Below are 72,089 nucleotides of genomic sequence, written 5' to 3'. Positions count from 1 at the left end.
ATTATGATAATTATTGCATGCTAGAATTTTCTTGACATGAGACTTTTGTCACTTTTAACATAAAATCAGCTGAATATTTTGGATGCCCAATAAAACAGAAAGAACGTTTTCAAGGAAGCAAACTCTTACCCTCACTTAGACAAACTTGTCAAAGGTGCTTTCCAGGCCTTTAGACCCAGTGTCTGTGAATCCAAATCTTGGGCTCTTTTTGCGTAGGAGCGCATTGAATTGAGTGTCGGAAAAAAAGAGAGGAGTTTGATTTTCTGCACTTGCTGACAGAGGAGTCCCTCTGATACTCAAATCCCCTCACTTCACTGTTCTACTCCGAAACCCCTCATGGCCCCATCTTGCAGGATATCTTGCAGGATAAGTTACAAACTCCTTAGCATGGCGCAAGTCCCCTTCACTCCTGGCCTTTCCTGGAGCCCCCACTTTGTTTCCCAGAATTTCTGAGTTGCTTTGAGTCCTGTTTTATCACACTTGCCTCTCTGTCCACACTGCTTCCTTTGCCCTCCGCAAGCTGTACACCAGTCTACTACTCTTTCCTTCAAGTTCGAGTTCAAGTGTTCTCTCCTCCGGGGCCCCCAACTCTCACAAGCAAACTCGGGGTTTCAGAGAGCCACTGACGCAGTGATAAGAGTGGTCATAACTCCTTCAACTTCAATAATTATCTGTTCGGGGCGCTTGGGTGGCTCAGTCATTTAAGTGACTGCCTTCAGCTCAGGTCATGATCTCAGGGTCCTGGGATCGAACCCCACATTGGGCTCTCCACTCAGCAGGGAGTCTGCTTCTCCCTCTCTGGAGATCTGTGATCTCTCTCACTTTCACTCTCTCTCAAATAAATAAAATCTTTAAAAAATAATTATCTGTTAAATATCAGCTGTATTCTGATACACCACTGTCAAGTGGAATTGTCCATCTGAACGTCTGTCTTCCTATAAGGACAGGGGCCGTATCTTTTCTTCATCATAACTCCAGCTGTCTGAGAGGTCTTCCCATAGTACTCCATCCAAAATAGCCTGTCCCATTCCTGATAAGGGATACTATCAGATCTTAGCATCCTGCATGGTTTTTTTCAGAGTACTTATTACTATTTTAAAGTATTTTATTGACTCATCTGTTTCTTTTAATGTGTTACATTCTAGCTTGCTTATTTTCTATCTTTTTCATAGGAGCTAATTCCCTCCACAAGAGCAGGGCTGTCTTGCCCACCTCTGTGTCATTAGTGTCCAGAATAGCAGCTGATTCAGAGTTAGTATATTTGTTGATTGACTAAATGAGGCAGTTTCCCCACCCCCCCCCATGTTGTTGCTATGCCATTTTATGGACAGTGCTTTAACCTAGAGTTATTTGTTAAAGTTTGAAATTCATCCGAAAACTAAAACACATTGTGTGTGTGCGTGTGTATGTGTATATGTGTGTGTGTGTATTATATGTTACTTTCAGGTTTATATGAGGTTGTGTGTGTCTTTTTTTTAAATCATCTTTGAATTGTATCTACAACATGAAATGTTAGAACTGTGGTCCGATTAAAACAGTCTTCGTGGAAGAATCTTATCAAACTCATTAATAGTGGTAGTGAGGATAAAGATGACCATAATAACAATAATGATTAGGTGCTATTTACTGAGCACTTAACTAAGTGTAGGGGTTGGGCTGAATTCTTTGTATGTCTTGTTTAATCCTCAGCACATCTCTGTGAGGTCGGCACTATTATTATTATTATTTTTACTATTTTAGTACAATAGAAATTAATTTCTCTGAAGTAAAATAAGTCTGGAAAGAGCTGGTTTAGGGCTATCAAGTGAGGCACAGTGTCAAGGAGCCAGGGTCATTGCCACTGCTTTTCTTTCTTTCTTTCTTTCTTTTTTTTAATTATTAGGTTAGTCACCATATAATACATCATTAGTTTTGGATGTAGTGATCCATGATTCATTGTTTGCGTATAACACCCAGTGCTCCATGCAGAACGTGCCCTCCTTAATACCCATCACCAGGCTAACCCATCCCCCACCCCCTCCTCTCTAGAACCCTCAGTTTGTTTCTCAGTGTCCATAGTCTCTCATGGTTCGTCTCTCCCTCTGATCTCCCCCCTTCACTTTCCCCTTCCTTCTCCTAATGTGCTCCATGATATTCCTTATGTTCCACAAATAAGTGAAACCATATGATAATTGACTTTCTCTGCTTGGGACTTATTTTACTTAGTGTAATCTCCTCCATTCCCATCCCTGTTGATGTAAAAGTTGGGTATTCATCCTTCCTGATGGCTGAGTAATATTCCATTGTATATATGGACCACATCTTCTTTATCCATTCATCTGTTGAAGGGCATCTAGGCTCTTTCCACAGTTTGGCTATTGCGGACATTGCTGCTATGAACATTGGGGTGCATATGGCCCTTCTTTTCACTACATCTGTGTCTTTGGGGTAAATACCCAGGAGTGCAATTGCTGGGTCATAGGGTAGCTCTATTTTTAATTTTTTGAGGCACCTCCACACTGTTTTCCAAAGTGGCTGTACCAACTTGCATTCCCACCAACCGTGTAAGAGGGTTCCCCTTTCTCCACAACCTCTCCAACATTTGTTGTTTCTTGCCTTGTCAATTTTTGTCATTCTAACTGGTGGAAGGTGGTATCTCAATGTGGTTTTGATTTGAACTTGCCTGATGGCTAATGATGATGAACATTTTTCCATGTGTCTATTAGCCATTTGTAGGTCTTCTTTGGAGAAGTGTCTGTTCATGTCTTCTGGCCATTTTTTGACTTGGTTATTTGTTTTTTGGGTGTTGAGTTTGAGAAGTTCTTTATAGATCTTAGATACCAGCCCTTTGTCTGTAGTGTCATTTGCAAATATCTTCTCCCATTCTGTGGGTTGCCTCTTTGTTTTGTTGACTGTTTCCTTTGCTGTGCAGAAGCTTTTTATCTTGATTAAGTCAGAAAAGTTCATTTTCACTTTCGTTTCCCTTTCCTTTGGAGGTCGGCACTATTATTATTTGGCAGGAAGAGAAACAGGTTCAGAGAGGACTCTGTGCTCAGGTGTAGTGCATTTTAGCTTTTATCCCCCAGTACCAGCATGACTTTTCAGCATCCCCAAAAAATGATAAAAAAAAATTTTTAGAGGACTACTTTAATAAAATTTCAGCATAAAGGAAGTTACAGTTAATAGGCTTCAGATACTGTATAAGTATTCTTTAAGAGACAAGCATTAGTTATAATGTTCTTAACCTTAAATAAAATATCAGCTGAAGTTAGGAGAATTAATGCCAAAAAGCTGTTGACAGTAGAAGCACATTCGATTTGATATTAACTCTTGTCCAATTTTTAAATGACCCATACAGTATGAACATATAAAACTCTCCAGAGCTGTGCTCTTAACACTTAGCATGAAAGGATTACAAAAACCCCCTCCTTATTTGACAGGCAGATCCCTACGTGATCTGACCCTACCTGCCTACACAGCTTTGTCTCCCAAATTGCAAGTCCCCCAGCCCTCCTGAACATGTTTTGTTCCCACAATACTGAAAGCTTTGGGTCTCATTAACACACTGCACGATTCTGAGCATCCTCACTGTGAGTTACTCTCCATGCTGCAGCCAGTTATACTTTTAAAACATACAGCAGATCACCTTGCTTCCATGCAAGAAACCCTTCAATGGTAGTACCTGCTCTGCTTAGAATAAACTCCAGTTCCCGCCCCTGGCCCAGGGTGCCAGCGCCACCTCCCCCTCCACCCCGCCCCCTTTCCCACACACTCCACCCCAGCGGCCCTGCTTCATTTCTACCCAGGATCACTACACTTCACCTGGAACACCCTTTTTCCTTTAGATCTTGACTAAATAGTTCTTTCAACTGACTTTGCCCCTTTTTGTTTTATTTCTGTATATACCTTCCCCCAGGCTAACATAGAGCTTTGGTTTAAAAGCCTCTTTCAGCAAATGAGACAAATAGTATGTGACTACTGTTGTTAAGAATACATTACCGCGGGGCGCCTGGGTGGCTCAGTCGTTTCCGGCTCAGGTCTTGATCCCGGGGTCCTGGGATCGAGCCCCGCATCGGGCTCCCTGCTCAGTGGGAAGCCTGCTTCTCCCTCTCCCACTCCCCCTGCTTGTGTTCCCTCTCTCGCTGTGTCTCTCTCTCTCTCTCTCTGTCAAATAAACAAATAAAATCTTAAAAAAAAAAAAGAATACATTATCGCCAATTCTATTTAATTGTGGCTCCCCCAAAAACCTTGAAACAAGATTTGTCAGGAATAAATAGTAATTTTTCTAGTTGAGAATGGATTTTCTATAACTCCCTAAATGACAGTTTTTAGCATGACATTTATGGCCTTGCTCTCCTTTGTTGTGTATTAACATTTCATTTGTCATCTATTAATGTTTCTGAATTCATTGGTACCTAATACGATTCCTGCTTTGAAATTATAAGCCTCGGTTTGTTTTTTGCACAGTGCACCGATGGAAGATTTAAGTCCAAGTTCTGGACACAACACCAGCTTCTCTGTGAGTGGACATTGTCACGTTGCTGCTTTACTGAGAGAGTCTTCTCAAAGCACATCTGTCAGGGAAACTGTAAGAAAACTGGCATCTAATTTAAGGTAAAGGTATTTGCTAACATATTTCCATGCGTTTTGTTGAACATTCTAAGCAGTGACGACTGCTGGTCTTTTTTCTCCTCCCCCCGCCCCATGGAGAGGTAAAGTTATCAAGAAGAGTCAATAGAATGACTTTATGACTTGTCTCCTAACTATATGGCTACAGATATACCACAGGTTAAATGTCTTTTGAAATAGAACTACAGGCACTAACTGCCTATCCGCAGGTGGCCTGTCACGTGGTCTGGCAGTATGGGGGAATGTTAGTTCTCTCCTGGATGTTATGAAGAATTCTAACTGAATTTCTTCCTCCCTCCCTCCATTCCTTCCTCTTTTGTTTTTTATTTCTTTGATTTTTGCCTGGTGAGGACCCTCATGACATTTGTAATGGCCTTCTGAAAAGTCTCCTTTTGGATACTTTAGATACTAAAGTAGCTTTAGATACTAAACTTACCAAGGGAAATTGAGTTTTACTTTCTGGCTCCGTGTAGGAGGTTAACATTTGTGGGCAGGGTAAATGAGGGATTTAGATGTTTGGATCTCAGTTCTCAAAGGATGCAGACAGAGATGGAATAAAGTCCAGGAATCAGAATTTTTCCAACTAGGGACCAATGATAGGAAGCCAAAGAAGTTAGTATACACAAGAGTGCTCTAAAATAGGTAACAGAGGGAAAGGGAGGAAGAGCACCACAGAATTAGTGGAGCCAGTTGGTTTGGTTAGGGTTCATAGCCTGTGAGTGTCCTGTGTTGTAAAGTAAGAGGCTTTTGGCCAAGGAGAACACACCACATGCCCTAGCTAGAATCGTATTTTCCATGTGGACTGTGACTTTGACTTTCTCATCAGTGAGCGACTGCAAAAACTTCCTGAAGTAGAGAGTTGGCAAAGAATGGAATTAGAGAGTTGGCAAAGAGAAAAGTAACTACAACTTCTACTCAGGCCCAGGCTTTGGTCTTGGGTGTGAAAGGAGACTGCAAACCACTATAGGACTTGAACTCAATTCTGCAGTTGTCCTGGACTTTATGGAAATTTCTGCGGCAACATCCAGGGCTGTGGGGCTCTGCATACATGGACATGAAGGTCCCACCTGTCCCTTAAAAACACACTCCCAGCATCTGTCCTGCTCTAGGAGAAAGAAGGAGGCACTCTTGTTTATGCATAGGTGGATCTGCTTGGACTTTGCCTCAGGGCACATCTTCACTAATGATACTAGGGATCCAGAGACAAGTTGTTGACCAAGAAATGAAGCTGGAGTGCTACATTTCTTAACATTTAAGTTTTGATCACTAAATCTGCCCTGGTACCTGAGTTGGCAAGCCTCCACTAGCCTGGGGATGGGATGGAAGCAGGTCAGACCTCAGTGTTGTACAGATGTTATGAAGTTGAAAAAGGCCACTAATCCAGTGATCTGGATGGATATTCAGTCTCATACTGACATGGTCTATGGTATAGTCCCTCAAGAATGGGATTCTCCAGCCAGTTCTGTCAGCATTTGTCCAGAAGTAATACGTAAGCTCCTCAGTTTTAAAGTAGGGTAGCCATAGATTTGAATCCTGGTTTTTTCCTTACTGGTTCCAAGATTCAAGCATGTCAGTTGAGCACTAACACCGGGTGGTATGCAATAAATTATATACAGGAATGTGCCCACATGTCCAATGACTGGGATATTGCTTCTTGATAATAATAGCTATCATTTTGGAGCTGTTATTATATTTTAGGCTCACCCAAGTATCATGTATATCTTAGCTCCTAACTCCCACAGACTTACGAGGTTGATATTATTCTTTTTTTTTAAATGGATGAAGAAACTGAAGCTTAGAGAAACTAATACACCCAAAGTCACAATTACACAGCTACTAGGACAGGGCTGGGTTTAAGCCGAGGCTCCCTGATTTGTTGTCTCGTGCTCTGAACCACTGTATACACACACAGACACAGGTGCATATATGTACAGAAACGTATATATGTATGTGTATATATATATGTGTGTGTTTGTATACATGTATACATTTTATCACACACACACACACACACACACACACACACACACACCCTTCGCTGTTCTCCACACTGAGATCTGGAGAGCCTTGTCTGGTGGTGTTGCAGCAGAGTTTGGGTGCGCCACTGTGTATCATCATTTTCCTAATTTTTTCCTTGGCTCATCTTTGTTCTTGCATTTAAGCGTATCATTACTATTAATTTTAATGTTACATGCGATCAAAAAGGGGATAATGTGATTGAGTGTACTAAGACATTAAAGTACATTCACTTCTATAATTAGGCATCACTAGAAAATTAAAATTTCCCGGAAACCATCTCCCTAATGAACGTGTAGAATTTTTGGTGCTTGAAATCATCACGCTATTATCAACTGAACACTCTGAAAGCCAAATGTATTAATAAATCAGCTCTTTTTGGTACTGGCTTGCATTTTTTTGTGGTGATTGTTTTACAAAAATATTAAGTGGAAAAAGAATTGTACAGAACACAAAGTTTAACTGGAACACAATGAGCTCCTCATTTATCAATCTTCTCTTTCACCTTTAGCAGCATGTAGTATGTTTTCTCACATTTCACTGATGAAACAGATTTCTTATCTTCTTTGTTATTCTTACCCCCTGTGCTGCGCTATTCTGTATCTGGTCCACGTGTTATTCCTTGTGTAACTAGACTTCACATGTCTCAGGGCATGAGGATTGTGGCTGATTGTGATTGTGTAGAACGTGGAGGGTTGCATGTGCTTTACACTGACCATCCCTCAAGAGATTTGCCTGGCTTGTCACATGATAAAGAGAGTCGATAGAGCCCTTTCCCTCCACATGGTTCACTCTGGACATGACCTCAGCCTTATCCCTTTCCACACTGCCAAAGTAGAGTCTGGCCACTTCTGTTTATGTCATGTTAATGGAATAAATTAATAAAAATAGTAGTTTTCATTGTTCATTTTCGTTACCTGATTATGCTCAGTTTAGTGTTTCCTGACTTATGTTACTTTTTGTTTTATGTGTATTAGTTTATTTAATCCCCAAATATAGTAACATCTTTGAAAACAGATTGGATTTTCCACACCGTGTCTAGCGTATATTAGTAGGTATTCAAAGAATACCTTTTTTTTTTTTTTTAGTAGCCTCCATGCCCAGTATGGAGCCCAGTGCAGGGCTAGAACTCATGACCCTAAGATCAAGACCTGAACTGAGATCAGGAGTCGGATTCTTAACTGACTGAGCCATCCAAGGGCCCCTCAAAGAATACTTTTCATAAAGTTGAGAGGGATTAATGTAAAATGCAGTGAGTAGTATTGCTGGATGTTAAAATATTTTCGGATTATGGGGTATGACTGAGTTGTGTTAAGTCAGAGGTAGATGAGCTAAACTCAGATCCAGACTGTTAAATTGTATTAGATGGTCCTAAAATTAGAGTAGTATTAAATCTCAAGTCACTCTCAATGGTAATGACAATAATAATATGTATTTATTATGCACTTCCTGTGTGCCAGGCACTGTCTTAAGGGCTTTGCATATGTTAACTCACTTAAACCTTTCAACAACCCGATAATTAGATTTTTATTATCCGCATTTTACGGATGAGAAAATTGAGGTTGGTAGAGGTTGAGTAATCTGCCCAGCATTACATAACTCGGGTGGTAGAGCTGGAATTTCAATCCTGACGGTCTCCTAGTCCTTGCTTTGAACTGCTAACCCTCCGATGCCTTGTTTCAGTTCATTGTTGTGTGTGTAGACTTGATAATGAGGCAGACTTCATTTATTTCAACTCCGTAAAAGCCCAAACATGCTTTGTGTTAGCTTAAATTTTAAAAGTATCAAAAATAAGTTTTAAAAAGGAAGTCCCTTGTTACAGGTGGCTGCCAGTTATCGAAGCAAGAAAAAAACCCACAAGAGTAAATACACGAGCAGTTGGGGGTCTGTCAAAAAACGTGATCTGACTCCAGGTTTTACGAAATGAAGCTATGCCATTTCTGTTCATCGTCATCTTTCTCTTTTTTACTGGGTTGGAGAAGAGAGTTTCAAGCTACCTCAAGTAAGAGGCTTGCTCTTTTTCTTAGCCAAGACCAGGCTTGTGAACTTGGTTACTTTTTAAAAAGAGCAGCTGGATGACCAGGTACTTCGGTGTTTTCCTGCTCATGTCTAGAGGGAATGGAGCTGTATTAATGCAAGTGGGAGATTTTTCTTAATAAAAAGCTACTCTGTTGGGAAGGGAGTGGGACTGGAGAGTGAAAAGGAAATGACCCTCAGCCGCAGTGCTTCCAAGCTTGGCCATCACGGATAGAAACAGCGCTGACTCAGGGTTGTAGCTCACCTGGTTGAACTCTTTAAAAAACTTCCAGTTTGGACTTGCAGATCTGGGGATGGATTTTATAGGAATTCAGCTGAGATGGGCATCCTAGCCGAGGACCTCCTATAATCCTGGATGCTAGTAACAGCTCTGGAAGACCTTTAGGCTATTTCTTTCTTAAAGTCTTGAGAAGAGAGACAGAGGAACAAAGACATGTTCCTGATTTTATTATCAAGTCTGAGAGCAGAGCTGTGAGTAGATGCTCCAAGGGAAGAAGGGCTGTTCCTGTGAGACAAGAGTCCTGTTGAGAAGGTGGCATGTGATTCACGAATCCCCCATGTGCACGGTATCCATCTGACTCAGTGGCTACCAGTGAATAGACACCACTTTATTCCTGCAGTTTGGTGCTGAACGCCTCCTGGCACACTCCTGGCAGCACGTTCCCTGGATTAGAGGATCACTACGTCCTAAGGGAAACCTGAAGTTTGTGAGCGGAGGGAGGTTTGATACACCCTCAGGAACAAAAGAAGATACCAGCAAGGGATGCCAGTGAAGAAAGGGACTCAAGACAATACATGAAGGAATTTTCTAAGAGTTCTTAACTACATTCAGACCCTGCTTCTGCCATTTTTGGTGTCTTAGAGTTTCCTAACAGCATCTAAAGGTTTTTCTGAATTAATCTTTCAGGAAAAGGAAGGTCCGTGTGTTTGTGCTTGGAGACCGCAGGAGCTGTATAATTTGTCCTCTGTCTTGTCGGTCTTATGGGACAGAATCCCCGAGGGAAAAGCTAATTAGCAGCAGCTCTGGGGAAGAGAGAGTCAAAGGCAGAAAGCAGAGACCCTGGGGGAGAGAGACAAAGGAGAGTACACCCGCTAGGGCCTGTTGCGGGGGGTGGGGGAGAGGTCCTTAACCATCAGGAAACCAGAGAGTCTCAAAGTAAGAACAACTCCTCAACCAAAGAGTTTCCATAAAGATGACATGAAGTTACATATATCAAGCATAGAGTAGCACTTAGTACACTTCCAGCACTTTATAAAGAGTGGTTGAATGTGACCAGGGGGCTCACTATTGCCAGAAAATACTTGTCCCCAGCATGTAGTGCAGTGGCCGGGAATGCATGCTTCCTGCGCCCCGCCCTCCCGCCCCACAGCTGGCTAACTCCTCCTCCTCCTCTGGGGCTCCCCATCATGCGGAGGGCCCCTCCTCTCCTTGCCCATAGCGCTGCATTCCCATTCTCATCCCAGCATTTATCACACTGTCCTAGAAAAGCTTACTTCCCTGCCTGCATTCCCATGAGGCTGAATTCCATGAAATAAGAACATGTGGGTTCCTAGCATGGGGGCAGATGCCAGGCTCTGGCGGGGGCCACCGGGTAAAAGCTATGTGGTGGTGGGGTTCAGGGAATATCTGGGGGACTATTGGGCTTGAGCGTATTGAGAAAATACAACATGGCAGAAGCTGTAAAAACTTTTATATAAAGTTGTGTTTTATTTTAAAATGGTATCTAGCTTTAGAAATATTAGTATGTTTGTGTGAGAAATTATTTAGACAATAGATGATGTGTGGTGTAAATTCTGATGCAGAGATTGCCAAGGTTGAGAATAATTCAGAACTAATCCAGAACTTTTTTCTCCCCTAGCCTGCCCCTTCACCCTCTCTCAGTCCCAGCCCAGTGCTACCACCACCTAAAATTTGCTTCTCTGGAAGCACCTCCTCAGAAGATGGCTGATACGCTCTAAATCTAAACCCCAAAGCATTTATACCCACCATGACAAGGACTGTTGCTCAGGAGAGGCTCGAACCATGTGTTGGGGGAAGGGAGGCTGGAGTTAGAGAGAGAAGGGGCTGGTTTGTGTAAAAGACCTCTCCCCCCTTCTGCCTCACCAAACCAGCCCTAGCGGTGACCACAGGTCACCATTCCTCGGGACTCCACTTGCAGCTCTGTTCTCCATCCCATCTGATTTCTGCTCATCTCAAATGCCCAGAACTCACTCACCTTCTTACTAACCGGGCAAATAATTCTGAGGAGTGTGAATGTGTGTGTTATATTTGACGTTGTGTAGTGCTGAGGATTTTTAATGTTTGAATTGAATTTCCTTGAAACTATAAATGAATATTAAAACATAATATTCTTAAAAAACTCGGAATATAAATTATGTAAGAAACAGCTATTTTATCTTTTGTGTGCCATATTATTTTACAGTTGAAAAGTTTTGTAAATCCCTTGGATGATATACATGAGGTTCTTAGAACCCTTCAACACAAAAACACTCTATGCACTTTTAAGATAGAGTAACTATAAATTTCTAGATTTCATATTCTCCCAGGAATGAGATATGTATCATCTGGGTGACTAATCCCAGAAAACTGTCACCCTACAAGGGCGGGGCGCTCCTGCCTCTTGGCAAGATGAAGCACCTGTCAGAACGATGGCCAGTCACTGTTTGGAAAGAACAGGGTCCATGTATGATTTCTAAGCGTAGCCGCAGAGCCCCAGATGAAAGGAATTATTCTGGAGAATTGAATTCTTTGGCTTTCTTGGGGGGGGAAGTCAGGAGACAATGTCTTTCCTTCAGAAATTTTGCAATGCTGGGTTTTCTGCAAGGAGAACACTCAAGCAGGTGCAGGGCTTTCCTGGGCTGCTTGATTATGGTTGGGCATTGTGAGCCCGTGCCTGCTTTCTGCCTGCCCGCCTGCTTCCTTCCTTCCTCTCGCTCACTCTTATTTCTTTTCTTTTTTCTCTTCTCTTCTCTTTTTTCTTTTCCTTTCCTTTCTTTCTTTTTCTTTCTCTTTCTCTCTCTCTTTCTCTTTCTTTCTCCCTTCCTTTCCCTTCCTTTCTTTCTACTTTTGTTCTTCCTCTTTCTTCCTTTCTTTTTTAAATAAACTTTTAATTTTAAGATAAGTATCGGTTCACAAGAAGTTGTAAGAAATAATACAGAGAGATGCCCTGTACCCTTTACCTACTTTTACCCGGCGGTAACGCTATCACAGGATGTTGGCGTGGACACAGTCAAGATACAGAACAGTCGCCTCACCCCGAGGATTCCTCCTGTTGCCTCTTTATAGCCACGCCCACGTCCCGTTCCCCAGTCTGTGCTTCTTGGGGAAGACTTTGATGACAGGGGTAAAAACAGTTTGGTGGGCGTGAATGTTCATCTTTGCCAAGACGTTTAACCCGCAGCAGTTCTGACAGGTGAGTGCTCGTCCTTGCTCCCTGTATATCACCATCTCCGCTCTGCTCATATTCCTAGGGAGATTCTTCGGTACTTTTTCCCTAAATATCAGCTACCGTCAGAATTTGGCTACACATCTGTGGAGGAACTTGCAGCAAGTTTTGAGGTAAGCCAGCTTTATTGGAACTTTGAGGGAGTGACAGAATAGCCTGACCTTAATCTTCACTGAAGGTACATTGTAAAGTGTTACCGGGAGGAGGACCTAGAATGGTTTAAGTGAATGAAGATGGGGATCTTTATACCACATGGGTGACTCAGAATGAAAACTGCATTTAAAACCAGTGTGGCCAAGGTTCAGATAAACTTTGGGAAGATCTTACAGACCGAGAACAGAAAGTTGCAGAGATGAAAAGAAACAGGACATGGTCCCTGACTTCCCTCCATGACACCAAAAATAAGAGTTTCTGTTGCTTGGATACATGTTCCTCAACCACCCGTTATGGTGGGCTGAGGTGAGGACTGGGTGGGTCAGCCGTGTCAGGTGCCCAGAGCACTAGTCTTACTAAAATCACTAACACATCACAGGGAATGATGAAGAAAATTCTATTTACCAAACCTCCTTTCAGGGACAGTGCCATATGGGATTAGAAAGAAAACTCTGTTCAGCTACCTGGGCTCATACGGGCTGTCTGCAGGCCTCTAAGTCACTGCAGGCTGTGGTGAGGCTGAGTGAACTGTGCAGGCCTGGGGCTGCCAGAAGGTGCTCCCTGGAGCCCAGAAGAACCTTGGGGTACAGGAGGGTGGGAGGATGCTTTCTCCGCCTTCATGCTCAGCATTGCTTGTGGCGAGTATGGATATACCTGGAAAGGCTGTTAGTGAAAAGAACACCAAATAATTTATTTGGCAGAGGTGACTTATGCTTTAGTCTGATCCTGGGGAGAAACCCTTAATTTTCTAATGGATAATTATTGTTTCTGCTCCCTCGCCTTCTACCCTCACCTCCTCCTCCTCCCCCTCCCCACCCCCCTGCCAGGGTTCCAACTCTGTTACTTCCCTAGGACTGTGTTGTGAGGCCATCAGTGACCTGTAGGCTAACAGGTGCAGTGGTCGCTCTTATCTTACCTGACCTCTGAGAGCCCAACCCACTTGACCAATTTTTTCTTCTTGAACCGCTTTCTTTGTGTCGCCTCCGTGACAACACACTTCCCATTTTCTTGCTTTCCTTCCTCCCGTCTTTTCTGCTGGCAACTCAGTTCCTCCTCTGTCTGGTTTCTAAATGTTGGCACGTCTGAGGGCCCATTGCTGGGCCATTTTCTTCTCTTTGTTCAGGGCTGTTTCCAGGTGACCTAGACAAGTCTGTGACTTTAAATACTATCCCATATGCCTGGAGCTCCCCAGTCTATTTCTGTGGTGTTCCCATTCCAGAGACCCAGACTCCAGCTACCTTCTTGACATTCTCTTGAATAATCTTTGTCATTTACTTTTCCTTCACTTTTTTTTTTTCTTCTGCAATTGTTTAACCATGTTGTTTATTAATTATGTAAACTGCCTTAATCTTTTTTTGGAATAAGGTGAGGTATACTTTAATTAATTTAATTGGACCCAGGCTTAAAAGGCCCCCAGTACCAATGTTGGCCAGTTCTAGGCTTTGATTGGTTTTTTATACTAGATACTTGCACGTTCCAGCTCCACTGTGGACAGCTCATTCTCTAAAAGCTAATATCCTGTCCTGTTACTATTTACAAAAACAGCTGGAGCAATGCCCGGAGCAGACAAACAAAAAGCTGAGAATGTGCTTCAACCAGGTAAGCTTTTTAATGTTTTTTATAAATGTGGTCCTTTATATTCTAAATGATCCCATATTCCAAAGGAGAAATAATACCCATTTCCAAAAGTTAGGTTGGGAAGGAAATCAAATTTGCATTCTCTTATCAAGACTAAGATTAATGGGTAGCATATCAGATGTCACAAAACAACATCTTTTTGAATTTTAAAATGCAAATGTTTCCACAGCAAAAAGCTTATGAGACACTGGAAGTAGACTATATTTGAACAGAATACATGATGCTCGGTGTTTTTAAGAAATAGGTTAAGTCCTTGAGACACTGGACTAAACCAGAAATCGTTTGCAGATTAGAGTTTTTAATTATTTTGGACAGTTTGATATCTCAGGGGGGTTTTGTTTGTTTGTTTGTTTGTTTGTTGTTTTTTAGTATCCTGTCAACAGTTTTTTAAGTTTATGACTTTTCCACTATAAAAGTAGCTATAAAAGCAATACTACTAAAAGTACTTATGCTTACAGCCATCTTCTGGAAAACTAAAAATAACATGCAAACCTATAAAGACTAGGAGGTGCGTGGTGACCCCTGGAATCATGGGAAGCAGAAACAGAAGGAAGGGCACCGCCTCATCTCTTTTGTAGGGAATGGAATAGATTTGGATATTCTTGTTTCATAAGTGGAATAGAACTACGAAGTAAGTTCCCAAAGATATATAACCAGACAAACTTGAGATGAAAATTAGAACCTAAACCAGACTCCTTCTTAGAAAGGCTGCATCACAAAGTATTTGAAGTGTAGGATGTGCCTAAATTTCACAGCCTTGTCGTTATGTTTGCCTCTGATGATTCTGAATGAGTGCCTACTGGACTGTGATAAACAGATGGAAATGAAGGTTTCCCATCACTGTTCAACTGAAGAGCGAGTTTATTTCCTGAATAATGTCCATTGAAAAGGAGTCACTGAACATTTTCAGCCTGAAGACATGCTTGTCCACATTTCCTAACTAGATTACAAGACAGAGTTTTCATTCAATATATTTTTGATCCTATTTCTAGCACTATCTTATTTTCATCCATGAATGTAAAGCAGGGATTGATCAAGGGCCAGTAGAGGTAGACACTAAACTAAACTTTTATATAAGCCAATACCTCATTAACCCTCAAAACACTGGGAGGTAGATGCCACTATCTTTTGTTAGTAATGAGGAACGAGAGAGTCAGCAAGGTAATAGTCCAGTGTTGAGATGCAAGTAAGTAACAGCTTCAGGATTGTAACCCAGACGTGTCCAACTCCATGCTCGTTCTCTGCATCACTGTCTTCCATCTTCCTCTTACCCAGACTGTCCTCCTTCATCCTGTGACAGGGTCTGCCTGTGTAACTTACCATATGTATACCACAGCTTCTCAGCCTTTTGGGTAAAAGAATTATTGTTTACTTACTAGAGACCTTGACGTGGCATGATGAGATGCATATGGGGGGCTGCTGACAGTGGAATGGGGGGGTGCATGGTGGGCAGGTTGTTTAGTGTCCCCACCAGGAATTGTCCCAACTGGAAGTCTGTGGCAGCCAGTTCCAAGAATTACTAGTCAGGCTCCTGGATCTTCCCATAGATCTTCATTTACTGGTTAGGGATCTCTGACTTAAATACTTAACACCATGAAACTTAGAAATTTGTGAGGAATTAGGTTGTCACGCACCTTAGTTTATCCAGGCTTATGTGTGTCTTTCACGTCTGTTCCTAAGTGATATTTTTCTGGTATCTGTATGATCAGTAACGGAGCCAGGTTGTGGCTGGGTTTGGAGACCAGACTGAATAAGGGAAATATTTACGCAAGGTGAACCGTGTTAGCAGAAATGATGAGTAGAATCCTCTTAATGTTTAGGGCAAGTGGGATTCAAAGAATCAAAGCCAGATAAACCGTCAGGAGACCATGACTTCCTGTTGAAACAGAGATGTTGTTGCAAGCAAAATACAGAATCATTGTGAACATGACTTCCCCAACATGAAATTGTTTGGTCATGAGGACTTTATTATTGATTGGTAATTTTAAGTGGATGGTTATAAAAACTATTAAAATCATTTTTTTTTGAAATCCGTGTAGAGGACAGATCTATGCAACTTGATTGAAGCTGCGTACTTTTAATAAAGACAGCTGCATCAAAGCACAGGAGGATCCTTGATAAGTCACAGATGTCTTTGGTCACCTTGCCCTGGTTTCCATAACTACTATTAATAGTAGATGATTTGTGACCACATAGGTGGTCCCATACGACTTTGCCTAAACCACCGTCTTTTATTCTTTCCTCTCACAAACCATCTGCCCCATCCGAAATGGAATTGTTCCAGTCTACCAGACTGGCCGACCTCTGAGCCTTTCCCCATGCTGTCCCCCAGAGCACTCTTGTCTACTCTCCCAGTCTGCAGTTGGGCTCTTGAAATCCTGCCCACCCGATGTTGGGTCTGGTCAATGTCACCTTCCACTTCAAGCCTTCCTCAGTCTGTCCATGTGAACTTAATCTTGACTTTCTGTGTTCTGAGAGAAACTTAAAACTTTTTTTAGCATTAATTAAATTTTCCACCCTGTGTTGTAGTTGTTTCTTGTATTTTATTTTCTCCTTAACTAGATCATAGAATTCTTGAAGTTAGCAATTCTTTCTTATCAAATTCTGTATCCTGCCAGCATTCAATCAGTACCTTTGAATGCATCTAGACCCTACCATTTGTACATTGAATCAAGGTTGATTGTTTCTGCTGTAGTGCCTGCCCACATAAACACTTACATGTCACATACCTATAAGTAGAGTAAAAAATCTATAGATCTTGTAGGCCAGACTTTCTTTGTGCTAACTTGTTAGGATTCTGGAGCTCCAGAGCTGCTAGAACTCTGACTTTTTAAATTCAAGGCACAAAATTAAAATCTCAAATCCTAATTCTGTTCTGAATTAATGGAGTTTGGAAAGAATTCCATTTTTGATCTGCCTCAAATACCTCTACAAGAGTAGGTTTAACCAGCAGAACTAAGCCTCTCATCTTGTTACAATTCTCTACTCCTAATTACAAGGTTAATACAACCAAAAGTCCTTTTACATTGAGCTTTGAAAGTTCTCAAAATTGCTACCTTTTATAGAGACCTCTTGATAATGTTAGCCTGAGAAAGGCAGAAGAATAAATCAGGAAACCGGCTGGTAGTGTTTGAAGGAAATATAGTTTGCTTGGTTACAAAGCTGTGAACTTTGAGAGACTAAGTATGACCTTGAAAATAGTGGGCTATATAAACATCCTTAATGTCATACTGTATGAACAGTGTTGCCTTCTGAACTTTTTATTGAGAAGTAATTCTAGGCACACAGGAAATTACAAAACAGTAGAGAGGTCTCATGTACCTTTCCATTTTTCCCAATGCTTATGTCTTAATTATATAACTATAGTAGAATATCAAAACCACAAAACTGAAGTTGGTGAAATACGTGTCTCATTTTATTCGCATGTGTGGATTTGTGTAACCACCACCAAAACCAGGATCCAGACTCCCACCACCACAGAGATCTTCCGGTTCTCTCCTTTATAGTCACACTGCACACAAACAAGTGCCCCAGCTCCAGGCAACCGCTAATTGGTTCTCCATCTCTATCATTTTGTCATTTCAGTCGTGCTATAGAAATGGAGTCATATAGTATGTGTCAATTTCTGATTGGCTGTATTCACTTAGCATAACGTCCTTCACATCCATTCAAGTGTTATCAATAGTACGTTCCTTTTATTGCTGATAAGGAATAATGTTGTTTTTCAGATTTCTTTTTAATTTTACTTGTCTTGGTTTGTTTTCTTACTACTATTGCTTTTATCAAAAAGTGTTCCTTGGCTTTCATTCAGGTGGCAAAAGCTGTGAAATTCTAGAGCTTTGAATACTAAGAACTCTGTGTGACTGGTGACATCTGAGCTATCTATGACTCTGTCCTCCTTGAATTATTTACCCTACTCTACCTTCTGGCCATGGGGGACAGCACTCCCTGGGGTTGACTAAAGCCGCCACTGGAAGTATCTATGAAGCTTCCTAGAGGAGGTGGTTATTGCCTTAATTGGAAGTCATCAGCTTTTTTTTTTAATTTAAAGATTTCATTTATTTATTTGAGAGAGACAGCATGAGAGGGGGGAGGGTCAGAGGGAGAAGCACACTCCCCGCTGAGCAGGGAGCCCGATGCAGGATTCCCCATTAAAGAGCATTAAGCTACTTAAAGTACATGGATTAATATCAGTAACTTATCCTCCAATTATTTATGCTTTTTTAAAAAAGATTTTTATATATTTATTTATTTGGGGGACAGAGAGAACGAGCAGGGGAAGGAGCAGAAGGAGAGGGAGAAGCAGACTCCCTGCTGAGCCTGGCCCTCACGGACTCCATCCCAGGGTCCTGGGATCATGACCTGAGCCGAAGGCAGATGCTTAACCAACTGAGCCACCCAGATGCGCAGAAGTCATCAACTTCTTGTGGGTTGAATTGAGGATGTTTGAAAGTGGGTATCCCCCAAAGATCTCAGAACATAGCCTGGATTTCAGGTCAGGATTGGCCTGTGTGCTTAAAACCCCTTTGCTGTGAACGCTGCACATCTGCTCTGCTAATTCTCTGCATTTAGTGCCAACAGTGTGGCACACATGGGAAATACAGGGGGTGAACAAAACCAGTGCTTTTTTACATTGGGGTTACGTTCTAGAGGAAAGACAGATAACAGACCATAATGTAACATCACATAATGATAGCTACTAAACACGTAAATAAACATAAAATAATTGTGCAGGGCCTGGGGGTAGACTGTGACGGTGCATGTTGGGGAAGGCGCAGCCTATTTCAGAGCAAGCGGTACCTGAGCCATGTTTTAGCACAGACCTGAGGCAAGCAGTAAGCCTTGTGGAGGTTGGGCTTGAACTCACTGAACAGAGAAAGCAGCAAGGGTGAAGGGCCTGAGGCAGGAATGAGCTTGGTGTTTTCCTGGAAGAATGAGGCCCACAACTCAGGGAAATAAGGTAAGAACTGGCAGAGGCAGGCCAAGGATTTCAGCATCGCATTAATTCTTGGTGTCCCCACACAAGTGTCCAGGCAGTTTGAGACTCTAAAAATCTAAGATTTCTTTCATGGCAATCCACAAATCTCACCATTAAGTCTCACCTTTAATGGAATACATTGTGTGTGTGGGTATATGTGTTTGTGAATACACACATATTGGCAAGTGTTTGCCACTCTGGAAGGGTATTTGGGTCCCTGCTCTCAAATACTCCTCTTTTTTTAAAAAAATTTATTATATTATGTTAATCACCATACATTATATCATTAGTTTTTGATGCTGTTATAGATCCATGATTCATTGTTTGCATATAACACCCAGTGCTCCATTCAATATGTGCCCTCTTTAATACCCATCACGAGGCTAACCCATCCCCCAACCCCCACCCCTCCAGAACCCTCAGTTTGTTTCTCAGAGTCCATAGTCTCTCATGGTTTGTCTTCCCCTCCAATTCCCCCCCGTTCATTTTCCCCTTCCTACTATCTTCTTCTTTTTTTTAACATATAATGTATTATTTGTTTCAGAGGTACAGGTCTGTGATTCAACAGTCTTACAAATTCACAGCGTTCACCATAGCACATACCCTCCCCAATGTCTATCACCCAGCCACCCTATCCCTCCCACCCCCCACCACTCCAGCAACCCTCAGTTTGTTTCCTGAGATTAAGAATTCCTCATATCAGTGAGATCATATGATACTTGTCTTTCTCTGATTGACGTATTTCGCTTAGCATAATACCCTCCAGTTCCATCCATGTCATTGCAAATAACAGGATTTCATTCCTTTTGATGGCTGCATAATATTCTGTTGTATATATATACCACCTCTTCTTTATCCATTCATCTGTCGATGGACATCTTGGCTCTTTCCACAGTTTGGCTATTGTGGACATTGCTGCTATAAACATCGGGGTGCACATACCCCTTTGGATCACTACATTTGTATCTTTGGGGTAAATACCCTGTAGTGTAGTTGCTGGGCCATAGGGTAGCTCTATTTTCAACTTTTTGAAGAACCTCCATACTGTTTTCCAGAGTGGCTGCACCAGCTTGCATTTCCACCAACAGTGTAGGAGGGTTCCCCTTTCTCCACATCCCTGCCAACATCTGTCATTTCCTGACTTGTTAATTTTAGCCATTCTGACTAGTGTGAGGTGGTGTCTCATTGAGGTTTTGATTTGGATTTCCCTGATACTGAGATGCTGAGCACTTTTTCATGTGTCTGTTGGCCATTTGGATGTCTTCTTTGGAAAAATGTCCGTTCCTGTCTTCTGCCCATTTCTTAATTGGATTATTTGTTCTTTGGGTGTTGAGTTTGGTAAGTTCTTTATAGATTTTGGATACTAGCCCTTTAGCTGATATGTCATTTGCAAATATCTTCTCCCATTCTGTCAGTTGTCTTTTGGTTTTGTTCACTGTTTCCTTTGCTGTGCAAAAACTTTTTATCTTGATGAAGTCCCAATAGTTCATTTTTGCCCTTGCTTCCCTTGCCTTTGGCAATGTTTCTAGGAGGAAGTTGCTGTGGCTGGGGTCGAAGAGGTTGCTGCTTGTGTTCTCCTTTAGGATTTTGATGGACTCCTATTTCACATTTAGGCCTTTCAACCATTCTGAGTCTATTTTTAAAGTGTGTGGTGTAAGGAAATGGTCCAGTTTCATTCTTCTGCATGTGGCTGTCCCATTTTCCCAACACCATTTGTTGAAGAGACTGTCTTTTTGCCATCGGACATTCTTTCCTGCTTTGTCGAAGATGAGTTGACCATAGAGTTGAGGGTCCATTTCTGGGCTCTCTATTCTGTTCCATTGATCTATGTGTCAGTTTTTGTGCCAGTACCATACTGTCTTGATGATGACAGCTTTGTAATAGAGCTGGAAGTCCAGAATTGTGATGCCGCCAGCTTTGCTTTTCTTTTTCAACATTTCTCTGGCTATTTGGGGTCTTTTCTGGTTCCATACAAATTTTGGGATTATTTGTTCCATTTCTTTGAAAAAAGTGGATGGTATTTTGATAAGGATTGCCTTAAATGTGTACATTGCTCTAGGTAGCATTGACATCTTCACAATATTTGTTCTTCCAATCCATGAGCATGGAACATTTTTCCATTTCTTTGTGTCTTTCTCAATTTCTTTCATGAGTATTTTATAGTTTTCTGAATACAGATTCTTTGCCTCTTTGGTTAGATTTATTCCTAGGTATCTTACGGTTTTGGGTGCAGTTGTAAATGAGATCAACTCCTTAATTTCTCTTTCTTCTCTCTTGTTGTTGGTGTATAGGAATGCCACTGATTTCTGTGCATTGATTTTATATCCTGCCACTTGACTGAATTCCTGTATGAGTTCTAGCAGTTTTGGGGTGGAGTCTTTTGGGTTTTCCACATAAAGTAGCATATCATCTGCAAAGAGTGAGAGTTTGACTTCTTCTTTGCCGATTTGGATGCCTTTGATTTCTTTTTGTTGTCTGATTGCTGTGGCTAGGACTTCTAATAGTATGTTGAATAGCAGTGGTGATAGTGGACATCCCTGCCATTTTCCTGACCTTAGCGGGAAAGCTCTCCATTTTTCCCCATTGAGAATGATATTCACTGTGGGTTTTTCATAGATGGCTTTTATGATATTGAGGTATGTACCCTCTATCCCTATACTCTGAAGAGTTTTGATCAAGAAAGGATGCTGTACTTTGTCAAATGCTTTTTCTGCATCTATTGGGAGGATCATATGGTTCTTGTTCTTTCTTTTATTAATGTATTGTATCACATTGATTGATTTGTGGATGTTGAGCCAACCTTGCAGCCCAGGAATAAATCCCATTTGGTTGTGGTGAATAATCCTTTCAATGTACTGTTGGATCCTATTGGCTAGTATTTTGGTGAGAATTTTTGCATCCATGTTCATCAGGGATATTGATCTGTAATTCTCCTTTTTGATGGGGTCTTTGGTTTTGGGATCAAGGTAGTGGTGGCCTCATAAAACCAGTTTGGAAGTTTTCCTTCCATTTCTATTTTTTGGAACAGTTTCAGAAGAATAGGTACTAATTCTTCTTTAAGTGTTTGGTAGAATTCCCCTGGGAAGCCATCTGGCCCTGGGCTCTTGTTTGTTGGGAGATTTTTGATGACTGCTTCAATTTCCTTAGTGGTTATAGGTCTGTTCAGGTTTTCCATTTCTTCCTGGTTCAGTTTTGGTAGTTGATACATCTCTAGGAATGCATCCATTTCTTCCAGAGTATCTAATTTGTTGGCATAGTGTTGCTCATAATATGTTCTTCTGGTTGTTTGTATTTCTTTGGTGTTGGTTGTGATCTCTCCTCTTTCATTCATGATTTTATTTATTTGGGTCATTTCTCTTTTCTTTTTGATCAGTCTGGCCAGGGGTTTATCAATCTTATTAATTCTTTCAAAGAACCAGCTCCTAGTTTCGTTGATCTGTTGTTCTACTGTTCTTTTGGTTTCTATTTCATTGATTTCTGCTCTGCTCTTTATTATTTCTCTTCTCCTGCTGGGTTTAGGCTTTCTTTGCTGTTCTTTCTCCAGCTCCTTTAGGTGTAGGGTTAGGTTGTGTATTTGAGACCTTTCTTGTTTCTGGAGAAAGGCTTGTATTGCTATATACTTTCCTCTTAGGACTGCCTTTGCTGCATCCCAAAGATTTTGAACAGTTGTGTTTTCATTTTCATTTGTTTCCATGAATTTTTTTAATTCTTCTTTAATTTCCTGGTTGACCCATTCATTCTTTAGTAGGATGCTCTTTAGCCTCCATGTATCTGAGTTCTTTCCCACTTTCCTCTTGTGATTGAGTTCTAGTTTCAAAGCATTGTGGTCCGAAAATACGCAGGGAATGATCCCAATCTTTTGGTACTGGTTGAGACCTGATTTGTGACCTAGGATGTGATCTATTCTGGAGAATGTTCCATGGGCACTAGAGAAGAATGTGTATTCTGTTGCTTTGGGATGGAATGTTCTGAATATATCTGCGAAGTCCATTTGGTCCAGTGTGTCATTTAAAGTCTTTATTTCCTTGTTGATCTTTTGCTTAGATGATCTGTCCCTTTCAGTGAGGAGGGTGTTAAAGTCCCCTACTATTATTGTATTGTTGTTGATGTGTTTCTTTGCTTTTCTTATTAATTGGCTTATATAATTGGCTGCTCCCATGTTAGGGGCATAGATATTTACAATTGTTAGATCTTCTTGTTGGATAGACCCTTTAGGTATGATATAGTGTCCTTCCTCATCTCTTATTATAGTCTTTGGTTTAAAATCTAATTTGTCTGATATAAGGATTGCCACCCCAGCTTTCTTTTGGTGTCCATTAGCATGGTAAATGGTTTTCCACCCCCTGACTTTCAATCTGGAGCTGTCTTGGGTCTAAAATGAGTCTCTTGCAGACAGCATATCGATGGGTCTTGTTTTTTATCTGATACCCTGTATCTTTTGATTGGGGCATTTAGCCCATTTACATTCAGGGTCCAATTACTCCTCTTAATTAATAACACATGAAAAGCATAAATAAGGGCTCATGGGTGGCTCAGTCAGTGAAGCGTCTGCCCTCAGCTCAGATCATGACATCAGGGTCCTGCAATCGAGTCCGTGAGGGCCAGGCTCAGCAGGAAGTCTGCTTTTCCCTCATCCTCTGCTCCTACCCCTGCTCGTTCTTTCTCTCCCTCAAATAAATAAATATATAAAAATATTTTTAAAAAAAGCATAAATAATTGGAGGATAAGGTACTGATATTAATCCAATAAAGTCAAGTACTTTAAGTAGCTTAATGCTTTTTAATGGGGAATTCGTACCTTCTCTCAACTCTAAAAATATCTGTGCCTTGCTTGGGGGCACCTTGCACCTTCTCCCATAAGACACAATATTTGCATACTTATATTATCTCATTCTATAGACTGGAAGCTTCTTGAGGCCAAGGACTGGATCTTCTGTATCTTCTTGTCACCTATAACAAAATTCAGTGCCTTGAATTTAGGAGGTGGTTAGTGAATGTTAAATGGAATTCAGTATATTTAGAGGTTTTTGTTTGTTTGTTTAAAGGATTTTATAGAAAGAGGAGAAATGGATGTTTAAATGGGCTGATAAGGACAGTGTCTGGGAGGGGTCTGTAGGTATTAGTGAATATGGTGATGGGGGGAGCAAGGGTAGACCCAGAAGACAAAGGAGACCATCTTACAGTTTTCCTGGCAGCCCAGTCATATCAGAACACAACAATCTCCTTATTTCAGAAACCTTCATACGTGTATCAAAACAGGATTTGCTCTGTATCTCTTTTCTCAGAATATCCCCCGGCCCTCTCCAAATGTTGACACAAGCGATTCATGTCATTTTGAAATTGGAGGGTTTGGCTTCTCCATTCCCTCTTTTACTCTGTGAGTGCCTTGGTCACAACATGAACTCGTGGGAAACAACCAAGACTCGAATTAGCAAGGGTCACGTGTATGTCAACAGCCATATTCTTTGCATCAGGACAAGGGACCCAAAGAAAGTGACAGGACGGGAATTCCTCTGACTGTAGCTTCTGTGCTTTTCAGATACTACAGACATGAGTTCTAAATAACACACCATCATCTGCCAGCAAAGCCCTGCGTGGCCTGCCATTCTGTCATTGCCTGTGAGTTCTGGTGCTGTGGAGAGGGGGTCACTACCAGCCACCCCCTTTGTGCCTTTTACACTCTGACATCACTGGTGGGCAGACAAATCCAACCACGACTGGATTCTTTTTCCATTTCAAAGTGAGGGTCTCCAAGCTCACCGTGGTGTGCTTCTCCCATCCTCATAGTTACTGGAGTATCAGATGTTTTTCCTGGTCTTTCTTCCTCTTCCATCAGATTGCAGGTTCCTTCAGGGTGTCTCCGTGTCTTAAATTTCATACACAGGTGTAGAGTCGACACTTGGTACATATGTGCAGAACTGGAATATGAAATCACTTTCTGATATTAGGGGGAAAAGTAATACTTGAAAAATATACTAAAACTGTTTTTAAAAACATTCCCAGATCCAGAATGTTTACATGGTCCAATATGAAAGAGAACTAAAGAGAAAAATGCAGTCCATTATCTATGATACAAATCAGAGAGGAGTGGTTAATGAAATATCTCTGGGACAATGTGAAGAAAAAAGAAAAATTACTGAAGATAAACTGAATAATCTTCGGGTAAAACTGGCCGCACTATTGCAGAAACTCCAGCTGGTAAGTGACAAAATTTGGAGTAGTAGGAATGTACTTTGTGGAGAGAGCACTAAGCTAGGTCATCCACCTGCTGGCTTCGGTCAGGTCATTTAACATAGCCCTGCTCTCCCTATAAGGATATTGAAATCGTAAATAAATGAACTTTGAAAGTACACATGAGAACATTTTTAAAAGGTCTGTTATTCTCTCTCACAAAAATCAGAACTTTTGCTTGTGCTGTTGGTAGAGTTTGATCAACCCTGTCTCCTCAACAGTGTATTTCCAGTAGGAAATTTTTTCTAATTTTGTCAGTCAACAAAGCATTTTAATTTTTATCTCAATACATAATTAAAAATGGGCTCTTCTAGTCTTTGAGGCGAGGTTAGCGAGGTCAGGAAACATTGTGTAAGTATGCTGTTCATCTTGTTTGGATGGACGAACGCATACAGAACAGGCCTCCTGTGATGGATTGAGCTAATGAGGGAAAGTCCATCTTCTTTCTACAGCATGTAGAAATGCTGGATATAATCCATAAAAAATTAAAATATGTATAGCCATGGTTGAAGAGTCTTTCCGTAGATGCTAGAAATAAATGGAGAAATCAACAGTGAGCCTAGGAAGCACGTGGTATTTTGTACTCAGACGCAGGCCCTGAGTCTGGGACAGGAGACAGGGCCTTCCTGGGCCATACAAGGTGAGAGGGCAGGAGCTGAGTGCCCCATGGAGAGTCCTGACTGAGTGGAGGGTTACCTTGCCCAAGCAAGGGAGTTAGGGAGAGACCAGGAAACATGCACACATCAGGATAGTGCGTGATGAGCATGGGCTTTGAAGCCAAGCCACCTGGGTTCCAGTCGACTGGCTGTGAACATTTCAAGGTAAATCCATTTCTCCTTCACAAAATATACGTCTTTTGGGTTCTTTGGGATTTCTTTTATATTATTAAGTACAAAATGAAACTCAGAAAATATTTTTGCTTAATTTAAGTATACAGCAAAAATGATACCACCCTCCCCCTGCCTTAGGTGGCCTAGGCAACAGCTCTTGTGGTTCTTGTGGCTGTCAAGGGTGGCAAATGCTTTTATGTGTGAAAGGTCTGATACAGAGCTTGGCACCATGGTACAGTTTCAGCGATGATGGTTGTTCTACTAACAAAAACTCGAGAGACCAAAGAAATTCTGTATCATAAAAATCGAATACTACTCCATATCAAAGTTCATAAAAATTATTGGTTTTTGGGTATTAAGGAGGGCACGTATTGAATGGAGCACTGGGTATTATATGCAAACAATGAATCATGGAACACTACATTAAGAACTAGTGATGTAATGTATGGTGACTAACATAACATAATAAAATAAAATTTAAAAAAATTATTGGTTTTCATAATAGCACATCTAAGTATGGCTAGGAGAAAAACATGAAAGAATAATGATTTGCTCTTCCTTCTATGCCAAACCCCTGGGTTTCCTGCACAGTAGCCAGAGAAATTCTACTAATTTGTTTTATTCACAAAGTTTGGTAAGGAGGCAAGGGGGCTTTAGCCCATAGAGTATACCTAGTATCATTGGAGAGGTACTCAAAGGACTCCTTGCCCAAATAGATTTACTCTCATCCTTGACTTCAAATTTCAATTTCCACTGCCTCTGATCGCCAGAGCAACTGCACTGGTGTAGAGCAGAGATGAGAAATGAGGGGGACCCAAAGCAGATGGACCGAGCAGGCCCATGCAGAGGCTGGGGACAGAACCAGCCGGAAGTCCTTAGAAGGAAGTCTGGTTTGCCAGGCACAGAGCAGAGTCAAAGGATTAGACTCAACTGAGCAGATGGAAAGCTGTCAGTGTCAGAAGGGGTCACACAGGGCATTCATTGCTCAGGGCCAGTGAGTGTTTGAAAATCTAGGTGAACATGACTATCAGGTGAGCTTGTCTGTAGGTACAGGGCCCCAGTCACAAAGCTGGGACTCAGTACAGTCCAGCCTTGTCTGAGGCCTAGGGCAGAGGGAGCCGAGCAGAAGCACAGTTGATGGAACCGGGTGAGCGATGGAGAAGCTAGGATGGTGGTGCCACTGACTGGGAACAACATAAAACTGGAATTGTTTCTGAAAGGTCCTTTCTCAAAATTCTCTTATCCATCAGCCCAGGTTGGAGAGCAGGTTAAGCCCATGGCTGGGCTTGAGGGAGTGAGATTTAATTCTGTAAAGAGGGAGCATTTGTCCAGCTGTTCCTGGACAAAGCAGCCCAGGGAAGGAGAGTATGAAATTGCCCAAATAGAGAACTGGGGGAAAGGAGAGAAAAGGAGACAGAGGAGGGCGGCAAGCCAAGGGTTGGGGGTAAAGATGCTGCAGAGGAAGAGAAATGGCAGAGAAATCAAAATCTGCCTACTCATCTGTTTTGCCTAGAAGGCTAAAGAATAATGAACTTTTATTTTAAAGAATTTCTTTATTTGAGTGAGAGAGAGAGCACAAGGAGGGGTGGGGAGCAAAGGGAGACAGAGAGGAGACTCCCCACTGAGCAGGGAGCCCGACATGGGACTCGATCCCAGAACCCTGGGAACCTGACCTGAGCTGAAAGCAGCCATTTAACCTTCCGAGCCCCCCAGGCACTCCAGATGCATGAACTTTTAAAATGGGAGACGAGTGACGCCTGGGTGGCTCAGTTGACGAAGCATCTGCCTTCAGCTCAGGTCATGATCCCAGGGTCCTGGGATCCAGCCCCGCATCCTGCTCCCTGCTCAGTGGGGAGCCTGCTTCTCCCTCTGCCTCTGCCCCTCCCCCTGCCTGTGCTCACTCTCTCTCTCTGACAAATAAATAAAATCTTCAAAAGAATAAAAAAATAAAATTTAAAAAAATGGGGAGACGAGAGTCTATTACAGAGAAGGACAAGGTGGAGGCGGAGTGGCTTTAGGAATATGACAAGTAATTAAATAGATGGAAAGCCAGTTGAGTCTAATCTCTACTAAGGAAGAAAAAGAAATGACCCAAGTTCCTAACTGCTTGTGTGCACAAAATGAGGTTAAAGGTGAAAATATTTTAAAAGATGAAAGGCATTGTTCTAGGGCAAGGTGGGTTTTGCTGCTGCAGGAACCGTAAGGAGGACTGTTCTGAGGCCACCCATATTACAGGGGTGCAGCCTGCAGCTTCTTGGCCTGCTCTGATTGTTGATTCTCTTTTCCAGGGTAGTCCAGCAGGAGACCAGGAGCAGATTGACAGGTATTTAGAAGCTTTGCTTAAAGAAGATAATCCCCTTTTCCGGAATGCTTTAAATAAAGTGACTACAGATGTGGGACACGGTCTCCCTTTAGAAAAAAGCGGAAAGTAATTCTCAGAATTAGAAGTCAGAAAAGATATTCCCTTTCAAAATGTTAATAAGACAAAGAAAGATTCTTTTCAAAACATATTTCCTTTTGTACTCTGTTATTGTACGGTTTGTCCTGTTTAATCCTAAGAACATTGTGTACTTTAGAAATAGAGACTGATTTACAATGTGCACATTTGCAGTCGGTTCCCTAACTCTTCCTGTTATTTCAGACACTGTTCTAGAGTTCTCCAATTCCCACGTGAGCTACTAAGAAAGAAATGTCAGTTAGGCTTAAATTCTGTTTTCACTTAAAAGACTATAAAAACTAGAAAACAGTGGTTTTCAAAATCAGTGTACAAAGGGTACAGAATCACCTCCTCTTAAAACTTATGTTGAAACAGAAAGACACTATGTCCATGACAGCCAGTACTTGGTAAAGCAGAAAATATAAATCCTCAAAAACTATAAGATACAATTTATATAATAATCCTATTGTTGAGTTGTAGTACAAGTACATGTCTTCTAAGGACCATGTGAACACATACTACACATACGTAAGAGTTGTTTTTGTATTTTCCTTGCTAACAGATTATTTTCATTTGTTTAGAAATAACTGCCATTTTGGAAAAAAGCAATAAAACATTTAATGTTGGTGGAATTGTAGAATTTTAATTTTACGTACATACATACAGTACAAAATTCAGAACGTGTGAAGTGGGGTATGGTGGAGAGTCTGCACCCCATCCTTGTCTTGGACACTTAACTACTCCTCCCTAGCGGTGTGCTTTTACTAGTTACTTATGAATCCATCCAAAAACAATCAATGTCCATAAAACCATATAAGTCCTTATACAGGTATAAATACAAATGTAATGGCATCCAAGATTTTGTTGCTTTTTACAGTTAATATACCTTTAAGATCATTCCATGTCAGGCTCAGTACATGGAGAGTCTCTCATTATCTTTCCCTGCTCCTTATTATTCGATTCTGTGGACATACTAGAATTTATTTAATTATTCTCTTACCGATGATCCCTTAGATTTTTTCCCATTCTTTTGGGTTTATATGCACAGGTCTCTGTAAATATGTTTATTTCACACACGTGCAGGTATATGTTAAATAAATCTCAGAAGATGAATTGCTGGGTCAGAGGGCATGTATGTTTTATTATTAATAGATAGTGCCCAGTAGTACTCCATAAAAATTTTATTAATATACATTCCCACAGCAACATGAGTGCCTGTTTCCTCACACCTTCACCTACCCAGTGAATTATCAAACTTTTTTTTATGTTGCTGACCCAAGTAGGTAAAAAGTGGTATATCCTTGTAGCTTTAATGTATATTTCTTATGCTATGTGTAAGATTGAGCATCTTTTCATGTTTAAAATTCATTTGAATTTTTAAATTTGGCTTTTTTTCCATTTTTCTATTTGGTGTTTTGTTTTTTTTTAAGATTTTGTTTATTTGAGAGAGAGAGAAAGCGTGCATGAGTGAAGGTGGGGTGCAGAGGGAGAGGGCAGGGTATTCAGTGCTGGGCTCGATCCCAGGACCCTGGGATCATGACCTGAGCTGAAGGCAGATGCTTAACGACTGAGCCACCCAGATGACCCGGTGGTAAGTATTTTCTTACTGATTTGTAGGAACTATTTTTATGTTAGGGAAATTATCTTTTTTATATTATATGTGTTATGGCTATTTTCTCCTAATTTTTTAAAATTTTATTATGTTAATCACCATACATTACATCATTAGTTTTTGATGTAGTGTTCCATGATTCATTGTTTTCATGTAACACCCAGTGCTCCATTCAGTACATGCCCTCCTTAATACCCATCACCAGGCTAATCCATCCCCCCACCCCCCCTCCCTTCTAAAATGCTGTTTGTTTCTCAGAATCCGTAGTCTCTCATGGTTTGTCTCCCCCTCCAATTTCCCCCCCTTCATTTTACCCTTCCTACTATCTTCTTTTTTTTTTTAACATACAATGTATTATTTGTTTCAGAGGTACAGGTCTGTGATTCAACAGTCTTACACAATTCACAGCGCTCACCGTAGCACATATCTTCCCCAATGTCTATCACCCAGCCCCCCATCCCTCCCTCCCCCCACCACTCCAGCCACCCTCAGTTTGTTTCCTGAGATTAAGAATTCCTCATATCTGTGAGATCATATGATACATGTCTTCCTCTGATTGACTTATTTCTCTTAGTATAATACCCTCCAGTTCCATCCACATCATTTCAAATGGCAAGATTTCATTCCTTTTGATGACTGCATAATATTCCATTGTATATATATATACCACATCTTCTTTATCCATTCATCTGTCGATGGACATCTTGGCTCTTTCCATGGTTTGGTTATTGTGGACATTGCTGCTATAAACATCAGGGTGTACATACGCCTTTGGATTACTACATTTGTATCTTTGGGGTAAATACCCAGTAGTGCAATTGCTGGGTTGTATAGTAGCTCTATTTTCAACTTTTTGAGGGGCAGAAGACATGAACAAACATTTTTCCCAAGAAGGCATCTCCTAATTTTTTATTGAAAAAAATTTTATGGTGTTTTGAGCCATATGGGATTAAAAAATTGGGGGGAGGGGGTTAATCTCCTTTTCTGGTTTTGAGTCATACTTAGAAAGGACATTCTAATGTTAAAAGTATAAGGAAATTTTACTTTGTTATAATGACTTTCATCATTAAATTGTTAAATCTTTGATTCATCTAGAATTTATTTTCGTGAAGGGAGTAAGCTAAAAATCTATGTTTCCAGATAGATACAGTTTTGTCCCAAAACTATTCATTGAATAACCAATCTATTCTCCACTGATCTGCAGTGCTATCTTTATGGCATGTTAAATTCCTATTTGCATTTTGGGCCAAGTTAAAAAAAAATTTCCTATTACATTTCATTGATTGTTCCAACTTTTCTCATGTTGTTGGACCCATGTTGTTTTGGTAGGGGTAGTCAATAATTTTACATTTCAGAATTTTCTTTTGTATCTTTACATGTTTAATTCTTATCCAGACTTAGAATTAGCATTTTTAGTCAACACCCACCCCTCAAACTTTATTTGCATTTTGTTTGGTGTGTGGTGGTGTAATAGATTAAGGTAGAATTGCCTTTTTTTAATATCAAGTCTTTCTACTGGGACCAAAATATGGTTTTCTGTATGTTCAGGTCTTTATGGGTGCCCTGTATTAGCATTTAAATTTTTTCTTCATATACGTCCAGCACATTCTGGTTAAATTTATTGTAATTTAGATATATTCTTTGACCTTTTAGAAATGAAGTCTTTTTCCCATTATCTTATAGCAGATTAATGTTTTATATACTTTTCTGAGTTTGGGATATCAATATTGTATCCAATATAAGAATCCTTATACTATCTGTAATAGTTTTAAATATTTTTCTGTATCAGCAAGTAATCATTATGCAGATTTTTAAAAAAGCATCATTTATGTGAAGAAATACAGTTTCTGGACCTCAGGTCCTCGTATTCTTGATTTATCCAAAAATCTTCCTTCCACAAGAGATTTCCTTTGCCCCTTGAAAACTTTCATTATCTTTCTCTTCCATCATCACCAGCCATTCTTTTCTTAATCTAAAAATTGGTGATTAATAAATGTTAATGGTGATAAGACGTCAATGCCTCTGAACATCCTTCTGGCAGACATTTAGAAAGAATCTGCACAGGAACTTCCCCAGAGAATGGTCTTTGAAGATCCTAGGGATATTCCTTATATTTCCTATCAGGACTGAATCCTGATCAGCTCATCTTCTTTCTTTGTCCTCCACATGAGGAATCTCATCTACTCTAATGGATTCAAGTAATAAACATCGGGGTGCACATACCCCTTCAGATCCCTACATTTGTATCTTTGGGGTAAATACCCATTCCAAGTGAATGAGTTCCACATTTCTATAACCTTATTGAACACCTGTTATTCAACTGTCATTATGGAATCAACATTTTTCTATTTTAAAGTCTACATTGGTATGTTTGAAACAAAATCAATCCTATATACCCTAACTACCGCCACCTCCTGTCAAGGCACTTCATTTAGGCCCCAAAGGCTCCAGTTCTTGGGGAACCTGGGGTTTTAAAGAGGTAATCAGTTAGGACTAAGGAATAGGGACTAAGGCAGAAACCAGACTTAGGAACTGAGTCAATATGAGAATTGGGGGGAAAATGGAGTAAGGTTAGGAGAGGAGAACCAGGCTTGGGGCCAGATGACCCCCAGGTGGAAATAATGGAAGTCTGTTATTCCTCTGTACAGCTGGCAGCAAGATTGGCTTGAGGACCACACAGGACAATTCAGTTCCATTACCGGACCATGGATATAGTTCTTAGGCTCATTCACTCAATTTTCAAGTCCCTTGCAATTGGGGCTTGACTCAGACAAGATCAGCTTGGGAACTGGAGTGGGACAAAAGGAGCAGGCAGAGGGCATGGGTAAAAGACAGGAACAGCAAAAAAAAAAAAAAAAAAAGATAAGAACAATGCCTGAAGACACAGCTTAATGTATCCTTTTATCTGCAGGCTGCACTTTTCTGCCTACCGCACCTACAACGTTTTTACTACTACTAATATGGTTATTTCTACCCATTTCCCTCGTCTGGACGTAGACCTCCTTTACACTTTAACTGTACTCAGATGTATAATTTTTCTGTGGTTTAAGATTTTTTTTCATATGAATTTATCTTCACAATATTTATGTATGAAAAGGCAAATATTCTTACTATTATTTTACAGATGGGAACGCTGAGCCTGTAATGTTTCAGTGCAGTAAGTGCAAACAAAACCTTGAGCCCAGGCTTCCTGATTGCAACTCAAGAGTTCCTTCCATGAGACCCCACTCCACAATGTAGGCATAATTTATGGCTGACAATATGGCAAAGATTACTTGCTTAAAATATTGCCTCTGCTCTTCACAGAAAACTGTATCTCTGAATGGCAGTAAGTGCAATCCCATCAGTTAGCGATAAATGACCTAGTCTTAAAACTGTACAGATGAGTTAATCTCACTGGCTTTCTATTCTTATTTAGCCTATAGCTGTAAGAGGTTTAGAGTAACTCTCTAAAGGCATATGTTAGCCTCCAGTTTTAGTGAAGAGTGAGGAACTAAATCGGTAGGAACCTTACATGAAAACAACCTGAGAAAAAGCTGAAGACCGTGAATCACAATGGGAAATAGCAAATCCATAGCTGGTGGTCAGACAGCAGTTCCTGCTAAAGAGACCTATGTGTGGTACAGAAAATTTATGAGGGAATATCCATCCGACCTGCAAACACTGCATGAATTTAAGACACTCTTGGGTCTGCAGGGTCTGAATTCAAAGGCCAACCAACATGTTGATCAAGTCTATAATACCTTTGACACGAACAAGGTAAGACCTTTACTTTTTATTTGGCTATGGTTCTGCATTGTCCTCTTTTTGAAAATTCGAAATAGCCCGAGGTAAAACATGTGCATCTCACCGAACAGGGAGCTCTTCCGAGAACCCACAGCTTGTTGGTGAGTGAGTCATTAAACACATTTAGCACTGACGGCATGAAAGTAATTGGGAACTAGCCTCTCCGCCCTTGGAAATGTTCTGCATGTAGGGAGTTATTTTAACACCAAATTAAATCTCGGCATGGAATTCTAATGCTATCATTTAAATAAATCTAATAAGTGCAGATTGATTTACAAAGACTGTTTTCAAAGTATTTAATGCATTGGTGACATTTTATAGAAAAGCAAATTACAGGAATCTGCTTTAAAAAGTGTGATTGCATCTAGATTGGCAGGTAAAATCAATACAAATTCGCCAACATGTTGTTTGTACTCAGAAGCTGGACTGCTGGAATACTTTTTCATATCTGACCAATTTACTTGGGGGGAAAAAAAAACAATTTAGCTTTAAATTCAGATAAATTTTAGTTTCTAAAGATTGTGACTCAACTATTGTCTTGAATTTACTCATTCCTGAGGAGTTGCTGCACATTTAATTTTCAAGACTTGTAAAAATACAAAGATGAGGGGAAAAAAATTGGGTATAGAAAAAAATAAGCCAAAAAAGTAACAATCTGACCTAGCAGGCTCAAATTCTTCCTGCCTAATTTTCCTTGTGCCTTTCAGTTATTTTTTTACCTGTATATTTCAAAATGGGCTGATGCCATCTAGAATGAAAGGGAAAGGGGAAATATTGTTCATTGAAAAATAGATGACTTTAGAAGGTTGTGTGTGAGACTAGATGAGAAAGAAGTGATAATTCAATACAATTAAAACAATTGGCTGTCCATTGGGATGTATGGAGTCTAGCACAGCCCTTTGAGCTCTTTTCCAAATCAAAACAAAAACAAAACAACAACAAACCAAAACAGCAGATGACTTAAAAGGAGGTAATAGCCAGGAACTGGGGAAAATGAAACCTGTGCTAAATTAACAGCTATTTTGGTTCTAGTAATAATGTTGGGAACAGATTTCTTTTAGGACATGTTCTTTGGTTTTTTTTGTTTGTTTTTTTGTTGTTTTTTGTTTGTTTTGGGGGTTTCCTATTTTTTTTTAAATTTAAGGTCAATTAATTAACATGTAGTGTATTAGTTTCAGAGGTAGAGTTCAGTGATTCATCAGTTACATACAACACCCAGTGCTCATTCCATCATGTGCCCTTCTTCATGCCCACCACCCAGTTACCCCATTCCCTCTCCCTCATCTCCCCTTCAGCAACCCATCTGGAATAAATAGCAAGTAAGAGGAAGTAGAAGAAAGGATCAGCCACCTGGAGGACAGAGTCATGGAAAGTAATCAAGCCAAGCAGATGAGAGGGGGGAAAATATGCAAAATGAGAATAGACCCAGGGAACTCAGCAACGCTGTCAAGCTTAACAGTCGCATGATAGGGATCCCAGAAGGAGAAGAGCAAGAAAAGGGGGCAGAAGATTTGTCTGAAGAAATAATAGCGGAAAACTTCCTGAATCTGGGGAAGGAAAGAGAAATCCAGATCCAGGAGGCACAGAGAGCCCCCAACCAAAGAGGTCTGTGCCAAGACACAAAGTAAATAAGATGGCCAAAAGTAGTGATAGAGAATTTTAAAAGCAGCAAGAGAAAGGAAAGCAGGTACATACAAGGGAAACCCCATACGGCTATCAATGGGTTTTTCAGCAGCAACTCTGCAGGCCAGAAGGGAGCAGCATGATAAATTCCAACTGCTAAAAGGAAAAAATCTACAGCCAAGAATACTCTATCCAGCAAGGCTTTCATTTAGAATAGAGGGAGAGATCGAGTTTCCCAGAAAAACAAAAATTAAAAGCAAAACCAGCCACATCCCTGTTGCACACGATGCCATCAGCCTGTGAGTCCCAAATTCACTGTCCAGCTGCCCTCCTGCCTGAGTCAGCATGCACGGCCTGCCACCTGCTCAATGCCAAGTCAACACGCCTTCACCTCAGATTGCCAAGGGCTCAAATTGACACTCTTCCCCCTCAAATTCCACCCCCTGTGCTCAAGTTTGTGCACATAAGTGGGCATAATTATAACAGCAGAATGAAGCAGCCCAAACATCTATTTCTGTGGAATATAGAATGGATAAAAGGAGTGTGCTAGGCTGAGAACATCTCCAACAAGCACATCAAAGAACAATACATACAGCATGATTCTGGTTAGTAAAAAACAAAACAAAACGAAAAACCTGGAAAGAATAAAACAAGATGAAACCAGAGAGGGAGACAAACCCTTAATAACAGACTCTGAAGCATAGGAAGGACATGTTCTTTGTTATCAAGCATGAATGATGTACTCCCTGCTTAGCATGACAGGGTCTCCCTCCTCATAAATTTTACTTAGTGTAGATGCAAACAAACAACAGTTCTGCCCCCAAGGAGATTACAAATCAGTGGGAAAATGAGACAGATTCTGCTTTTGTTCTTAACGTTGAACTGTGTTCTAGATAGGCTATAAGCTGAATGCTTGTGTCCCCCCTGTTAACCTTAAAAATAAAACTGCCAGTTATTTTTACCAGCAAAAATGGGATTATTTGGAAATAGAGAATTGCAATTTTGGACAACCAAGCTATGGCAGAACCATAGGCATGTCTGCAGAACAAAGGAGAGGAACACTCTTGTACAGAGGAAAGGGTGCGATTGGGAAGACTTTTATAAACAAAAAGTCGGTTGGAGTAAACTGGGAGTTTGAAGTATAACGGCTTTTCATTGTCTGAATTGTGATGGTATCTCATGGGCTGGACGGCTGCGGAGTGGGGGTGGGGCGCTTCTTTTCCTGCTGCTGGGCTAGTAAAGTGTCCGCAGGCAAGATCCAGTCTCTCCCGGGTGGGTCTGCAATTGACTAGAAGTGGTAGGGCCTGAGAGCGCCCCCTGCTGGCATCCTGACTCCATTCTAAATGAGCTTTCCTTTTTTATTCGTCGCACGCCCAAATTCATATGTTGAAATCGAACCCCCCTCCCTCCCGCATCACCAATATGATAGCATTTGGAGGTCTTTGGGAGGTGATTAGGTCATGAGGGCAGAGCCTTCACGAATGGACTTAGTGACCTTATAAAGAGACCCCAGAGTGACATAGAAGACTGGCTGTCTATGAACCAGTAAGTGGGCTCTCACTAGACCGGGAACCAGCCTGAGCCTTGATCGTGGATTTCCTCGCTTAGAGAACTGTGAGAAATAAATTTCTGAGTGCTTTAAACCACCCAGTCTATGGTATTTTTGTTACAACAGCCCGAAGTGACCCAGACAGGGAACTGTGTGTATGTTGGCATGTGGTCTGTGTGTCTCTGCCTATGTGTGTGTGTGTCAGCTCCTTCTCTCCGCCATCCTACATGTTTTGCTCTTCGTGTGGCGGCTGCTATCCCACTGTGCCCGCTGAAAGCCGCCTCGTTCACAGCGGAGGTCTGTGGTTCTAGAAGGCAGCTTCTCAGGCTCCGGCAGTCCTGCTGGGAGGTTAGAAGATGAGCTGTTGTCAGGGTTTCTCAATTATTCTTCCAAGTAGCTGGTGACCTATCCCGGGCCAGAGATTTTGTTGTTAGCCCAGTGTTTGTGGAAGCACTGCGTGTCGGTGGTTCCCGGGTGAGAACAGGAACGCGGGAAAGGGAGCGCTGGGTAGAAACAAGAAGTGCTGTCAAAATGAGGCAGGGGCAGTGGTCAGCCAGGCAGTCTGCGCATGCGCCATTGGAATGGCCTCTCCGTGACAGCACGGGATTGGCCAAGCCCACCTCAGGAGCTTAAGTTTTTCTTTTTTTTTTATTTTTACGTATTTATTTGACAGAGAGACACAGCAAGAGAGGGAACACAGGTAGGGGGAGTGGGAGAGGGAGGGAGCAGGCCTCCCGCCGAGCAGGGAGCCCAACTCGGGGCTCGATCTCAGGACCCTGAGACCACCACCTGAGCCGAAGGCAGATGCTTAACAACGGAGCCACCCAGGCGCCCCAGGAACTTAATTTAAATGACTCGCAAGTTCTGCTGGTGTTCGTGATTTACCGTAGAGATTTTGTGTTTGCTTAGTGCTTAGTGAGCAAGTGAATCTAGGCGGTGATGACGGATGCCACACGAAGTGTGGGGGATCTCGATATAGAATCAGGTTGTAAAATGAGAAGAGTGAGGATTGTTCGTTATCAAGTGAAATGATATGCAGTTATGCACAGGAAAACAAAAAAAGCCATATATTTAATTAGATCGATAAAACTATCAGCTGTCCAGAATCCTGGAGGATTTACTCTTTCTGTGGAGCTTCTCTCCGGTTTTAACTATTCTGGATGGAAATCATTCTAAAATGCATTTCATACTTGTCCTGACTCCTCAAAGTGCTGGTGAAACGTTTTTTGATATCAGAGTCATTATCATGAACATTGGTTGTTACATTTTTTGAAATACCACCAAGCACCCATGCCTATTGAAGTTGCTGGGGCTAAATTTCCTGATGCCGAAAATCATGAAAATATATGCTTTTGTTGTGTTTGCCTTTTGTTGTTTTTCTCTTTCCCTGCTGTCGGACACACCTTTCCCAGCTTTCTGATTGTTCTGATTATAATGAGCTTCCAATCTCTTTTTACACTGTCATTTCTAACCTGGCTTTGCTATGTACTCCAGTTAACTAAACCTGTTGGAATCATGCTTCAAGTAGAAATAAATAGATCCTAAAGTTTAGAGCATAAGGTTTATAACAATTCCTGTGGCTAATCACACACCCTTGCAGGCATCTCCTTGTCACTCCTCAACAGTAGTTAATTAACCATAGTTAATGCTTGAAATGTGTCTGATGGTGTTCTAGGGACGGTACATAGACTAACGCATTCAACATCGCAGTGATAATAGAACCTACTTTACAGTAGCGGCCATGACATTGGCACCTCAGATCTAACTGGAAGGTAATTGACCAGGACCCCAGGTGCATTGCTTTGAAATCCTTCACTGCATGCATCGAGTCCATGCTTGGTTTTAGATTACCACCAATGATTGAGTGAGGCAGAAATAATAAGGCTAACCCATTTCTAAGACACAGGATTCCTTTGTCAGCAGGCTTTGACTCAAGGATTCCCTGGTGGCTTTGTCAAACCATTGGTTTCGGGAGTGTCTAGGACACTTCCGTCCAAACTTCTTTTACACCCTTCTTCAGCTGGGTCAGATTAGCTCCTTCAACCTTTCCTGACTTCCTTCCTGTTTCATTCCAAATAGCATTTCTTCAAATAAGATCTTTAAATTAGGATTAATGGGTCTAATATCCAATGAATAAGAGTCACAGGAAAAGAGCCCAGAGAAAATGTAGTTATAACAAAACAAACCAGAAAAATTTCCCAGACCTATTAGACACATGTTTCACAAGGGCCCAGCACAATAAATAGAACATCAACCTACAGTGCACATGGAGAAATTTTTTTAAAGAGAGATAAAAAGAAGATCCTAAAATCTAAGAAGGCAAAAATTATATATATATCACATCTTTATCCATTCATCAACCAATGGACACTCTTGCTTCCATATCTTGGCTATTGTAAATAATGTTGTTATAAACATAAGGATGCATGTATCTCTTAAGCATATTTTTTATCGTTCCTTGATTTGAGTTTGCATCCAAACAAGGTCCATAGGTGGAAATTGGTGGCTATGACTCTTAAGTCTGTTTTTTTTCTGTAATAGTCCCCTAACCATCTCCTTTCCCCCACCCCCCATTTATGCCATTCATTTGCTGGAGAAAGTGAGTCAATGGTTCTGTAGAATGTTTTGCATTCTGGATTTAGTTGATTGCTTTCTTGTGCTATCTAGCTTTCTAGTGCTATCAAGCTGTCTATTCTTCATATCCATAGAAACTTGAATAGATTCAGATTCATTTGCTTGGCAAAAAATACTTTGTAAGTGTATAATTACTGGTTGTCACACTTTTCTTGGATTGTCCATTAGTTTCAGGAGGTGTCAGCCTGATAATGATGAGGCAGTTATTAACTCCATGTAAAATAAGGAAGTCCATAATTTTGGTACACCAACGGGCTATACGGAGAACAAAATGTACTAGTCATTAAAATTAAATTCTTGACTACAATTGTGAATATGGAGGAAGAACTATGGTGTGCTCAGAAATGTTTAATAACTAGTTCTCTGGGGGGGTGGGGGAAGCCCTGGTAACCTATGCTGATTTCCATGGTGTAAATACTCCCACCATGGCCAATTTCAACCTACCAACCATTTAATAGTTGGTCTGCAAACTTCCTGAAAATTTAACAATCAGCTCGCACCAGCAGATAGAGTAGGTGCCAGGACACTACTTGGATATATATGGGGTCATAGAACTAAATACTTGTCATTTGCTATAACAGGAAATTAAACAGATAATGTCTAGAATTGATAGGTCTAAAATGTCTAAATGTCTAATGTCTAAATGTCTAATTTATGTGTGAATGTCTAAAACATCAGTAGAATAACCATCATGACAAAGATGTAAATAAAGGCTAGAAAAAATAACCAGAAAGTTCAAAGTTTTACATTATACACCTTTTCATTTAATTAATTAAAAAGTACGACGCGGTGTAAGTGTGTGGCTCTTGTGGTCTGTGTTAAACCCGCACAGGGTAAGACGGCGGGACTTGAAGTTAGATGGGCTCCCGGCACTGACAGTGTCACCTTGACTTTAATAGTCCCCTAACCCTCCCCTCCCCCACCCCACCATTTGCGCCATTGATTTGCTGGGGACGGTGCCCCACTCCCTAAGTGGATGAGAGGCTGGGGAGCATTCCAGCTGGGTCTGGGCCAGCACAGATATTCCACAAACAAGAAACACTGTGAAAGTGATGATGTTGCTGGCTCTTGGCTCCTACAAGGCACTGTTCTTGCCTCAGCATCCGTGGGCTTCACCTGGAGATGGATGCAAAATGCCCAGTTCCTGGGAAACTGCCTCCCATCCAAGGCATGAACCTACACTCTGGGCTCTATGCATACAGACAAAATTGAACTAACTTGGGCTGTGCTGAGATCCAGCCATGAGAGAAGCGCCCAGCACTGCTGTGCATCCTGTACCTTTGCACTCTGGCTGCCCTACTTTCTTCACACGAGATCTGCCATTTGCTCTGCACCTCTCCTCTCTCTTTTTTAAGTGCAAGTGGTGCGTGAATTCATCCTTGTGAAACAACAGTGCAAAACATGAACGATAAAAACACATTAATCATCCCCTTCAGATCCTGCATGCTTCCCCAGACCAGGAACCTACCATGGCGGCATTAAATAGGTGTTGAACAAATATTTACTGAGTGATTGAATAAAATAGTGACAAAAGGAGTATCCTCACTCATATTTGCACTTTTTTCTCCTTTCCATTCCTCTCTCTCCTTCCCTCCCTTTTCTTTTCATATTTATCCCAAGGAGGGCCACTATGTCTTCCAAAGTCTAACCTAGTTCCCAATTAGAGTGATTATCTCAAGGGAAATTCTAAAATTTCTTTTCTGCCCTATAGCTTTTAAGAATTTCAGCTCACACACTCAGGCATTCAGGAAATGTAACTTTAGTTTTCCATAATGGAGTTAATTTACATTTTGAGCCCCCATTTTACCAAGGAGTTCTCCCCCTTCCCAGGGCTGCAGGTAAAGCCCATGGGTGCATCGAAATCGGCATTAACCCGGGGCAGAGGGGCAGCTGTTCACACTGGTATTTGCTGAGACTGCATCTCTCCTCACCTCCTGCCCCACTTGCAAGGCCCCTGTCTGCCCGGTGGGCCTCATGGGTCAGGTTCTTTCTGAGCTTCCTCATTCTCCTAGGCACAGAAGCCTCCTCGGCTGGCTCAGGACTGTGTGACCAGATTCTCCATCCAGCCCTTCTTCCCAAGCCCAGTGAGTGAACCACGGGTGCTTCTGTTCTTCTATCCGCCACACCCACCTGGTATATTTCCTGTCACCCACACCTCCAGCCATGCTTGGACCTCATAGAGCAGTGCCCTTTCCCCATTCCCGTTCCCCAGAGTCTTGCAATTCTCTCTTCTTTCCCGAATCCAGCCTCTGGAATCTTGATCTAGTTTGGAAGGACCCAGGAGAAACTAGAGAAAACTGGCTCTAATTACGTGTTCTTTCCAATCTTTTGTTTATGGCATAAATTTTATGCTCTGAATCCTAAATGGCTTAAACTATTGAGAGTCAGGAGCTAAGAATGAACTTGATTTCCACTTTTCTACTACAGTGACTTAACTCTTAGGCAACGAAAATCTTCACTGACTGTGGGAGGGCTAGATGATAGAAGAGATTAGCAGCGGCGTCTGGGTGGCTCAGTCGTTAAGCATCTGCCTTCGGCTCAGGTCATGATCCCAGGGTCCTGGGATCGAGCCCCGCATTGGGCTCCCTGCTCTACGGGAAGCCTGCTTCTCCCTCTCCTACTCCTCCTGCTTGTGTCCCCTCTCTCGCTGTGTCTCTCTTTGTCAAATAAATAAAATCTTGTAAAAAATAAATAAAAATAAACTAAAGAAAAAGAAGAGATTAGCAGAAGAGTCACATCCTCAATACACCCCATTATTATCCCACTGCCTTTGCAAATATTTACTGAGCACCTCCTTGTCCTCAAAGGAGTTTAGAATCTCGTGGGATGGCAAATGCCTCCTCAAGTAATAAAAGGTAGTAAAGAATCGAAGACTGAAGAGGGCAAAGCATACTATTTAGTTGCAAGATTCTAGATGGGTCTCAGGTACTCTAGGCTGGTTTTAAACCCTGTGCGGGGATGTGATTGATGGACCAGTTTCTCCCTAGACAGGCAGGCTGGATGGGGGGCAGGAGACTCTCCAGTGCTATCCCAGCAGGACAGGCATGGTAGAAAAAGCACACCCACATTTTGGAGTGGCGTGAGGATGGGGGTGAGTAGGTAGGTAGGTAGTAGACATGACTTTCTATACCCCCAGAGAGTTTAGAATCTGGTTGAGGATAAAAGTTATGTGGTGACTAAATGCCCAAAGCATAAAATAAGGCAGCATAACAAACTATAGCAGGACTGCACTATTCAAGGTACATTTATCGGGATCCAAAGATGAAACAAAAATAAAATGTAGACTTAGGCAAGGCCTTTCGGAGAAGTTGAGGCACTTTGGGACTCTAGAAGAAGGGAAGAACCTGACTTATTACCCGTAAATGTGAACACTTACTGAATGCTTCTGTACCAGTCACTGTTTTAAGCACTTCACGGTCATTGGATTGCTCACAGAAATATTACATACGTAGCTGCTATTTTTCACATTCGCATTTTTCACATTCACAGTCCCACTTTCCCAATGAGGACACCGAGGCCCAGAGAGGTTTAGTCACTCTCCTGAAACGACACAGCAGAATTGGAATGCTGGCGGTCTGACTCCGAGGGCTGCACCGTAAATTGCTACGGCGTTCCACCTTTAACAGAGGAGTTGAGACTTTCAGTGAAGAGAACAGCTCTCTCCCAGGTAGGAGAGGGGAGGGTACGTGGGGAACTCACCAGGGCAGAGGGTCACTGCTAGAGCAACCCTGGCGACCGAACATGTCGTCCGTCTCACCTGTGTCTCCGCCATGTCCGGACAGCGCATTGTTGCCCCTGCGTGTGTTCTTACGTCACAGCTGAGCAATGAGGCACGCCAAGCACCGAGAAGCCCGTAGTGACTTGCCTGGAGAATCTCAGAGCAGAAAGTGAGCCCTCGGCCCTCTGGCTGCCGGTGACATTCTTTCTCTCTGATGGGCGTGAAGGTGAATGGATGGCACTCTGGGCCACATCTAGGCATCTGGGCTTTATCCAAACAGAGTGCCATTGGGAGCTCCGAGATCAAAAGTGCTCTGCCCCTTGTAAGACTCTGAGGTCTACAAGTGAGAGAAAATGGTTTCTCTGAACTTGTGGGTTTGGAACTCAAGCCATAAATGGAGTGATGGTTTAAGCCAGAAAAGCTGTTGTGAGCCCTAGGGGACGTTTAAAGGCTAGGAGAAAACAAAACAGCAGGGCAAGTTTTCAGGATATTTAAATTCACCTCCTCAGAAAATCCTGGGAATCAAGGAGGGAAGGCAAATGATTTCTTAGAAACGTGGGTGATAACTGTTAACAGAAAGAGAAGTGAGGGTAAGTAGCAAGCTGGGGGATCTAATAGATGATTACTACAATATATGTGCTAGTTTACCTATAAATATGTTCACAAATCAAATCTTAGCTTCAATGTTAGCTTCCTTGCTATTTTTAATGTGCCTTTCTGTGAATCTCTGTACCACGAAGCCCAGGCCACCCCCAGGGCGGTGGAGGCTCTACAGGAGGGGTGAGGCTGCCGGGCCCCTGTCCCAGCTCTGACCCTTACTGTGTGTGTAATCTCGGACAAGACTCAGATAGCCTCTGTGTGTCAGGGTCGTCAGTTCTAAAACCGAGACAAGACTTAGCCCGCCTACACTATCCCTGAGCTCATGTGAAATAACATAGGAGAAAACTGGGAAAATGTGCACGATAGCCCACCAAGGGATGGTGCGTTTATCTGTAAAATGCAGTTAACTCTGATCTCAGCCCCCACGGGTCTGATAACAGTGAAGATTAACTTTATTCTTTATCAAACTCAAATTCGATTTCTGATTGAAAGGGTGTACCTCCAGGTGCAGAGGCTGCTTGCCCACCATTTCTCTTCTTTAACTGACCCCAGTGCTGTAGATGGTCATTTGTGCTGTTTGGGGGCACATTGACCCCTTCAAATGGTTGCCATTCACAGAATGAAATTAAGTAAATGGGAATCATCTTCGAGTTTCAACGGTCTTTTCAACCCGGGATAGCTGCACGGGAGCGCTGGCTCTACTTGAAATTCACAGGTGACCTCTGGTTAGTTGGTTCCTTAGCTTCCCTCTGTGTGAGAACCTTTGAAAAATGGAGCAGGCAACCTGGCTTTTAACTTGTGTCGTAATTGCTGCCGCTCATTAACCCCCTGTCTGCCCTGCAGCTTCTGACACTGTATCAGGTTGTCTGGCCTGCAGGGTGACCTCCATTACTGCCGCTCTTCGTAAGACACATTACTGGAAACATGACCATCTACTCTAGCCCACAAGGCTGCAATCTCTTAAAGGGAAAGACCGAGCCTACTGCTTCTGAACGACCGACTCAGAAGCTCTCAGGAAGCATTTGTTGGTGATAATAAAACACCTCATCTTTGGTCAGCACTTTGTAATTTACAAAACATTTTCATGTATAACATCACTTATCAACATGTTGCTTGAGCTTCTCACAGAATTTTACTCGTTAAAAACATCAACTGTGCCTGCTGACATACATTGAAACGTAAGCTGTTGTAACTCGTGTATTTGAACAAAATCTGTTGGAATTGTTGTTCTCAAATCTGGCTCCATATTAGAAGCACCTGAGGGTGTTATTAAAGTGACCCCTGGCTGGGTCTCCACCTTAGCCCCACCGAATCAAAACAATGTTTTGTTTGTTTTAAACTGCCAGGTGGTTTGACTGTGCATCCAGATAGGAACACCACAGTTATGCCAAAAAGACCACTGTCAAAGTGCTAGAAAGCTGGGCTCTAAGCCCATTTTTGCTACCAAAGAGCTTCGTAGCATGGATACATTTAAAAAAGGGACTCTGGGTCCAAATCCATTAATTCGGAGGCAGTTCCTCTGACTGTTCTTTTAGTTACATCATAGTAGAGAAACAGCCTTGAAGCAAGTAATACAGGTCTATATGCTCCACCATCTGGTCCATCTCTGTTTCCCTCTTTTATTCAGTAAAGACAAGGATCCAGGCTCTTCCACGGGAAATAACACTCTGAGGAGACAACAGGCTGTCTGACTTAGGGTGAGACTGGATTTTATTTTATCTGTGACAATATTGCTTAAGGAGACACATTGGCTACCTAAGGAAGTTCTTGCAAAAGGCTGCCGTTGCTATAGTTGCAGGTGGCTCTTCCAAAGTTAGCCCATTCAGAAGTGAGCCAACTCAGACAATTGTCTTGCCTTCCCCCAGAGCACCTGAGACTGGCTTCTAATCCACAGTGGTCCAGACACCACCGAGCTGGGCACATGCTGGGCACAGATGCTCAGGGCTTCCTGATTGATACCCAGGAAACCTATTCAGAACTGTGAGCTTGTTTGGTAAGTACTGTGAGAAACCCTTTGTCCCAGAACACTTGAATTCTGTACAGTCGTGGTCAAGAACAACTGTGTTTGATCTGCGTAAAGATCATGTTATAGAACCGACCTACCAAGCCAGCAGTATATTTCTCATCTTAAAGAGCTGAGTCTCTTTTCAGGACATTCCAGAAACTCCATGGCTGATGGAGACTATGTTTGTTGTTAATGTAAGTGTCTGTCGGTGAAAATGGGGCTAGGTCATAAATGCTGAACATAACTTTTCGATTTCAAAAATTCACAAAACTATTTTAAAAAAGTATTCATAGATGTTTGACAAAATTGAAAGGGTCCTTATGTTACCTAGTTTTTTTTGCAGCTCCTAAAATGCAAATTAAATATCACTGACAATTATGGATCAATCATACAATGTGCTTATACTAACTCTCTCGGTTTCCTTACCCTGACCATCTGAGCAACCATTTCCAGGCAGACATTTCAGTTCCTGTGTTGCTGCTGACTTGCCACGGCTGGTAAAATGCCACTGGAAAGTGTCACATGTGAAAGAATGGAAACATCGAAATGTCTTCAGGTGAGGGGCTGTGGAAATTTGTGAATTCTTCGCAGGTAGCGATTCTGTGAAAAGTAGCAGAACGTTAATGCTGTGAGAAGGGGTAGTTTTACCCTGGGGGAGGGTTTGGAAGATTTGTGTTGGATTCAGGTTATTTGTTTTCCTGAATGAGAGGGTGCACTAGAACGTATGGGGTCTGACCCCTAGTTGTAATAACAATCCTGTTCCTATGGTCTTGGCGTCACTAGACCCCAGGACATTGTGCTTATTGGCATATACCATTTAGGGCCTTTTTTGGGTTAACTGAATTCAGGTGTGAAAAGCACAATGCCTGGCCTGTGTGTGTAGCAACTTTTACATCAGCATCAATAGTTGTCATTGTCCTCGTTTGAGGAGGCTTCCTGGGAGAGAAGCCCTAGAAACTGATGCTGGGCAACTTGAGGTCAGTTTTGGAGAAACTGCTACAAAACTCATGTATAGATGATCTTTGTGCATATGGCTGTAAGGGCCATTCAAAAGGATCAGCAGAGACATGTGAATTATAAACCAGAAAAACCCATCTGAGTCCTGCTGCCTGTTCCCACTCCATCCAAGGATGCTTTAAGCCTGACATCTACAAATCTTCTCACCAGCAGCACTCAAGACTCAAGACACTGGTGTCTCCCCACCTGGTGTCAAGACTCCCTCACTGCCATAACTTGAAGCTGGTGGATGATCCTCTCTGCTCAAGGAAACGCCCGTATATTAGCAACTCTAGACCCAGCTGCCTCAGTCTTCCATGACCTCTATTAAATTCCCAACTGACCAATGTTGACCCATAGGTAGGGGCATCTCTACACCCTTCATTCAACATGAAGCAGCTACTGAAGACAAGACCTCCACTCAAATGCCAAAGATTTGTCCTTGTCGATCTGTCAGTGGGGAATGTAGAGGCCCCTTGTATCCAATCTACTTGGACAATGGAAACCTGAGTAAGGTAGAAGGGCCCACAGTGATCCCCAACCCCCTGGCTGGATACAAACAGGCCCATTAGGTGGGACCACCTCAAAATATCCATAAGTCGTAGCTAATAAATGGGTTACATACACCAGGACACAGGTACCAAAAAAGGAAAATTCCATCTGTTCCCAGACCTTCTCACCTTCCCTCTTTAAATACAGCCCCCCATCATTGCCTCATAGCAGACAGCCTCTCCCTTACTGTCCCGCCCCCCTGCTCCTTTGCAGTGTATTCAATAGACTTCTATCTCCTTTGAAAAAAAATAGTCGTCATTGTCATTATGGTTATTATGATTGTTATTTTTACTATTATTTGCAAAATGAAGGACTGTTTCTAGAACTGAAATTCTACAATTTGAATCCCTGAAATGAAGCCAAGTTCCCCCAAGGACATTACCGAGATTATAAATTTGTGTCTCCATCCCTGGGACAAAACTCCAAAGCAGATGTCTCAAAATATATTGAGATGACATTTCAATATCTGTTTCTCGAGGAGAGTGATGGCAGGACCACATTGGCATATCAGATGATATCTATGGTGATATCTTACCTGGGTATTTTACCAAGTGGGGAGAATGGATGGGTTAGTCAGGGCTGCAATGCAGGTGTGAGGCCCTGAAGAGGGGAAAATGCTGAGCCAAAGCAAGCACCAGCTGCACAGCAAAGGGACACTGTAGAGTCCTAGCCAAGAGCAGAGGTGAAGACACAACAGGGTTAGCTACACCAGTGTGTGGGCTTCTGGTCCTGGAGGGGCAGGTGGGGAAATTTCCAGGGAAACATAGGCCAGGAGGGCTATTGTCTCTGGGGTGCTGGAGGCTAAATCCTTGGGTAGGGCGAGGGGGCTAAAGATTCCAAAATAGACAGAAGTGTTCATCAAAGATAGCAAAAAGCAGGAGAGGCAAGAGGAGAGAGATCACTTTTTGTGCTGCTGAGCCAGATGGTTTTGCAAGCCAGGTGAGGGAGGTCTGGAAGTGGCGGCCCCAAGAGTTCTCTGGGCTCACAGTGTCCCTGAGACAAAGCAGCTCAGATCACACAGGCCAGCTGTCCCTTGGGCAGCACCGGGTATGAAGGAAGCACAGGTACCAAGGTGCAGTATCTTCAGACATTGGGTCACCTTACTTTATACGACTGTATTGCCAAATAGTCTACACATGTGAATCCAGAACAACACGCTGCACTGAATGTGTCCCATCTGTATGGACGGACACCTCTTCCAGAAGAATTCGGCTGTAATGCGTTTTGAGGGCAATAAATACTGGGTGGCACAAAGAACAAAAGCCTTAGAGTAAGGCTGACTGTATTTAAATCCTGGATCCACCTATGTCCTAACTTTGTTATTTAACTCGTCTATTTAGCCTCTCTGAAAATCCATTTTCTCCTCTGTAAGCTAAGAATAATAAGGCTGCCTGTCAGGCTGCTGTTAGAATTAGAGATAATGCTTGGAAAGTGACTAGCACAGTGCTTGAAATATATATACACTATATTTTATAGCTTTTATACTTAGTAATAAATAATAAAATAATTGTTTCATATGCATAATATAAGTTTTATAATTTAACTTTCTATCTGCATTTCAAATTGATCATATCCTGAAAGCACCTGTAATTTATGGCATGTTGTGAACCTTGCCTGGTGACCACATAATTCCACCTGTGGATTTTCTGCTGAATAGAACAGAATAGATTTTGTTTTCCTTATTTTTAATGTATTAGACTTCTAAAATTTCATCTCTTTAATGGTAGAAAGAACAAAAAGTCATATATTTTTTACCTTTTTATACTTTCTTTATAGATGTAAAAAGTATGCCTTATAGTTCCCATACATTTTAGAAACCACGAGAAAGCTTGGATTTAAAGTCTCCATATATTTTTTCTCTCTCTTGTTTTCACCCCCCTCTACAAAATGATTCATAATGTGTTAATGGACCAAACTCCTTTTGGAGCCCGAGAAACTGTCATGCTTCCGTATCTTGGCCCTGTTTAACTCTTCCCTTTAGCCCACTCCACCCTAAGAATATAATGTATACATCTATAAACATGTTGGGATTCAAATGATTTTTGTACACATGCTCCCAAACTCTCCTTCTCTGAGGCTCATGAGAATGGCTTTGTGTGCGCCCAATTTCCTCCCTGCCCTCAACCTCAAAGGAGGATCCTGCCATTGCCAAGCTAATGTTTTAGGATTTTGATGCAGAATTATGAGACACATTGGGAGAGTGAAAGGCGGAAGTGTTCTCATGCTCAGGCTGGCTGTGAAGGCACCGGGCAGTGGAGGTTGCTGAAGATTGAGCAGCAGGACATATGTGCGGGAGCAGATGGGAGAGGAAGGGGGTGTTGTGAAGAAATCCATACATTTCTCACAACTTGTGTTTGTTCCAGAAATGAAAGTAAAGACTTGCTGTTATTTTGAAATTAATTTTTGATTGCTGGGCTGGATTTGTATGCCTGTGTCATTCTGAGACTGAACCATGTGGGTCATATTTTTTTCTAATTAGTCTTAATAAGGTTATTTAAATTCAAGTGAGAATAAGTCACAATTAGCACAGCCACTTAGACAGATACCTAGATGATAACATTGCCTACAAAAAAAGACATCTATAAGAAAAACAGCTTAGGTCTGTGGTTCCCAAATCTTCAGATACATCAGACTTCCCTGGGGAGCATTTTAAAATGCAGACTCTTGGGCCCCAACCCAAGTAGTTTTGATGGTGTTCTTTGGGGGTCAGGCTCTAGGAGTCTGCATATTTCTTTGTCCCCTTGTGATTTTGATGCAGGGAGTTTATGAACCCTACTCTGGCGCAAGGCCAATCGGTATCAGACATCTCCAGTCAGTTCTATGTGCCACAAGGGCTCCGGTGGCTCAAATACAACAATGTGAACTTAACAGTGTTCCCTTGGATAGCCTCAAAGAAAAGTCTTTCAACATCCTTTATTGCGTTCTTCCTAGTCACATTTGCAGGAACATCTCACCTTCTCTGTCGTTCTTATCCACCTCCCCATCCTGGGCTTGAAAACTAGAGGTTAACCAAAGGCAATAATTACCTTATCTTCTGGTTTACAGAATAGGCATTACCCAAAACTCTCTCCAACAGTAACACAAGCCATTAAATCACATTCACCAGAGTTGTCTCACTGATGCAAATTTCTACAAATCTTACAGAAAGATAATTGGAAAGAAGAGTTGGCTGTAGATTGCTAAGAATTTGTCTAATTACATAACGGAATGCTAAAATGAAGACAGAAAATGTTTTGCTTGCAGGAGATTTTGCCAAAGGCTGCACTTGTGTAAGTAGAAAAGGCTTCCTTCCTTACCCACCATCAACTTTGGTTGTAGATTAACAGGATTGTCCATTTTAAAGCCATACAATGAAAATATTTGTGCTCATCTCCTGATATAGTTTGCTCAGAGCTTCCACAGTCTGGTTTGGAAGGAGTTAGGGCCACCTCCCCACTGTGCCTAATCATAAAATACCAAATGTTCTAAAGTCAACATCCCTCACAAAATAAAGGTTTTTATGGAAACTTTATAGCAAGCCAACTCAGCCTTCTCAGGGAGGATGCTTCTGTAACCTTTGGGCAAACATGCATAAGAACTACCCAGGAAACAGTTGTATTGATTGATTAGCCCTAAGAGACGCAGGAGGAAGACCTGGGAGCCAGTGTGCCCTGACTGTATACTGTCTACCCAACTTCTATCCTCTGCACCCGCTGGTCTCGTCACCGAAAAATAACGGTCATGTCCTGCCAAATCGGAAGATATCTTGATGTCATCTTAAATACATTTCCACTCTATGATAACGTATCTCCCTTGTCTCAGCCATAGTAGGCTAGGGATTAATATGGAGAAGTGGTAATGAGCAGTAAGAAAGGCTGATGGAGAAAAGGTAAAACCAGCTATGTTTTGTAGACTTGAGTAAATTTCCTTCAAGAGATTCATTCAACCAGACTCCAAAACTGTTAGTTGAAGTCTTATCGCTTATAAGAAGTATTAAAGTTATTGATAGGGTGAAGATATCTAAGCTGTAAAATGTAAAAATCTAATACATGTAGTAAAATTTTAAAATATTTTATGATATTTTTATTATATATTATAGAGAATTTTTAAAAAATAATACATTTTGAAGACAATGCTATAGTTATTAGCACATTGGCTTTTAATAGCCAAGATATTGTAGTAGTCTACCATACAAAACAAGCAAAGTAAAATAAAACAAAAAGCTGTTAACCAGCAAGCAGGCTTTGCTTCACATCCAGAACTACTGGTGATTTTTCGTTTGCTTTTCTTATAGGCTAGACACAAAAGCTTGAGCCTCAAAGCAAACACATACCATTTTACAGGCTGATAATTCTCAAGCCCTTTATATCCAAGGGAAAGGGAGTACTCTATGTCACATCTTGTTTTGTAACTAGGACTCTACATTCCAAAGTTCCAAGGACAATGCAGCTGACAGCATGTTTTCTTGGGCTGAATATGCTACCATTGGCATCTGAACTCCCACGGGAACATAGCAGAGAGTGGGTTGCACACACCTCCCTAGAGCTGGTCACCTTTCTTAAGATGGTTGAGCATTTAGCTGAGCAAGGTTTGAAGGGTATGAGTCTTAAGAATGATACCCACTATTTCTGTTCCAACTGGGAGTGTTTTACCAGTTTGAAACAGGATGAGGGGAACTGCCTAAGCTTGAGAGCCTTGAACAGTCTTTTCTATAATGCTACCTAGAGCAATCTACACATTCAATGCAATCCCCACCAAAATCCGTCCACTTTTTTCAAAGAAATGGAACAAATAATCCTAAAATTTGTATGGAACCAGAAAAGACCCCAAATAGCCAGAGAAATGTTGAAAAAGAAAAGCAAAGCTGGTGGCATCACAATTCCAGACTTCCAGCTCTATTACAAAGCTGTCATCATCAAGACAGTATGGTACTGACACAAAAACAGACACATAGATCAAAGGAACAGAATAGAGAGCCCAGAAATGGACCCTCAACTCTATGGTCAACTCATCCTTGACAAAGCAGGAAGGAATGTCCAATGGCAAAAAGACAGTCTCTTCAACAAATGGTGTTGGGAAAATTGGACAGCCACATGCAGAAGAATGAAACTGGACCATTTCCTTACACCACCCACAAAAATAGACTCCAAATGGTTGAAAGACCTAAATGTGAGACAGGAGTCCATCAAAATCCTAAAGGAGAACACAGGCAGCAACTCTTCGACCTCAGCCGCAGCAACTTCTTCCTAGAAACATCGCCAAAGGCAAGGGAAGCAAGGGCAAAAATGAACTATTGGGATTTCATCAAGATAAAAAGCTTTTGCACAGCAAAGGAAACAGTGAACAAAACCAAAAGACAACTGACAGAATGGGAGAAAATATTTGCAAATGACATATCAGCTAAAGGGCTAGTATCCAAAATCTATAAAGAACTTACCAAACTCAACACCCAAAGAACAAATAATCCAATCAAGAAATGGGCAGAAGACAGGAACAGACATTTTTCCAAAGAAGACATCCAAAGGGCCAACAGACACATGAAAAAGTGCTCAACATCACTCGGCATCAAGGAAATCCAAATCAAAACCTCAATGAGATACCACTTCACACCAGTCAGATTGGCTAAAATTAACATCAGGAAATGACAGATGTTGGCGGGGATGCAGAGAAAGGGGAACCCTCCTACAGTGTTGGTGGGAATGCAAGCTGGTGCAGCCACTCTGGAAAATGGTATGGAGGTTCCTCAAAAAGTTGAAAATAGAGCTACCATATGATCCAGCAATTGCAGTACTGGGTATTTACCCCAAAGATACAAATGTAGGGATCCGAAGGGGTACGTGCACTCCAATGTTTATAGCAGCAATGTCCACAATAGCCAAACTGTGGAAAGAGCCAAGATGTCCATCGACAGATGAATGGATAAAGAAGATGTGGTATATATACACAATGGAATATTATGCAGCCATCAGAGAGCTTGCCATTGGCAATGATGTGGATGGAACTGGAGGGTGTTATGCTGAGTGAAATATGTCAATCAGAAAAAGACATGTATCATATGACCTCACTGATATGAGGAATTCTTAATCTCAGGAAACAAACTGAGGGTTGCTGGAGTGGTGGGGGGTGGGAGGGATGGGGTGGCTGGGTGATAGACATTGGGGAGGGTATGTGCTATGGCGAGTGCTGTGAATTGTGCAAGACTGTTGAATCACAGATCTGTACCCCTGAAACAAATAATGCAATATATGTTAAGAAAAAAAAAGAAGAAGAAGATAGCAGGAGGGGAAGAATGAAGGGGAGTAAATTGGAGGGGGAGACGAACCATGAAAGACGATGGACTCTGAAAAACAAACTGAGGGTTCTAGAGGGGAGGGGGTGGGGGGATGGGTTAGCCTGGTGATGGGTATTAAAGAGGGCACGTTCTGCGTGGAGCACTGGGTGTTATGCACAAACAATGAATCATGGAACACTACATCAAAAACTAATGATGTAGTGTGTGGTGATTAACATAATAATAAAAAAATTTAAAGAAAACAGTCTTCTAAGATTGACTAAATATGGCAAAACCTTTACAGAAAAGAGGCTCAAAAATTTTGATTCATACTGAAAATGACGTACTTAAAAGGAATCGTGGAGTTTAGCATTCCAAAAAGATCAACCGGGCTCTCTAAAAAGGAGTACAGAATTTAGCTCCTTGGTAATTCCTTTCTACTAGAAACTGGTACCTCATCTTCTCCTGGGTAGATGACAAAACCTGAAGATATTCAGGAGAAGACAGCCTTTGTAGGATACCTGGTGGTGAGGACACAGCCTTCCCTCATGGCATTTCAGAACTTTTTCCTTTTTTTTGACATAAGGAGTAGATATTTTCTCTAAAAAAGACACTTACCTATATATTTAAAGTTACTTATTTCTATACACATCACCCATGTTTTTGTTTGTTTGTGTAACAAAGTGCCAGGAAAAGTTCTATGCTGAGATCTTGTGGGTTGTATTAATTTGTGCTAATGGTCCTGCTCATGAACCATGACTTCTCAAATAAAAAACAATTGTTTTTCTTAGATATTGATTTCCTCTTCCACCTTGCTTTCCATAGGATGGATTTATTGACTTTTTAGGGTTTATTGCTGCTATAAATCTAGTTATACGAGGAAAAATGGAGCAAAAATTAAAATGGTATTTTAAACTATATGATGCTGATGGAAATGGTTCTACTGACAAAAAAGACTCTACTGAACATCTTCATGGTAAGTGAAGTAATGAAGGAACTTTGTAGGATATTGTATAGTTAATGTAATTTTCTTCCCTGTGGAGCTGGCAACAGCTGTCTATGTGGTTGGTGACTCTTGGGATATACATTCGGAATCACTGGAGCAATGTAAGTTTCGCTATGCTATTGGTTACTGAGTGTGCACCTGCAAACCAGCATTTCTTGTTGGTGTCCAAATTCACAGATGTAGCAGAGTACTGAGATGAAAAATGAAATAAACATGATATTCTAAAACAATTTATCTTTTTGTCTGCATCCGTGCAGAAAGTTTTCTGAGGAACAGCTAAAATACTAGATGGTTTGTATAGCAAGAGCCATGGACTAAGAACAAAGGTAGCTGAGGAGCAATCGTTCTGGGGGCTGGACTAAAGTATTTCTAATAGGTAATTCAAGGGTCCCAGGTGCTTTCCAGCTCTGAAGTTCGATGAGTCCCTTTATAATTCTCACCCCCCCATCACGGAATTGGGAATACTTATTATCACTCTCATCAGGTATGAGATGAAATGGATCCTAGAGTAAATGATTAAATGGGACACTGTACCTAAGTGAGAATGGGAAGTAAAATAAACATTATGAATGCGATATAGTGAATTTGTAACACAGAGTCAGAATTAGAATCAGAGGTCTTAGAAATGATCTGGTCCAAATTCTTCCATTTATAGATGAAGGAGTTGAGTTACAAACATAATATGTAGTATAAATATTAGCAAACATATAAAGAAAAATAAATGGGTAGAACTACGATTATAATTAAACACCTCAACAAATGGACAAAGCTGTTAAAATTTAAAACTATTTATCAAATGTAGAGTTAACCAACATATGCAAAGAATTCAAGATTATGATAATATTAATATTGCTTCCACTTTAATCTCACACAAGTAACTCACAAAAAAGTGCTAAGATGCACTTTGTAATTGAATTTTGTAAGCATTAAAATTCAGAAATTCTGTATACATATTACATATTGCAACGCAAAATTAGGAATCCAGAATATTCTCTAGAGACTGCCCAACCACATGTAAATTTTAGAATATTCTCTTAAATAAACATACTCGAATTTATTTAAAAAAAATTAAATATGTAATATAGCATACAAATATTGGGGGATGCCTCCAAAGCAGTACTCAGAGCAAGGGTTCATATCCCGGGATATGGATCTGTGGCCTTTGGGAGTCCTTGAAGACCACGAAATGGAGTGCAAATTTTTCTTGTATGTTATCCATTTTTGGTGGGGGAGGTAGAGGGTCATCAAATTCTCAAAAGAATTAGGAGGAACGAAAGGATAAAATGATTTTGTCTAAATCTTATGGAAATTTTTGCACAGGTTTCATTAGTTAAAATGTGTAACTTCCGTTAATGAGTAAAGAAAAGAGAAATATTAAGTAGCTAATTGAGTTTTTTTCTTAAAGTGTTAAAAAGAGAACAAAAAGAAATAAGGAAACTGAAATAATAAGAGCACAGGGCAGAAATTAATAATTGATACTACTTGTCTCCAATGAAATTAATAAAAATTAACAAGAATAAGATTTAATTCTGGGAAGGGCACTGTAAGAAGAGCACCCTTACACACTGTGGAGGGAGTATAAATGGATAGGACATTCCTGGAAATTTGGTAATCTGCATCAGGAGGCTAAAAGTTTATTTTAGAGTCAACATTTCTGGTCAGGACAAACAATCATTAACATCATCAAAGATAAAAGTTCTATCATTTACATCACACTTAAGATACTAAAAATAAGTGACTTAAAAGAAAGTTTTAAATAAATTAATGCAATGGAATATGTACTTACAAACAATGAGTATCAACAAACGTTTGTGGTGGCGAGTGAAAAAAATAGGGTAATGAGTAATACATGCTGTTTAATAGAAGTTCTCTCAGTACATGATAACAGGATGTTGAAATAAAATACAGCCCAACCATCAAAAGATCCAAAGGAAGTACTAGATTATAGGCAAAATTTACAAAGATGTTTACATCTTAATTTCACTTCAAAGGCATAAAATGGTCAGGAGAATTTTTGAAAAGAATTATTAGCGAGGATTTCGTGGGTAAGAGACTTCAAGTCCATGGCACGGGAATTTAAGGAGACCGTGGAGGTTTGGGGAACACTGTGCTCCAGTGTTTGAATCTGAGAAATCATTATGAAACAGACCATGGCAGCGGAGTGGAGGGATGCCGTTTAGGAAGTATTTCATGCCTAGAATTAGTTGGGACGGAAGTTTTTTCATAGATCAGATATGGGGGGTGGGGAAGTTGACATGGAGTTGTCTTGGATCTTGTCCAGCTGAGCCACTTGGAAAAGTGAGGGCACCTCAGAAGGAGAGGGAGCTGGAGGTAGAACTAGAGAGTGGTTCTCAACCAGGAGCGAGGTTGCACTCTTCCTCCCCCAGGGGACATGTGGCCATGTTGGGAGATATTTTGGTTGTCAGCTGGGCAGTGAGTGGAGGAGGGTGAGGTGCAACTGCTATCCATTGTTTAGAGACCAGGGGTGGCTGTTAAATATTCTCCAATGCACAGGACAATCCTGAACAGGAAAGAATTGTCTAGTCTGCAATATCAATTGTGTAGGTGTTGAGAAACTCAGTCCCAGAACATGTAGAAGGAGCCTCGAGGGGTCAGCTGGAATCAAAATGCATGATGCACGTCTAGGGAATTGCAGGGGAGTCTCAGTAATGAAGGGGAAGCATGGTCTCAGAGAAAGAGGGGATTTCCAACATCTGCCATCCGGAGAGCTCTGACAGTCAGTAGCCATGACAGTGCCTGCCAAGTCAGAGGTGTCCTGCTCCCCCTTCGCTCCTACCTCCTCCGGCTCCCGCTCAGAAGGGGTCAGAGAGGGGCTTATCAAAATGCAGGAGAAAGTGCAGACATACTAAATGAGGGAGGAAAGAAGGAAACAACCCAGGCCTCCTGGTCCATCCCCCAACCATGTTTCTCCTGTAAGAAGAGGGAAAACACAGGCAACACTGACGACTCCCTCTGAGAATACCCCTTCAGCCTTCATCAACCTTCCCATCAATCCTTCAGTCTCACTTATATTGCCCAGTGATAGGTGACAGACAAATCCTAGAAATTGCATCATCTTTTATTATGACGTATTCATGTGGTCTAGTATCCCTTCAGGCTGTGGGAATACTGGATGCCTAGCCAAATTTTCCAGACTTTTGGGACCTCTGTCAAGACACCGAGAAACACTAAAAACGTTCATCTAATAGGATACTACATGTATGTAACCATTATTCTAAGTATTCCCCTGTATTTAATTGTGAGACCTCGACTTGCTAAGGCCAGGAGTGATGCGTTACCACTGTTCGCTCTGACTGATCCTGGCTTCAGCTTCAGTAATGCTTGAGAAGCAGCAGAAGAGATAGTCCTATTGCAGACCGTGCCCTCAGTTGAAATATGTTGTCAGCGGTTTTTCTAAAGATCCCTTCATGTTCAGTCAAGATAGTTATGTTCAAATTCCCAGATGACTACTCGTTCTCTCTCTGTCTCTCTTTCATTTTATTATGAATTTCGACACCAAATATTGGTCATTTAATTTAATCACCTGGAGGTGGGGGAGAAGGAGAGCATGGTTAAATTTTCCCTCTAGGAAAGCTGGAAATGTCATTTTCTCTGCGTCCCCTGACGGCCTTTATGATGAAAAGGTGCTGGCAGGATGTGAGAGAAATTCAGTGTCCTTCCAAGGCATACATATCTGTCTTCCCAGTCGATCATTCTACAAAAGGGCAAAAAAGATCAGAGGTGCCAGTGTCAGAAGCTGGAGGGGAAGCCTTAGATGCTTACAGAATATCCTTTCATGTTTCTCCATAAGATCAATTATAACTGGTCTGAAGTTGAGATTATTGTTTGTTTTCTAGGTCCAGAATTCTTATGACAGTGGCCGCTACAATTTTTTTCTGCAGTAGGCTTTTTTGCATCTTTTGTGACCTAATATGTTGAATGGATCCCTTCGTGCCATATAATATCAAACTTCAGATTGTATTCAGTTAATTAAATTTCTAAATCTCATTACCCTGAACTGACATATAATCTTTTTATTTATTTTTAACAACTAGAACAGGTTGGGCAGCCAAAATGACAAGAACATATCCTCAAATTCTGTCACATTGAGGGTAGAAATGTCACAAAATGTATTTGCTTCCAGCAAAGTTGAACTGTCTGATTTGATTTCTCTTTGTAGGCTGTACAAGCCCTCAATGGCCAGCAAACTCTGAGTCCTGAAGAATTTACTAACTTGGTGTTTCATAAGATCGATATAAACAATGATGGTAAGGCAATTACTCTCCTTGGGCTTTTTTCTTTTTTTTTTTAATTTACAAAGTAGGAGATGGTGGGTGTGGGAATGCCATTTAGGCAAAAATATGAACCTTTCAAGAAAATCCTAGTTGTGATATCACTTGGGCTTCATAATTTGGCCAATTCAATGTTCTCCAGTCAGTACAATTCAATGGAGTATTTATTGACCATACACACACACACACACACACACACACACACATATATTCAATTCATGATGCTTGACACTTCAGGATATATGAACAAGAGTAAAGGGAGGTACAAGGAAAGAAAAGTGGAAGAATATGATATGAAGGACTATGCTGTCCACTCTGGGTTATGTTCTAGTAATTATTCCTTTCTACTGGAGGTGTCTCATCAACTTGCAAATAAACTCAAGTTTTCCATACTATAAAAATCATTTCTTCAATTGCGTGATTTTCCTCTACTATCAGATTTTTTTCCTTCCCTTTGACTATACACTTCTGGGAAGAGTTGTACTTGCCTTCATTTCTGTTCTTTGTACCTTTTCTACATTTCTACTCTGTCTGCTCATTTCTCCATCTGCTATTGTTACCCTAAAATCTGGGTTCCTCTTTAGCTCAGAGAAGGTCACTTCTTCAGAAGCTGAGTGAAAGGGAAGACACAGACATTCCAGAAGGGGGAGTGCTTACACCAAATGGCTTTGATCTCAGTAAACTGGTAAGGGAGCATATTGATTTGAGATTGAGGCAGCGTATCTAGGAATGTTCCTTGAAAACGGAAAGTTTGACATTGTGGAAAATATGATGTTAATAAGTGATTTAAGGGGGAAAAGGGATGAATATGAGGCACTGGGACTCCAGCCATGGTTTTCATCAATCCGAGGTAACTTTCCACAGAACCAACATGCCCGCCATAGGTCACTTCTTGTAATGGACACTAGAGGGCAGTAGACATCCATGTTGAGTGTGGCAGTTTGCCCAAGTCTACTGTGGCAACTCAGTTTGGCAGGATGGGATGGTGAGGAGGCTGGGAGGGAGTTCACATGAAATCGCCATTATGAATGAGCCAAAGGACTGAACAAGAGTATAAATCTCAGAATAGCACTTGGAAATGTATCAATAGCCTCAATCTCCCTCTTAGGACCCAGTCCTAGTTTGCCTCACCTCAATTTCGAATTCAGAATGCTCATTTTCTAATTGACCAAGATCAGAGCCATTTGGTTGTAATCACCTGTATTTGGGTCTATATAGATCGAGGATAAAATAAATAAGTTCACGTGAAAGCTTGCAAAACCCAGAATGGACAAGGAAACTAAGTGAAGTTTAGACAAGGACTAGAGAAATGGAGAGTGGAAGATCTTAGAAGGTCAATGAAAATTTTATTTGAAATATGCAGCTGAAAATTCTGATCACCAAACAGGACAAATGCTGTAGGTTTTGTTCTGTTTTTTTGTGTTTTTTTTTTAAGATTTTATTTATTTATTTGACAGAGAGAGACACAGCGAGAGAGGGAACACAAGTGAGGGAGAGGGAGAAGCAGGCTTCCCACCGGGCAGGGAGCCCGATGTGGGGCTCGATCCCAGGACCCTGGGATCATGACCTGAGCCGAAGGCAGACGCTTAACAACTGAGCCACCCAGGCGCCCTGGTTTTGTTTTGTTTTAATTTTTAATCAGAAGTACTGGAGTATGGCAGGGATTGGAATAGAGATGACAAAACATTTCAGGCTGGGGCTGAAATCGTTGACTAAAGGACAAGTGTCCTGGAAATAGATGGGATATTGTGAATGTTTAAGACTTAGTAATACAATGAACGTCAAAAGGGCAGGTCAAGAATGTTGAAGATATCTCTGGATCCTGCTTCTAGGGATGGAAGTGGGAGGAAAGGAAAGGCGACCTCTACTGGAGAAGTGTGAGGATTGCGGTATCCTTAAGAAGGAGCTCGATTTCTATTAGTGTGGGGGAACAGATAATGTGTTCCAGAAAACAAGAAAACGATGCAGGACTCACTGCTTATTGTCTAAACAGTTTCCTCACAAACCAAGTACAATAGAACCAATAAAATGGGGGAATGTGGTTGGAAGGCCCTAGAAAAAGAAAGAGGGGGTTGCAAAAGGATGCAAATCTAGAAGAGTGAAGGTGTTTTCTTGGGCAATAACTAAGGATACCTGCAGACCAGGAAATGGGCTCTTTGACCTGGAAGAACATGTCAAAAGAGAGAGAGAATACATTATGGTTTCTGGAATAGCTTACCGAACTAATCATGCAAATCACTTCCTCTGATGGAAACTTGTATTTAAGAAAAAAGATGTATATCATTGCCTTTACAATGATGATATCAAATAAACTAGCTGCATTTTGGAACAACAGTGAACCACTGTTTCTTGGCAAATGCATATACACAACTAAACTGATAGAATTTGCTTTTATATGCAAATTATTGGAGATCATTTTATCATCTCATCAAGAGACAGCTGAGTCATTCCCTATATCAAGAAAAGGACGCTAAAATTCTACTGTTGGACAAAGACAGCTCAGAGCACCAGAAGGCAATTCGATTGAGAAGTAGAAGGCATTACAAGAGAAAGTAATGAAGACATAGAAGGCTGATATTTGTGGAAGCATAAAAGGATTTTGCCAGTATTTGACACAGGAAAATAAAATGTTTCACTCACACATAAAAGGGGAGCAAGCGCCACAGGGGAAAATGTATATTCATCTTTGTACAAACCTAAGTATATATACCTCGAATAAGATTTTTTAAATTGTTGATTATCATTGTTATCAAAACATCAGTTTGGTAGAAATAGAGATGTTCAGTCAAGTATAACAGAATGGTGTTGACTATGTGCCAGTTTTTTTTCAAACTGAAAAGAAAGCTTACTATTGGTATCTGATAATCCAGTGAATATTGAAACCAAAGATGAAGAAGATCACAACACAACAGGATAGAACTTTAGGAACATATATGAACACCCCAATTTAACTGCAAATTGTTTACAGAAGAATGACCAACATCAAATATGTTGGGACAAAAATAATACACAGAGCTATGAAGTATTCTATACATGATTATCATGATAGTTAGCAAATCAAAGTTAGAAGATTAATCAAAAGAGAGGCACAGGATAAATGCTATGGAAATAAAAAAATGAGTATCTACAAACTCCATGAGGGCAAGAACTATTTCTGTTTTATGTACTTCAGTATTTCTTGCAGGCTCATACTTCCTGGCACATAGCGGTTACTCCATGAATAGTTGTAAGGTGAATGAGTGTCTGGTAAGAAGATGTAATGAAAAGTGAAGGAAGATATAAAAAAGAAACAAGTACAACGTACAACATTTTTTAAAGATTTATTTAGTTGAGAGCGAGAGAGAGAGCACACAAAATAGTGGGGGGAGAGAGGGACAAGCAGACTGCTCACTGAGCAGGGAGCCCAATGCAGGGCTCGATCCCAGGACACTGAGATCATGACCTGAGCCGAAATCAAGAATCGGAAGCTCAACCCACTGAACCGCCCAGGCGCCCCACAACGTGCAATGTTATCTGTAGGAAGAAAGGTGTTTAGACTATTTTGGAAATTAACATATATGTGCATATGCATTGCCACCTCACAAAATATAAGTGCAGTTGATTAGCAGGAGTTAATTACCAATGGAAAGTGAAACGGGGGGGACAGAAAGAAGCTACAGGGGACTTCTTTCATTTCATTACACTTTTTGGTAGAGCTTAAGTTTTATATCATGAGCATGTATTATTGTAATAATTCAACAAGCTATTTTTATCCTTATATTATGAACAAAAGCATCAGGAAGAAAAACTTGAAGAGAATCACAGAGAGGATTGCAGTTCAATATTCAATCTTACCGAAGAATGAAAAGAGACGGGAGAGCAAGACAAGTCAGGATAAATGATTAAGCATGGCATCCTGCAGCCTTTCCTGCAGGAAGAATAGCAACCATGTTCTACCATGCACCGCCCAGGAGTCGTTCTTGACGTGGTTTGGGAAGATTTGTAGAATCTGTTCACAACATCAAGCGCGGAAAGTGTCCGGGTAGGTTTAACCCAGTGCCAAATAGCGCAGGGGCAGGGGAGACTTCAGTGGCTCATAATAATACACCATGAAAGTGAAAAGAGACAGAACAAGGCCAAAGACGAAATGAAAGAGGTGATTATTGGGCAGATATTTTGGGGGAAAGAGGACAGGGACGGGACATGAAGACATTTTATTGAGCAGTTACCCGGGAGGGACATTGTGGAAAGCCCGAGAGTCACCGTGACTCAAACTGAGAAGCACAACTACCAGGGGAGAAGGGAGAATTGGGTTTTCTCGTATAAAAAAGAAACTCCTGCACCTGAAAACTCGGCTATAAAATGCTGCTAAATGCTGCTCGTGCCACCTTGCTTACGACTGCAAAACTGTGTCGTGTAAAATCTTCCCTGGCGTCCGCCCTTGAAAATCTGTTCGTTCTCATCTCCTGAGACCCATCCCCCATCCCCGTCTCTGCTAATTTCCCAGTGCCGCTACACTGTTTCACCATGTTCTAATTTAAAAGAATTGACAAAAAATCTTTTAGGCAGGCTGGTTTCTTCTAAAACCAGGCTGACTTCTTTAGAGCAAAAATGATAATGTGAGCACGCACAGTAAGTTTTGGCTTTTTTTTTTTTTTGAGGGGGGTAGGAAGTCATTTTTTGTTTTGTTATGAAAGGTAATATAAGATGTTAATGGGAAGAGACGAACCATGAGAGAGGATGGACTCTGAGAAACAAACTGAGGGTTCTAGAGGGGAGGGGGTGGGGGATGGGTTAGCCCAATGATTAAGGAGGTATTAAGGAGGGCACGTTCTGCGTGGAGCGCTGGGTGTTATACGCAAACAATGAATCATGGAACACTACATCCAGAACTAATGATGTAATGTATGGTGATTAACATAACAATAAAAAATAAAAAAATAAAAGATGTTAATGGGAAGAAATACAGGACCCAGTAATATCAACAAGATAACCAGATTGCAAAAACAAGGCTAAAGAAAATATCCACAGGTAGCCTCTATCATCAATGAAGTTCTGAAATTAGTAGGGAGTGATGGGAGAGCGTTGACCTTCAGGGTCCCCAGGAGGAGAGAAGGTATCTGCAAACACAACAAACAACACTAAATCATGTAGATATAAATGGTGAGTATATGTATATTTCAACATATAAAAATAAAATTGTGTACTTTCTGAATTGTGCCCTACAAATACTGAAATGTATCTTTAAATATACAACAAAATAATACAAACTCAAACCATTGGTTTAGATCCCTCAGAGCCCTGTGATCTCCAGCTGAGTCACCTCTTACTGGCTTTGGCTCTTTGTTGGTAGATTTTTTGAGGGGAAGCTTCTAGACCTGCATAGGCGATTCTTTCTAGACAGATTCAGAAACCATCCTTTTAATTTGTTTGGGCATAAATCCACAGACAAATTAAAAGGGATTAGGAAACAATGTTTAAGAACATCAGATAAAGGGAAGCAATTTGTCAGCACGTTTTCTGAGCACCTGTCACGTTCCAGCACCGTAGTGTTGGAAGAAACAGCACTTGTAGCTGGGGCTTTATACATGTTTGATGAATAAATGAATGAATGCTAAGTGCTAGAGGGAAAAGAAGAAAATTTCAAGGTAAGTACTTTAAATAGAAATAGTAAAAGTTATAAGTTGCTGTAGGTAGAAGTTGGCTTAATTTCAAAACGAATTTTTTTTATGGTAACTGGTTAGGTAACATGAACAAAACAAATGTGCAGAGTTCACACAGGTTTTGAGAAAAGTTAAAAAAAAACAACAGTGAAGAGTTCCATCCTCTAAGTTGCTAAGGGAGTAGAACTTAAAAGCTCTCATCACAAGAAAAACAAAAGTGTAAAGTGTATTTATGTGAGGTGATGGATGTTGCGATATATACATGTATGAAATCATTATGTTGTATACCTTAAACTGAAACAATGTTATATGTCAATTCTATCTCAATTAGAAAAAATATTTTTTAAAGAAATTCCATCTTTTCTCTCTTTGCCACACCAGTAACTGATGTTGCTTTTCACCTGACATGGTGACTCTACCCTCCACACCCTCAGACACAGCTCCTTCTACCAGTACTGGTGACAACCGACAAGTGTTATAACTGAGCAATCAAAACCCACTTCTGTTCCCCCATCTGCACTCTCATTTCTCTTTTGGTCATGCGAAGCCCCTAGAAACTTGAAAAACTTTTGCGTGGGGAATTTAGCAGCTATGATTTCCCTTTGCAAAACATAGGATTGTTTTGTTGCTGTTATTTATGGTTTCTGTGACCCACCACTCCACACCACGTGCCCGTCCCCAACCCCACACTCACTACTCCTCATTTTCAGTTTTCTCTCAGTTTTCAGTTTTCTTTTTTTTTCATTCCATGGTTATACATTCCCTGTGAGACATAGATAACTCCATGCCTACCCTGTGGGTTTTGCACAAACTTCTTTGGCATAAGGAAAACGTAAGGAACAAAGATTCAACTTCCCTCTAAAAAGCATGTTTTAGAATTTTGCCATTGAAACCAAAGGGAAGGTATCTTACGAGAATGTGATGATTCATGCTTGTTTATATTTGAGTCACTATCATGGTGTTTTGTGTATTTGACTTTATCCACTAAAAAGTATTTCAGGTCCTGCTGACTTTCTGCCCCAGATATACATTCTCTAGTTACTGAATGTTCTTGACTCATCTTTGGCTGCCCTTCTACCTAGCCACAAAACCTATTTGGTACAGTCGCTTTGAGATCAGGAACTACATCTATACCCCTTGACTTGAAGACACTCATGTGCAGCCAAGTCCCAGCAGACTCTAAGCCTAGGGTGGATGGTGGTCCAGTGAGGCCAAAGAAAAGACCTGGAGACAACGATTAAAACATAGCTTATTATTATTTTTTAAGATTTTATTTATTTGAGAGAGAGAGAGAGAGAAAGTGAGCCTGAGTGGGGGGAGGGGCAGAGGGAGAAGGAGAGGGAGAAGCAGACTCCCCGTTGAGCAGGGAGCCTGATGTGGGGCAAGATGTAGGTTTATCAGGGGAACTTATGTACAGGGAATCTAGGAGTGGCCGACTGGACAGAGCATCTGCTTTTGGCATCTATATGCAGCAAGTTTAGTATTACAGCAATTTAACCTAGCAACAATCAGTGGCCCCTCCCCTCCTTGCATGGACAGCACTTCCAAGGAAACCAAGGTCTTCCACCTGGACACTGTTTTAGGGGAGATACTCCAGGTTGGCCATCCCCAGAGCCCCTGACCTTGAACACTAAACAACACATTCCACTGCACATTCTGCTTGGTGGGAATATAGAGGGAGGATGGGATCTCTACATTTTGAAGATAGCGATTAACAGGGGCATTTGGAGTATGCTTACACAAACTAGCTATCCAGCGTGTACCATAAAGCTCATAACTACAATCCAAATGAGTCAGCAGAGAACTCCTCCATCCCCTCAAAATGTTGAAAAGTTATCTTGTAGGATGATGGTAGTGGCAAAACATAGCAGCCATGGTACATGGGTATAAGGCAATGATTTTATAGCCCTGGACTCGCCAGCATGGGCCCATGGCTTAAGTCAAGCTGATGAAATTAGGAATCAAAAATGAGAGGGGAGCCTGAGCGGCTCAGTCAGTTGAGCATCCAACTCTTGATCTCGGCTCAGGTCTTGATCTCAGGGTCACGAGTTCAAGTCCCACATTGGGCCCCATGTTGGGCATGAAGCCTACTTAAAAAAAAAAATCAGAAAATGGCTGCCCAATAATTATACATGGAATGAATAAATCTTTAACCTTTTTAGGGGTGCCTGGGTAGCTCAGTCAGTTAAGTGTGTGACTCTGGGTTTCGGCTCAGGTCATGATCTCAGGGTCCTGAGACTGAGCCGCGAGTCAGGCTCCACGCTCAGTGCGGAGTCTGCTTGTCCTTCTCCCTCCCCCTGCTCGTGCTCTCTGTCTCTGACTCTCTCAAATAAATAAATAAAATCTTAAAAAAAAATGTTTAACCCTCCTCACAGCTTTGGACAGTCCCTGAAATTATTTCCTGAGAGAAGAATATTGAAAACAGCCTTGCACATAGTCATTTCCTCCTGATCTTAGAAATTAGCAATATTCATGCTCCTATCACTTGGTCATATCTTCAAGATTAAAGGTCAAATAATCAATACTGTGTAGAGACGTGAATGTGTATGTGAACACAAATGCATTGCTGATGTTCTCAACCTAAAAATAGTTTGTATTTGGAGCACCTGGGTCGTTAAGTTGGTTAAGCATCTGACTCTTGATTTTGGCTCAGGTCATGATCTCAGCCCCGCATCAGGCTCTGTGCTGGCCATGGAGCCTGCTTGAGATATTCTCTCTCTCTCTCTCCCTCTGCCCCCCCCACTTGTATTCCCTCCCTCCCTCTCTCTCTCTTAAAAAAAAAATAGTTTGCTTTTGTCATCTACATTTTCATTGGCAACCCTACCATTGAATGCTTTTCTATATAAGGATATTCAAAGAATTTAGAGTCTGGTTGAGGTGAAAAAATGTCAGAATATCAAGAGAAATATCAGGGAATATATTGTATACACCAGTGATTGGTATGAACAAAGCCTCTTGTTAATTGTTCATTTGTTATTTTCTAGGAGAATTGACTTTAGAAGAATTTATCAATGGCACAGAAAAAGATCAGGATCTTCTGGAGATTGTTTCCAAGAGCTTTGACTTTTCCAACGTACTGAAAGTAATCTATAATGAGAAACAGTCAGACACAGAAGGGAGGCTTCCTTCAAACCACGTGAGAAGACTGATCTAGGGAAGGGGGAAATGAAGCAGCTGTGAGCCGTGAGAATGCCTTTTCCGACTTTCAGTGGATACAAGACTTTCAGTTGAGAAGAAATGAAATTCTCCCACGTACATGCTATTGATTTCAAGTTTTTATTATAATTGGTATTGGCTTGTGAATACATCACTTAAGTCCCATGGAGACTTCCATAAAGATTGCAGACAAAAGAATTGTTGCTTTTCTGTCTGTATATTAGTGCTTTCTCTGCAGATTAAAACATGATTAACCTGAAGGATTGTCTCCATATCTGTTCAAAATAGAACTCACATATATGTTTCCTTGCACACCTAAATTAATCTGAGTCTTGAAATAGAACTGGATGATCTGGGCAGTGTCTCCATACTTCAATATTCTTCTTAACATGCGTTCGGCAAATGTGTTTGCTGCCTCTTGGCTCCTGTTGTATCTCTGTATTATAAATGACCGAGTTCTGGTCTGTGGAGAAACTTTCTTCTTCCCTTTTTTCCCGTATTCTTTACCCTGAATCCTGTCTTGAATCAGTAATAATGTTCTGCTCCAAAGGAAAAGTCTTAAGCTATATAGTAAAAGGAGAAAATTTCAGGCTGGGCAATGAGAACGTTTCCGCTGATTTGTTATAAATCTGGGTCCAGTTGTGCATGAAAATGCGATGCATCATCTATAATTATTATGCCAGTTGGGGGTTTGATCAGAAGAGGAGACAGCCAGGCTATGCAACAACAAGCACTTGACATTTTAAACGGTCCTGACATTATAGCGCTGACATTTCATTTTTTACATCCTTTCCAAAAAATGAAATGATGAATGAGATTTCTTGATGGGTTAGAACTTTTTAAGTTTTGGGTTCTGTATCACGGGCCCATTAGTACATCTGTCAATGCAAGGCTTTCTCATGGAAACACAGTAGAGGATGAAGAGCAGATGGGAGCTATCTTCATGGTACGACCTTCCTAATTATGCTTTCATATTCAGATTTTGGGCTAAACACACACAACTGAAACTACAAAGACAGACTTGGATGGCCCTGTCTCCCTCATGGTTACTGATGTGGATAAAAATATGGATAGAGGTATAGACGAGGCATACGTGGAGGTAGAAATGAAGTATAAATGGAAGTAGAGAAGTTTTAGATGAATGTATGGATGAAGATGCAGATGAAGGTAGTCTAGATGGACATAGAAATATTCAGTGGTTTTCCAAAAGATTTTGAGGAGATTTGCAAAGAAGTACACAATATATGTTGAAATAAAAGTATTGCCAATAAAGTAAAAAAAAAAAAATCTCTGCAGCCATAATGACACAAATTTCTACTCACTTGCCGACAGTGGACTCTGAGCTTCCCAGCAGTAGAAGGGAAAAGGAAAACATCATGACAGTCTTGCCCCAGCAACAGCCCCATTCTAGCAGGTGGCGGTTGATTTCATCCCCCACCCCCCACATTCCTCTGAGGCACCTAGTGTCCTTTCCATAGAAAACTGGGTCCCAGTGCCCCCTTCCAACCTTCTATGTCCTAATAACTCCAACCTTTTCCCTTTGTTCTTCCAGCCTAGGAGGGTAGCTGCTTCCAGCCATTTCTGTGTTCCTTCTTCAGTGTCCCCCCTTTGCTTTTTCACTCCTCCAATGTCTTTCTCACTAATACCTTATATTAATGCTGTTAAAATAATCAGTGTGGTTTCTGTTTCCCTGACTGGATCCTGACTGAGTCTGCACCCTGATGGACTGAAGGGTCAGTCCTCATTCAGGTGGGCAACCACCCCCTTCTTTGCATGCCCTGAAACTTGCTCTGGAACTGTGCTGGGAGTGGGCTTGTTTGATCCTAATGGCCCAGTGGTGTGGCTATTATCCCCACTTTATGTCTGGCAGCTGGGACTCAAAGAAGTGATACCACTTTCCCGGAGTCCCTGCCTGGTAGTGTCCCTCGAGCACCACCTATGGGCTGAGCTTAACAGGGAAACAGCCGGCAAAGGAGCAGCGTACTGAGTAGGACACCAACCTAGCATCACAGAGTGAAATATGGAAGGACAAAGTTGGAGCCAAGCATATATAGCTTATCAGCACATTTGGGATAGGTGGTGTGAGCCAAGTAGACACCTTAGGAATACCTTGCCTCCCATAGTTTCCATATTCAGAGCATCCAAGCTCTGTACTACCACAAGCCCCACCTTGCACTTTATGCTTTGAATCTTGTAATTCTCATCTGGCTTCCCCAGGCTCCACTCACCCTGTTGCCTCTTACCTGGAACCTTCTCCACTCATCATCCCCTTTCGAATCATGACTGATTTGTCTAGTATACCCAGGTTAGGTTTTGGTTTTTTCCTGGATGCTGCCTCTTAGATTTCTAGTCTCTGTTCCATGCACTTTACCTGATGCTCATGCCTCCCCTGCTGACCCCAGGGCTTGTGGTGGAGAGGCAAGAGAGGTACCCCCTTCCCTTTGCAAAGAAGAGCCTCATCTGTAAGCAGGGCAGGCAGGCCCACATAGTACGCCTTCGTTAGCTTCTCAGGGAAAAGTGTTAGCGGGTACAGAGACTGTGAAGATACTGGTTGCTTGTCATAAGAAAACAGATAATAAAATAGAATCTACTTCATAGTTTTGCTGAGGGTAGTCCTAAGAAGGGGGAAAGTCTGAAATTCAGGTACAAAAGAATTTAGATTAATTCATGGTAAGGTGAGATAGAAAAAAAAGAGGCCAGAAAAACAGAACTACATCCTTTCCCTCAAGTCTCCATCTCTCTCTCATTCTCTCTCTCTCTTTTTTTAAAGATTTATTTATTTATTTGAGAGAGAGAGAACAAGTGAGAGGGGCAGAGGGAGAGAATCTGGAGCAGACTCTGCCTGAGTGTGGAGCCCAATGGGAGGCTGAGCTCACGACCCTGAGATCATGACCGGAGCCGAAATCAAGAGGGAGACTTAACCGTCTGAGCCACCCAGGCGCCCCCCTCAAGTCTCCATCTCTTAAGGTCAGTCTCCCCAAGGTCATGTTCCTTCTCCATGCTTTCCTCTGCAGCTTAGGAACATGATCTTGGTCCAGGAAATAGTCCTAATCTACATACAAAGTCATATTACTTGAATGAACTAGAGATTTTTAAATAAATTCCTTCCTCCTTCGGATGATAAGCTTTAAGTAGAGCCTACTGCCCAGTGACTTTTTTTATTTTATTTTTCAGGTAGTTTTTTTTTTTTTTTTGTATTTAAACAGAATTCCATGTGTTTCCTCCCAATGATTTTACAGTAAAATTTCAAGTAAGGAATTTTATGACAAGTAGGTCCTAGTGTTTGAAGAACCTCAACAACCTTAGGTTAATGTTTAGACTATCACTCCCATTTACCAAAAGACAGTGATCCACCCAAAATTATAACCATTTAATGAGAACAAACATCCTCCAACACATTTTTCTCTTTGTTCCTACAATGCCTTGATGCTTTGAAGGAAAGACACTATTTTAAAAAGAGAGAAGGATGGAAAGTGTTAAAAGATTTGATCATCTTAACCTTATAAAACTGACACTCCCCCCCAAGAGATTAAAGTCATATTACATCTCTCTACAGATTTGAAGATGCATCAGGAAGATGGCCTGCATCTTTGGTCCAAAGTCTTGAGAAAGAAAGGAAGAAAAAGAGGAAAAGAAATGAATGGCAGCTGGTCCAGATAAGAACAAGCTCTAATATGATTTCTTTCTCTTCAAATCAGTGGCTGGTGACCAGCTGCTCCTTCAATTAAGCCTTGGCTCTTTCTGGCAGGGACACAGAACATTCCACCTAGAGAAATATCTGCTGATAGAGAACTGGGGTTAGATCACAAGGGTACGCTGTGGGGGCAGGAGAATGGTTTAAGTGGGGCAAATATTTCCTTTATTTTTCTTTCCAAAATGTGTTGGCACAAATGTAATGGGGAATTAAATGAGAAAAGTGGTTTGTTTAAAATTAAATATATGACTGAGACGCAAAATGAAGAGACCTAAAGGAAGGATTAGCACATTAAAGAAACAACATGAGGGCTAGAGACAGCCTGCTGCTCTGCCTACCCCCCACCCTCCATTTATATTAGAATAACCTTTAAACATGAAAATGAAATACAGACAAGTCTTGACATTTAAAACCAAGCTAGGGTCTTATGCTTGCTGAAGAAATCTAAATCATTAAAACTGTGTGGAAAGGGAATAACTTTTTTAATACAGTTTTTTCTGAGGACAGCTGTAGGTAAGCAAAATTGGACATTCAAATAAAAGCCAGAGAATACCAAGTTTTACCAGTAGGATGACTGACAACATTGAGAAAGATATTTAGG

At 41.3% G+C, this 72,089-nt stretch overlaps 2 protein-coding genes across 2 annotated transcripts in view; both read left to right on the top strand.

Moving 5' to 3' along the window:
* MORC1 (MORC family CW-type zinc finger 1) overlaps positions 1–28,963 on the top strand; it is a 182,259-nt gene extending 153,296 nt beyond the window's left edge. The window contains exons 23-28 of the mRNA XM_025866329.2: positions 1,347–1,358; positions 4,447–4,593; positions 12,133–12,220; positions 13,806–13,859; positions 24,879–25,073; positions 28,225–28,963. Coding sequence (XP_025722114.2) covers positions 1,347–1,358; positions 4,447–4,593; positions 12,133–12,220; positions 13,806–13,859; positions 24,879–25,073; positions 28,225–28,368 — 640 coding nt within the window. The 3' untranslated portion in view covers positions 28,369–28,963. The remainder of the gene's footprint in view (positions 1–1,346; positions 1,359–4,446; positions 4,594–12,132; positions 12,221–13,805; positions 13,860–24,878; positions 25,074–28,224) is intronic.
* Positions 28,964–33,540: 4,577 nt separating this feature from the next.
* On the top strand, positions 33,541–67,731 carry GUCA1C (guanylate cyclase activator 1C). Its single transcript, XM_025868674.1, is given in 5 exon segments — positions 33,541–33,744; positions 54,524–54,655; positions 54,657–54,674; positions 58,885–59,024; positions 67,623–67,731. Coding segments are annotated over 5 exon segments (603 nt in total).
* Positions 67,732–72,089: the final 4,358 nt, after the last annotated feature.

This window comes from Callorhinus ursinus, unplaced genomic scaffold (assembly GCF_003265705.2).
Source record: "Callorhinus ursinus isolate GAN/ISIS: 27379988/994484 unplaced genomic scaffold, GSC_fseal_2.0 scaffold1, whole genome shotgun sequence".
In the NCBI taxonomy this organism is placed as follows: domain Eukaryota; kingdom Metazoa; phylum Chordata; class Mammalia; order Carnivora; family Otariidae; genus Callorhinus; species Callorhinus ursinus.
Note: the sequence above shows the minus strand (reverse complement) of the source record. Positions and strands in the feature narration are given on the sequence as shown.